General features: G+C 47.7%; 2 protein-coding genes across 12 annotated transcripts in view; one reads left to right on the top strand and one right to left on the bottom strand.

Moving 5' to 3' along the window:
• The window catches only part of PDLIM4 (PDZ and LIM domain 4), a 14,854-nt gene extending 11,626 nt beyond the window's left edge, over positions 1-3,228 (bottom strand). For both annotated transcript variants that reach the window (XM_059174522.1, XM_059174523.1), the window contains exon 1: positions 3,050-3,228. In XM_059174522.1, the coding sequence (XP_059030505.1) occupies positions 3,050-3,142 (93 nt within the window). In that variant the 5' untranslated portion in view covers positions 3,143-3,228. The remainder of the gene's footprint in view (positions 1-3,049) is intronic.
• A 21,417-nt stretch (positions 3,229-24,645) lies between these two features.
• On the top strand, positions 24,646-59,133 carry P4HA2 (prolyl 4-hydroxylase subunit alpha 2). Of its 10 annotated transcripts, none has more exons than XM_059174516.1 (16): positions 24,646-24,777; positions 25,329-25,462; positions 33,232-33,355; positions 33,978-34,074; positions 34,429-34,580; positions 37,624-37,761; positions 41,265-41,504; positions 42,775-42,968; positions 43,759-43,935; positions 47,690-47,760; positions 48,023-48,122; positions 53,970-54,023; positions 54,565-54,630; positions 56,401-56,469; positions 56,821-56,917; positions 58,655-59,133. In XM_059174516.1, the coding sequence occupies exons 3-16, from the start codon at positions 33,274-33,276 to the stop codon at positions 58,723-58,725; spliced, it is 1,608 nt and encodes a 535-aa protein (XP_059030499.1). In that variant the 5' UTR covers positions 24,646-24,777; positions 25,329-25,462; positions 33,232-33,273; the 3' UTR covers positions 58,726-59,133. The 10 variants fall into 10 exon arrangements, with proteins under 10 accessions (XP_059030499.1, XP_059030496.1, XP_059030497.1 ...); XM_059174521.1 differs by lacking the exon at positions 25,329-25,462 and adding an exon at positions 54,456-54,515 and having other exon boundaries at positions 24,687-24,777; XM_059174517.1 differs by having other exon boundaries at positions 24,691-24,777; positions 25,326-25,462.
• The last annotated feature ends 11,168 nt before the right edge of the window (positions 59,134-70,301 follow it).

Raw genomic sequence — 70,301 nt, 5'->3', positions numbered from 1 at the left:
CCACTAGCTCAGGGAGTTCTGGTCAGAGAGGGCATGAGGCCAGGAAACCGTGACTCTCCCAACTGCCTTTATAAGCATTGTCTCAGTCCTCCAGGAAAGCCCATTTCTTAGGTGAGGAAACTGAGGTCCAGAGAAGTGCAGAAGGATGTTCAACTGATAAATGGCAGAGTCAGGATTTCACTGCAAGCCAGCTGGTTCCAAGTCTATCCACTAACCCCTGTGTGATTTGCTGAAGAAAGGGAGTGACGGGAGAGACTCTCCTAGGGGAGAGAGAGTATCACAGGTAAAAAGGTCAGCATGTATAATGGCTCACTCGGAGAGAGAATAAAAGCAGTCTTCTCGGATTGAAGCATCATTAGTGAGAGGAGAGTGGGAGAAAAGTCAGAGAAGAAGCAGGGACCTGACCTGCGGGTCTTGTAGGCCCAGGTAAGAAGCTGTCATTTCTCCTGGGTGGTTGGGAACTATGGAGGGTTCTAAGCAGGGAAGTCACAGGACACAGTTTAACTCAGGCCTCTCCCTCTGGCTGCTGAATGCAGGATAAATAGACAGAAGGAAGGGAGAGGGGTACAGCGAGGTCAGTTGCACAAAGCAGGCTCCTCACCTGTAGCTTTCCCAGCCCCTTTACATTCCTGGCCCCTGCTCCACTCTGCCAAGCCTAGACACTGTGGTGGACTGGAAGTCACAGAGTCTGGGGACATATTGTCCCGTATAGTCACAGCAAGTGCCGGGCAGGCCTGGATTCCTGTCCCTGCTCTGCTTCTCTGGATGCACCCTGGCCTCTCTGAGCCTCAGTATCCCCATCTATAATGTGAGCCCAGTGGGAGCCCTTACTATTAAGAGCTCTTGTGAGGACTATCTGAGGCAATCAGGGCAAAAAGCCCCCACAGTGGGTTGAGCACATGGTGGGGGGGAGCTGATACCAGCACAAATTAGGGTGGGGCCTGGAATGCTATGGACGCTCAGCCACGGCCGCCAATCACTGTAGTTCATAGGGGAAGAAGCCCAGACCAGGGTTCTTGGGGCCTCCGCCAGGCTTCATGGGCTGAAGGTGTAAGGCCGTAGCTCCGCCAGGCAGCCAGCCTCATCCCTGTCTCTGAGTGTGGCTGTCCTCACAGCAGGGTGGGCGGGGGATGGGGGGACACGGCTCTAGAAGCATGGAAGAGGTTGGGTCTTGAGCCCCCTTGGTAAAGACACTCTCACACATCATCCGTGTCTGTAGATCTGCCCTTAACATACCTGCTGGGCAAGCTGTGGCCTGTGTCTCCCCAGCCTCAAAGATCTTCCCAGATCCCCCCCAAATCCAGGCTCAGGCATCCTGGTTCCTTAGGCCTGAGCTGCTGCCGCATGACTTTGGGGGACAAGGAGGGGGTTCTTCCTGGCAAACCCTCTCCCAGCCTGCCTGCCTGCCGGCCAGGGGCCTGCATCCCAGTTAGCTCCAAACAAGGCCGCCACTGCTGCTGCCACTGTGACGTGTGGAGGCCTTTCCTCCATGGGCCAGCAGCCGCGTGGGCAACAGATGTCTCTGCTCCCCGCCGCCTGTGGCCGTCAGCCGCCGCCACTGAGCCTGTCAGCGGCCTCACGCCCAGGGTGCCTGGACTGCTGGCTGGCCTAGCACCCCGACCAGCCCGCCTTGGCGGACACACAGCAAGGCATACATGCAGACAGACACAGAGGCGCACGCGCACACACACACACACACACACACACACAGCAGTCCCCCTCAGGGAAGTGGGAGATGAAAGGCTGTGTTGATGTCCTGGGAGATGAAAGATGTGTTGAAGGCCCACCTCACTTAGCCCCAGGAACCTGATGACCATGGGGTAAGGGCAGATGGGGGAAGTCTCCCAGGACAGCTGGGCCTGCCTGTCACCCTGGTCCCCAGAAATGGGATTCCGTGATTTTTTACTCCACCGGGTACCCACCCACTTCCAAGTAGCAGAAAGAAACCTCTGAAAGCCCAGCCAACTTGGTCCAGCCTCCACAGAGAGAGGTGGCAACACAGTGGGGGAAGGTGATTCTCAGTTCTCCTGACTCAGGCCTCCAAAGGCAGCCTGTGTGTATAAAGGATGGTCCTCAAATGGCCCCAGGTCCCTTCGCTCTTCCTTCCAGAGCGAGACCCTTCAAGGGCAGGACCTGGGTTTTGTCCTCTTTTGTCCCCTAGTCCGAGATCCCCAAAGGCAGAGTCTGACTCCCTTTTTTAGCCCTTCAAACTAAGGAACCCTGAAGCCAGACCAGGATCCTGTCTCCCTGAGACTGGGCACTCCTTCTGACAGGGCCTGAATCCCTTCCTCAGCTCCTCTGTCTCCCCAGATTAGCCAACCCCGCAGGGCTGTGCCCACTCCTCTTTCTCCTCTGTCCTAAGTCTGGGGCAATGCATGGCCCTGGAAATCAGAGAAACTGGGCCGAGGTTATTCTGGCCCCTAGCCTTGTGTGGTCTTGTGCGGAGGGGTCTCAAAACCTCACAGTCAAGTCTCTCCTTCCCCTGGAAGCCCAAAATTTCTCTTGGTCACTTCCTCTTAGGACAATTGAGGTCACAGATGAGAGTCTGACCAAAACTAGAGTGAGGAAGTGAATGGATCTTCTCCTTTTCATATTCAGAGAGGACCCCAGACCTCCCTGGGGTTACCCAGCTCTACTGGCAGGGACCTTTGATAGGAGAAGGGGTTTTCAGTCATTTTGCCCCAAATGCTCAGGCTGGGTTCAGTTTAAGCAGCATTTCCCGGCCTCTGTAGATCTGTCCAGACCCCTGGCCCAGTGAGCTCCTTCCCCGGCCTGCAGCAACTCCCCCAAAATAAGACCAGCAGGAAGGCTGGTGTTTGAACTGGGGTGGGGGTTTCCTTCAAGGGATAGGACAGGCAGGCCCGGTGCAGGGAGAGAGGGGGTTGGGGCAGTACTGCCCTGCTTGGAAGCCTCCAGAGGCCATGTGTCGCCCAGGCCAGTCTTTGGCTTTCGAACCTCAGGGACGTCAGGGATCTGGGTTTTGGGTGGACCGCGAGGACAGGGTCTCAGATCGAAGACCTCCCCGCCGCCCCGTGGCCGCCGGACTCACCCGCGAGATGGTGAGGGGTGCGCTGAAGTCCCGGCCGCCTACTAGGCGGAAGCCCCAGGGCGAAGGGCCGCGCAGGGTCACGGAATGGGGCATCACGGACCGGAGCCGCAGCCGGAGCCTGAGCCGGACACTGAGGAGCTGCCGCCGCCGCCACCGCCACCGCCACCGCCACCGCCGCCGCCGCCTGGACGCCGCGCCCCGCCCCCGGCCCGCCCGCCCCCGAACCCCGCTCCACCCGGCCCCCGCCCCCGTTCCCCTCGCTCCCGGATTGGCCCCGCGGCCAGCCGGACCCGCCCACTTCGGGGGGCTCTGAGGACCCGCCCCTTGGCTCCAGCGCCTAGAGCCCCGCACCCCCGGCGCGGTCGCGGAGACCCCGGGACTAGCACAGCCCCGACGACGGGGATCCTGCCCTGGCCTCGCTCTGAGGGCCACGGACCCGACATGGGCCGCGGAAGCTCAGGCACAGGTCCTTTGAAGTCGCATCTACCGGGCGGCGCCCCAGCCTGATGAGGGACTAGGGGAGCGAGTGGGGGGGGGGGGTGCGGCCCAGATGGGGGATGGGGCCGTGCCTTGCTCCGAAAACTCCTTAAGGTCCTGGCAGACAAACATGCCTCTCTACCCCACGGTGTGGTGCGAGGAGTTCTCTGAACAGCAAGCCCTGAGGAGGAGCCTCCTGCCTGAGGAAGCCTGGGCCTGGGACACAGCCCCAGGACGACAGCAGGCAGTGCCAAGTATGGGGTGAGAACAGAAAGGTCCCCAGCCTCATTCTGGGATGTCAGGAGGTCTTTCTGGAAGCAGTGGCCCCCAAATTGAGTCTAGAAGAAGGGTGGTGTCTTGTCCTTCCAGGTGTCACTCACTCCTTCCCCTCTGGGGCCATGTCTCTGGCTGCACTGCCTCTTCTCATCCTCCTTTGGAAGGTTTTTTGTTTCCCTAGGCTTCCCAGAAAAGGAGCTGCTTAGGTGGTTTGGGGGTAGTAGCTGCATCACTGGAGGGGAGTGATGTGTTTGAGGGGCATGGAATTGTGCGCAGGCTTTCGCTTGAGGCCCTTCCTGGTGCTGTCTTCACTCTCAGCCATTGTCCTCCAGAGATGTCCTTGAATGGCCCTTGTAGGCTCCATGACTGGGCTCCCCTAAACACTTGGTGTCTGGCTGTCTCAGGTAAGCACTGTTTGCTTTGGGTTTTCCGCCCCCGCCCCCCCAGTTCTGAGGAGGCCCCTAATTTAGTCATTTTTGACAACCCTGTGTGCTCTCTTGGCCGACTTTAGGTAAGGGCTCTGCCCTTGGGATGCTAACAGGCTATGGGGTGAGATATGTCCATGGGGTCTCTAGCAGCCCCAAGAAGGAAAACTGCTTAAGAGGCACAAAGTTGGGTGCCTGGGTGGCTCAGTTGGTTAAGCATCTGCCTTCGGTTCATGTAATGACCCCAGGGTCCTGGGGTTGAGCCCCATATCTGGTGCTTGCTCAGAGGGGAGCCTGTTTCTCCCTCTGCGTCTAACTGTGGGAGCTGCAGTTAGATGCAGAGGGAGAAACAGGCTCCCCTCTGAGCAAGCTGAACAAGCTCTGTGCTCAAACTCTGTCAAATAAATAAATAAAATCTAAAAAAAAAAAAAAAAAAAAAAGAGAGAGAGAGAGAGAGAAACTTACAGTAGTCCAAAGAAGGGGGGGTGCCTTCACCATAGAACATGATTTCCTCTCTGGGAGGTGAGGTGCTGCTGTCTATTCAGCTGGCAGAGAGAGGTGAGTGGTATGCATGGGTGGGGGGAGTGTGTCAGCCACATATTGGGCTCTCAGCCCTGTGAGGTGGAGGTTTCTGCTCAGCCCCATACAGGCCTGGAGAGGAGTGGACTTGGACAAAGTGGAGAGGCCATCAGGAAAGCTGGTCTCTGGATGGTCTCTCAGAGGTCCTTAGGCCAGAAACTCTACGGACCTTGGATCCCACTAAAGGACAGGGACAGTGGGGGCAACCATCACCTATCACAGACTGTCCAAGGGTTAGATGCACAGAAAGGCTGGGTAGCCAGAGACCCTGTATCTGGATTCCAAGAACTATAGTGAATGTAAGTGGCACAAGTCATGCTGGTATTAAAGGGTCCTTAAGAGTCAGTGGAAGCTCCTACCTGAGACATCCCATAGTCTTGAAACTTGAAACATATTCCTTTTTTTTTTTTTTAAGATTTTATTTATTTATTTGACAGAGAGAGAAATCACAAGTAGGCAGAGAGGCAGGCAGAGAGAGAAGGGGAAGCAGGCTCACCACTGAGCATAGAGCCAGATGCAGGGTTCGATCCCAGGACCCCGGGATCATGACCTGAGCCGAAGGCAGAGGTTTTAACCCACTGAGCCACCCAGGCGCCCCTTGAAACATATTTTTGAAACTCCTCCTTAACCCTGCTTCCATCACCCAACTTACACACCTCCAGAGACTGTCAACTGCCCCCATTCCCCCCAGCCCATCCTGAAATCACTTCACTGCCTTCCTGTTTCCGTCCATTTTGGGGGAAGCATATCACTCCCTCCCAGAAGTCCTTCTGAATATGACTTTCCTAGCCCTTTATCATCTCATCAGTGTAATCCGTCTGTGGGGGCTTCTATCACAGGGTTGAAGATGGGGCGGGGGGGGGGGCTCTTCTCAAGTCTGTACATAAACTTACCCTTTTCAGTGTGTAGCTTCTGGGTCTGTTCCAAGGTCCATGCCAGTTATCCTGTACAGTGAGTCATGGAAGACATCCTTGAGAGGACATCAGAGACCCATTTCTGACAGTGCCCTTCCATAGGATACAGCCTGGGCAGGCTGTGCTCCTAAGACTGGGAACAGACCTTAGGAGCCACACTAAGGGCTTGCTTCTGAGGTAACCTGTGTCCTGAATAACAGGCCAGATGAGTGCTTCCAAACCATCCCTGATACCTCCTCCAGGAAGCCTTCAGGATTTCCTTTCACTCTTAACAGCCTTATTCGTCAGGGTTGCTATGTTGTTGGATCTCTGTCATGCCAGGGCACCACATTACAGGCTAATTACAGGGTCTGGGAGTCCTCTCCAACCAAGGTGGGGGATGGGTGGCAGCTGGGTCATGCCTCACCTCTGTCCTAGTGGACTTCATTTGTTCACTGCACACTGCTAGGCATCTGTGCTGTTGGGTATAGCCAATGCATTTCATGTGTTCTCTATTGACTTAACAAAGATGTACAGGGTGATTTTCCTATGCCATGGCCTGTGGCTACCCAGGGCTGGGGGTCAAGGCATCTATGGGGGCAGGGGCTGCATCTATCTTATTTATTTCTGTTTTCCCGGTACCCAACAGAGAGTCTGGCACACAGAGGGTATTCAAAAACATTGGCTATTAAATAGCATTATCACCATTATGGGAAATATCATCTCTGCTCACTCCTTGACTATCACCCAGACAGAGGCAAGGAGGGCATGAGGGGCCAGGAAGGGGGAAGACTTCTGCTCCTGCTGCCTTGGAGGTCACTCTCAAGGGCCCCAAGTGGCTCAGGGCACTATGCCCAGGCTCCCTGTGAGCAGCCAAGGTCAGGAGAAACCACAGTGCTATTTCCTCAATGGGTTGGCAAGCTCCAGCAGGAGCAGAAGTGTTTGGAAGATGCCCTTGGGGGCTGAGGGTACAGTGAAGGAGAGGGAAACACTAGGGCAAGAAGAACCTCAGGCCAACCTGAGGCCAACCTGAGTCAGCCAAGGGGCCTGCCCAGCACAAGAAGCCGACCTGGGTTTGGGGGTGGGGGTGGGATGAAGCTAATGGAGCAGACCATGAGGATACCCTCCTGTGAGGTGCTGGAGGTTAGCTGGAGAGCTCAGACCTGGACCTGCCCCATCCTGGCCCAGTGGCCACAGGTCTCTGGGTGGAGCCTGCCCCATTCAGGCTCAACTCCTCAGGCCAATACCTCCCTTTCTGCAGGCTCAGCTTCCTTCCCCAGTCAATAGCCTGGATTCCAAGGGGATTTAAATCCTTGATGGGGCATCCCTTCTTCATGAGATACCCAGTCCACAGTACTGACTACTGCAGGGCCCCAGACGACAGCCAAAGAAGAACTTGAGAAGCTCCCATTTTAGGATGGCCTGTTTGGCCTGGCTCCCAGTTCTGTAGCTTCTGGTCACCCAGGGGTCTGCTCTCCACAAGGCTTGCAGGTCAAGGTTAGAAGTCTTGGAGTCTGCAGAATGGAAAGAACAGCAATCTGTGGCAAGCCTGGAGGAGGAGGGGCTGTGCGGGCTTCTGTAGAGCTAGGACTTGGTCCCCCACTTATAGGGAGCCAAGGTGGGTCCTAGGCAGGGTTTGAGGGGATCTGAAAGGAACAGAGGCATCCAGGAGCATGGGCACCAGGCAATATCTAAAAGGAAACCTGGGGTCTTGTGGCCTATGGGGTGCATGGAGGCTGATGCACCACACATCCTGGGTGGACAGGACTTCGTCAGAGAGGTAACAAAGCTGGCCTTTGAGATGTGTTTGTGCCACAGAACACACAGGGGAGGGCGTGCCTGTGACCAAGGGAGTTTCCCAGCTCCAGTTTTGTGCCATTCGATCCCTCAACAAACACGGAGTACCTGCTGTGTGTGTGTAGCCTAGACCTGATTAACAGGACTTGGAGGTGTGGTGGGGACTTCCCACCCTGCCGCATCTCCCCTGGGGCCCTGAGAGGCTAGGGGCTCCCAGGGTGGGGCAGGCGGGGGGTGGGGCGGGCCGTCTTTGTGGGCCCAAAGGGAGACAAAGCTGATTTTGACAATTGAAGCCTAGTTTCTGGCTCTGAGCCAGGTTCCAGGACAGGCGCAAAAGCAAAACCAGTTCCTGTCAGGAGGGTGTGTGACCGACCCAAGCTCATCTATCTTCTAAGCAATTGATGTGGGGCTTTGACCCTCCCATGGTGGCTTTAGGCCATGCCCCTTGCAGCAGGGACGGGACATGTCTTTGTTAGACCTGCAGCCCCCAGCAGCTCCCCTGTCAGATGTGCTTTGTGTCCACTTTCACGGAGAAAACCTGTCTGCTCTGGGTCCCAACAAAGGGGCTGCCAGGCAGCAGGGTGGGGGCGGTTTACCCAGCTGGGCCCAGGGAGGCCTGGGCCCTGAGGCTTGGGAGTGGAGGGTGTTGGGAGGAGTGCCCTCTCACACAAGGGGGAGGCAGTAGACAATGGGAGAGCCAGAGGTAGCTCCACTAGCTCAGGCAGGGAAGTGACAGAAGAGGCTGCCAGCAGTGGTGGTGGTGAGATTGAGTAGGACTGAGTGTTGTGCCCCTGGGGCCTCACGAAGACAGCTTCTAAAGGCACCATGGTCTTGCCCAGTCACAAGGATTCTCCCGTCCTTACCTTCCATCCTACTTCTTATTCAGGCCAGAAGGTGCAGGCAGATTGCCCTAGATCACCCAGCCTTCCATGGCACCAGATGTCTCAATTCTACCTGTATCCTCCAAATAGAAGCCCAACCCAGGGGTTTTCAGGTTTCCAGCTTCCCCTGACAGATGGGGGCTGCTATCAGTCAGCCAGTCTGGGCCTTGTGCTGGAAGGTACCTCCTTGTATAAATCAGCTCCTCTGGGTGGAGCAGCAGAAGAATCGGGGAGCAACTGGACTCTGTGCTCATTCTGCTCCTTGGACACTCTTGCCCTTGGCCTGATCATCACCATGCTTTGGCACAAACAGGGGTGCAGGACCCTTCTCTCCTCAGCCTAGGGAGGGAGACATGGCTCTCAGATGGGGGTAAGTTTCCACCAAAAGCAAAGGAACAACCAAGAGGAAACAAGCATGGGCCTCATGGAATCCAGTTACCGAGGGTCCTCATGCACACACTGCTCATCCATCAGCCTGGGACTCACTGCCTGGGCCTGGACTGCAGGCCTGTCCCGGTCTGCCCATCCACAGACACATTCAGCAGGGCTGGGCTAGGGCACTCTTGTCTCTTGGATGAGGACCCTCCTCCCCTTCCTTACCTCTAGAGCTAAGATCCAGGGCCCCTCAGAGAGCTAGAGAGGTGCAGGCCACTTCCATAGTTCTAGGCTCCCAGAAAAATAGAAATGGAAATAATGTAAAAATAATGTTCTTTTTTTTTTTTTTTTTTTTAAGATTTTGTTTATTTGTCAGAGAGAGAGAAAACAAGCAGGGGGAGAGGTAGGACTCCCCATTGAGTCCTGAGCAGGGAACTCAGTGCGGGACTCAATCCCAGGACCCTGGGATCATGACCTGAGCCGAAGGCAGATGCTTAACTGACTGAGCCACCCAGGCAGCCCATAAAAATTGTGTTTTAAGGATTATGTTGTTTATGCTTTGCTCATTTATTCCACAAAGCATTATATTCAGTTTTACTCCATAAAATATTCAAATAGCTTTGAGAGTCTTTTGTGTGTCAGGCACTGTTTTAGTGTCTCAACAATTAAGTGTCTGTAACCCACATATATAATGTAGAACATCATTTGGAGATAATTTCAAAGATTTAAATTCTAGGTTTCCTGGCTCTTCCTTTCTCAGGCTGGACCTCCACAGTCCCCCCCCCCCCATCCCCCCGCCCCATGATTTTCCTTTTTTCTTTCTTTACTTAAGGAATCTCTACACCCAACATGGGGCTCAAAGTCATGATCCCAAGTTCAAGAGTCACAGGCTGTATCAACTAAGGCAGGCAGACACTCCCCATGATTTTCTCATTGGTATGGGTTAGGCTCTGTCCCCTAATCCAAGGGGTCCTGTGGCTCACAGGGAGATTCGTGGAGGCAGTGGAGGCTTCACTGGGAGTCCAGCCACCCTAGACCTACCTCTAGTCTGTCTTCCCAGCCGTGTCCTTTCTATACCTTCTGCCTTCTCCTATGCAGCACCAGCTCCTTTAGTCACTGATTGGTCTTGGTGAAGGGTCCTGCCCAGTGGTGCACAGCACTGCCAAATGGTGCCCATGGTTCCCCTCGTGGCTGAGTCACAGGCTGGAATGTTCGGACTGACCTCACCTCCGGGCCTGGCTTTGGGACACCCCAGCTGTGGCCACCTGGTATGAGCCTGGCTGCCTGTGTTGCTGGGGGAGTGGGGCAGAGCTGTGCCACCAGCATGCAGCAGCTGCTGGCTGGCCCTGGAGTCTGGGAATCCAGGTGCAGGGAGCCACGGGGATTAGAGCAAGAAGAGCCAGATCTGGGCCAGCAAGGGTGAAACTGGGCTGAGGCTGCTTTAGGCCCATGGTGAGAATGGACTGGAATAGGACCCATGAAGCAGTCTCATGTTCTGGGTGGCTGTTTTCTTGGCTCCCAAGAATCTTCAAAATCCTTTTCCACTTATTTTCCCTTCCAAGTTTAGGTGGATAGCTGTGCAGAGCCAGGCTCAGCAGTGGGGAATGAGTGGTGGAGCCCGCAGGGCTGGGGGCCACACTCACACCCCACATCTCTCATACCAACCCACAAGGGTAGAAGCAAACATCTGACTGGCGCCCCCACTAAGAGGACTCCTGATCAGGTTGTTTGCTGCCTGTGAGATCAGCGAATCTGTGGGAATGCAGACTTGCCTAAGCATCAGGGAGGGGACATGCCTCTCCCACGTGAGAAGCCAGAATAGTTTCAAAAGAATGTGTAATGACAACTTCTATGGGCTGAGAATTAAACAAGAGCTGTCTCATCTCGGGGAAGAGAAAGAGAAAATGGCAGGTCTGGACTAGGGATGCACTGAGTGTTGGAATGGGTGCTGCCCAGAACCCTGGGACCAGTAGGTCCTGAGAAGTAGCTGTGTCCAGGATTAAGACCAGCTGGCCACAAAGAGCTGTGACATTGGGCATTCAAGCATGAAGCATTTTTGGCCCAGAGATGGAGCACAAACATTCTCCCTCACAGAACCGCAATGTTCTAGAGCCAGGGACAGTTGAAGAGCTTCCATAATCCTTGTGAGATCTATTTATTATTCTAACACCAAGATCGCCCCTGCAAGAAAATGACAGATCCATCAAGTTTGTGAATATAACAAATTCACTTCCATAGTATGTTAAAATAGTTGCCAACTTGGAGATTTTCTTGGATTACAAGGTTAATTTAATATTAGAAAATCCACTGACTAATAGGAAATGAAAAAAAGAAACCCTGTGATTATCTCGAAAAGCATTTGATAAAATTTACCAGTCATTCACAGTAAAAAGTTGGAAGACCCTGAAGAGAAAGAAATGTTCTTGGCAGTTTATTTTATTATTTTTTTTTAAAGAATTTTTTCTCCTATTTATTTAAGAGAGTGCATGGGCAGGGAGGAGGGCAGGGGCAGGGCAAAAGGAGAAGCAGACTCCCTGCTGAGCAGCCAGAGAACCTGGCTTGAACTACAGAACACTCATGAAAGATATTGAAGAAGAAACAAAAAGAGGGACGATCATTCCACGCTCTTGGATCGGAAGAATAAACAATGTTAAAATGTCTATACTGCCTAGAGCAATCTATACTTTTAATGCCATTCCGATCAAAATTCTACCAGTATTTTTCAAAGAGCTGGAGCAAATAATCCTAAAATTTGTTTGGAATCAGAAGAGATCCCAAATTGCTTAGGAAATGTTGAAAAAAAAAATAAAACTGGCGGCATCACGTTACCTGATTTCAAGCTTTACTACAAAGCTGTGATCACCAAGACAGCATGGTACTGGCATAAAAACAGACACATAGACCAGTGGAACAGAGTAGAGAGCCCAGATATGGACCCTCAACTCTATGGTCAAATAATCTTCGACAAAACAGGAAAAAATATACAGTGGAAAAAAGACAGCCTCTTCAATAAATGGTGCTGGGAAAACTGGACAGCTATATGTAGAAGAATGAAACCCAACCATTCTCTTACACCATACACAGAGATAAACTCAAAATGGATAAAAGACCTCAATGTGAGACAGGAATCCATCAGAATCCTAGAGGAGAACATAGGCAGTAACCTCTTTGATATCAGCCACAGCAACTTCTTTCAAGGTATGTCTCCAAAGGCAGAGGAAACAAAAGCGAACATGAACTTTTTGGACTTCATCAAGATCAAAAGCTTCTGCACAGCAAAGAAAACAGTCAACAAAACAAAGAGGCAACCCATGGAATGGGAGAAGATATTTGCAAATGACAGTACAGACAAAAGGTTGATACCCAGGATCTATAAAGAACTCCTCAAACTCAACACACACAGAACAGATAATCATATAAAAAAAATTGGCAGAAGATATGAACAGACACTTCTCCAATGAAGACATACAAATGGCTATCAGACACATGAAAAAATGTTCATCATTACTAGCCATCAGGGAGATTCAAATTAAAACCACACTGAGATACCACCTTACACCAGTTAGAATGGCCAAAATTAGCTTGACAGGAAACAACAGTGTGTTGGAGAGGATGTGGAGAAAGGGGAACCCTCTTACACTGTTGGTGGGAATGCAAGATGGTGCAGCCACTTTGGAGAACAGTGTGGAGATTCCTCAATAAATTAAAAATAGAACTTCCTTATGACCCTGCAATTGCACTACTGGATATTTACCCCAAAGATACAGATGTAGTAAAAAGAAGGGCCATCTGTATCCCAATGTTTATAGCAGCAATGGCCGCGGTCGCCAAACTGTGGAAAGAACCAAGATGCCCTTCAACGGACGAATGGATAAGGAAGCTGTGGTCCATATACACTATGGAGTATTATGCCTCTATCAGAAAGGATGAATACCCAATTTTTGTAGCAACATGGACGGGACTGGAGGAGATTATGCTGAGTGAAATAAGTCAAGCAGAGAGAGTCAATTATCATATGGTTTCACTTATTTGTGGAGCATAACAAATAACATGGAGCACATGGGGAGATGGAGAGGAGAAGGGAGTTGAGGGAAATTGGAAGGGGAGGTGAACCATGAGAGACTATGGATTCTGAAAAACAACCTGAGGGTCTTTAAGGGGTTGGGGGTGGGAGGTTGGGGGAACAAGGTGGTTGGTATTAGGGAAGGCACTATTGCATGGAGCACTGGGTGTGGTGCAAAAACAATGAATACTGTTATGCTGAAAAGAAAAAAAAAAAACCCTTGAAATTTCCCGTGATCAGGCAGTAAGCATGTCTTTTGTTATGTTAATGAAGGCGACTTTTGGACTTCACCCAAGGATTGAGGGGAGGGCAGGCTGCCTGGGCGACCAGCCAGGTGATTAGAAAATTGGAACCTTACATCCCACCTCCTCTCCTCCAGCTTTGGTAGCAGGGAATGACAGGTTTTTTTTTTTTTTTTTTTTTTTTTAAGATTTTATTTATTTATTTGAGAGAGAGAAATCACAAGTAGATGGAGAGGCAGGCAGAGAGAGAGAGAGAGGGAAGCAGGCTCCCTGCTGAGCAGAGAGCCCGATGCGGGACTCGATCCCAGAACCCTGAGACCATGACCCGAGCCGAAGGCAGCGGCTTAACCCACTGAGCCACCCAGGCGCCCGGGAATGACAGGTTTAAGTTGCCAATGTTCAGTGACTTATTTAATCATGACTATGCAATGAAGCCTCCATAAAAAGCCAAAAGGATGTGTGGTTCTGAGAGCTTCTGGGTTGGTAGGGAACACAGGGAGGTGGGTGACTGCAGAGGGCCCGAAGGCTCTGAGCGCTTTCCCATACCTTGCCCTATTTATCTCTGCATCTGGCTGCCAATTCATATCATTTATCATATCCTTTAATAAACTGATACATGTTAAGTAAGTGTTTCCCTGAGTTCTATGAACTCCTCTAGGAAATTAAAAGCACTGAAGGAGGATGTTGATAGAACTGCCACAATCTATAGCCAGTAGGTCAGAAACACAGGTAACAGTCTGGGCTCACGACTCGGTATCTGAAGTATGGGGTGGAGGGCCTGAAGTAGGACCGAGCCCTTAACCTGTGGAATCTCATGCAATCTCTGAGTAGGTAATGTCAGAATCAAGTTAAATTCTTGGACACCCTGCTGGTGTCTGAGAATCACTTGGTGGTGTGTTGGGGGATCCTTCCACATTGGAATTGGGTTTGGCAACACAAAAGATGAAAAACCAGAAATTGGGTAAAAAGACTGATAAGGTAAGATTTGCCCTTATAGGCATCCAGCGTGTGATAAAGCTAAAGTAAAGTAATTGAAGAATGTGGTGGCTCCATAGCAGGGGGAAATATACATCAGTGGAGCAAAAGAGAGTTCACAGTAAATGATATAGGAAGCATCTTAATTTAGAGGATAAAGAGTAGTTTATTAAATCAGGTTGAGGCCATTTATTATCTACACACACATAAAACAGTTAAAATCCTACATACTATGTACTGCTCCACACTATAAAATGAATCACAAATTGGTTCACTGTGGGTGCCTAGGTGGCTCAGTTGGTTAAGTGTCTGCCTTTGGCTCAGGTCATGATCCCAGAGTCTTGGATGGAGACCCACATTGGGCTCCCTGCTCAGCAGGGAGTCTGCGTCTCTGCCCCTCCCCTGGCTGGTCCTTTCTCTCTCTCTTTTGCTTGCTCACTCTGGGTCTCTCTCAAATAAACAAATAACATCTTTAAAAATTTTTTGATTCACCATCTTTCCAATGTGTATATTTTCATAAACTATTTATATACTTAAACACAAGGGCTGGTAAAAAATACAGATAAATATTTTTATAATGAATGTCTTTTTCATCAAGGTTAACATTTTTCTTTTTTTGTTTTTAAAAAAGATTTTCTTTATTCATTTGAGATAGAGAGAGCAAGTCGGGGTGGGGTGGGGAAAGGAAGAAGCAGACTCCCCACTGAGCAGGGAGCCCACTCCCACAACCTCAGGATCCTGACTTGAGCTGAAGGCAGATGCTTAACCAACTGAGCCACCCAGGAGCCCCAAGGTAAACATTTTAAATGTTTTTCTATTACATAGAGATAGAAAGTATTAGAAATACAGTGTACACTACTGATAGTTGTTATTGTTGACAATAGCACTTTGGGACATTTACCATTTTCTAAGTTACATAATGGACTAGTTTTAATTTTACAGAAATTTGTTATAGTTTTAACTAGAAAAACGATAACAACTTGAAAAATAAAGGCAAAGAATAAAGGATAGATACTGCTTCTTATATAATGTAAGAATCTTGCCGTAACATACTTGCCTTTACTCCCTCTATGTTAGCATCCTTGTACATTTACTTCTACAAATGTCATCAACTTTCAACAGTCAGTTGTCTTAAATAATTTAAGAAACAAGAAAACATTTTATATTTACTTATTATATTTACTGACAGTCTTTGTTCTTTTTATAGAGCCAAATTTCTATCAGGTATCGCTTCTTTTCAGGCTTAAAATTTTCCTTTCATGTTTCTGGTAGTGCAGGTCCAGTGGAGATGAATTCTCTTAGCTTTTATTTATTTTTTAAAATTAATCCCAAAATATCTTTATTTCTCATCCCCTTTTAAAAGATAATTCCTCTGGATATAGAATTCTATGGTTTTTTTTTTCTTCATAGTATATCTAATATATAATTCTGTTTCCATGTTTTTCGGCTTGCTTAACTTCTGACGAGAGGTAAATAGTAATTCTTATCATTGTTCCTCTTAATGTCATCGATTTGTGTTTTTTCATTGTTTTTAAGGTGTTATCTTTGGTTTTAAGATATTTGACTATGATGCACCTAGGTGTGGTTTCCTCTGCTTTTATCCCACTTTATCCTACACTTCTGACAGTGGTAAGTTAATAATTTTTACAACCATATTTAGGAATTTAGCCACTTCTTTTTTCTTTTAGTTTTTGCTTCAATCTCTTTCTCCTTTCTTTTTCTGGGACTCCAATTTTATGTACATTAGATGGCTTGATACTGTCATTTCACTGAGGTTCTGTTCTTTTTTGTTTTTGTTTCATTTCTTTTTCTTTCTATTGTACATGTTTCTATGTTTTCATTTAGATCATTTCTATTGGCTTGATGTCAGGTTCACTGGACTGGTTTTCTTCAGTGTCCCCTCTCCTCTTAAGCCTACCTAGTAAAATTTAATTTTGATACTATATTTTCCAATTCTACAATTTCCATTTAGTTCCTTTTTAGTTTCCTTTTTTCTGCTGAGATGACTCATCTGTTTATTATATCCATTTTACCATTTAAAATTCTTGGATATATTACAATAGCTGTTTTAAAGTCTTTATCTGCTAATTCCAATATCTCTATTATCTCTGGATCTATTTTTTTTTTAAAGATTTATTTATTTTGACAGAGAGAAATCACAAGTAGACAGAGAGGCAGCCAGAGAGAGAGAGAGAGGGAAGCAAGCTCCCCGCTGAGCAGAGAGCCCGATGCGGGACTCGATCCCAGGACCCTGAGATCATGACCCGAGCCAAAGGCAGCGGCTTAATCCACTGAGCCACCCAGGCGCCCCTCTGGATCTATTTTTATTCATTATTTTTTTCCCCTGGTTATGGAATTATATTGCCCTACTTCTTCATGTGCCTGGTAATATTTGATCCCATGCTGGGAACTGTAGATGGTGCATTGTTGAGAGTCTGGATTATGCTGTTTTCTTTACAGAGTGCTAAGTTTGTTATGGTAGGCAGTAAATTTACCTGAGGCTCGATATGATCCTGTTGAGGCTTGATTTTAGACTTGATTGTTTGGCTGAGTACAAAGCAGTGCATACAAAATAGCTAGAGTAGTTCCTATTCCTAAGGCATGGACTTTCTGTGATTTTAATTAAATGCTCAGCATGTCCAGCAAGGTCTTTCCACTCTGGTTGGCCAGAACAGTTCTCAGCACTGTGTAACCTCTGGAATCCCCATTTAGTTTGCAGACCCAGAAGTTGTGGTTTTGTTTTGATTTGTTTTGTTTAAGTAGTCTCCATACCCAACATCAGGCTGGAACTCAGGACCCCAAGATCAAGAGTAGCATGGTCCACTGACAGCCATGCACCCCACAGAGCCAGAGTTTTTAAACCACCAGTCCTCAGAGGTCCTTTCTGTGCTCACATGCAACTTAGATGAAATCTCAAGACAACCTCTGTGCATAGTTCTAGAGCTCCTTGTACATGTGGTTCCCTCTTCTTTGATGCCCTGCTCCTCAAATTCAGCCAACTCTTCATCTTTTTTTTTTTTTAAATTTTGTTTATTTATTTGACAGACAGAGATCACAAGTAGGCAGAGAGGCAGTCAGAGAGAGGAGGAAGCAGGCTCCCCGCTGAGCAGAGAGCCCGATGCGGGGCTCGATCCCAGGAACCTGGAACCACGACCCGAGCCGAAGGCAGAGGCTTTAACCCACTGAGCCACCCAGGCGCCCCCAACTCTTCATCTTTTATCTCTGATATCTGTATCTTCACGAAATGATACCATTGCACCATTTGGGTTCCCCTTCCCTCTGTCGTGGTTTGGAAAATGCCCCGGGGAAAACTTTGGTGAATGTGGAATTCACCTTTTGTTTCCCTTCTTGAAGATAAAAGCCAAGCCGTTTGATGTCCAATGCCTGTAATCAGTTGCTATAAATGTTTTATCTAGTTTTATAGTTGTTTACAGTAGGGAAGTAAGTTTATTACCAATTACTCAGTCATGTTTGGAATCCAATAAAAGTTTAAAAGAAGAAAGGAAAGAAAAGGAAAATAGGGAGCCCTAATTCAGGATGTGGATGTGATGTCACACATGTCTAGGAATCGGATTTAGCTGAAAGCAGCTGGGCTAGTAGGGGCTACTCATCTCAGTTCTCTCTAATCTGGCATCAGAATGGTGCTGAATAACACCTCATTTCTGGCGATGATGGTAAGTTGTATCAGACTAATCCCCCTACCAAGAAAAACCCTATAAAAATTGAATAAAATATATAAAAGAACAATTTGAGGACATTGGAGCACAACCAATACAGGTAAGAACTGAAGGATTGTGGTCCTTGAGAAAATGAAATAATATGTGCTGAGTTCCACATTTACCCTGGCTTTTTCCCTGGGGGCATTTCCTACATTGTTGCATGAGAGGGAGGAGGGAGAGACCCAGCAGAAAGCATTAGACTTACCAGACAGGGGATGGGGTGGTGGATGGGTTTGGAGTTCAGGAATGCCAAAGAGGCTAGAACTTAGGGACAGAGACTGTGGAAAGGAGGAATTATCAGAGAAGGAGCCCAGTGAACAAATTTCTCTGAATTTATGGGTGAGTGAGGGTGTAGTGGGCTTCTGAGGCCTCAGGCTGAGTGACCTAGTGTGGAAGCCCTTCTAGAACAGATGAGTCTGGCTGTTCCTTAGCATGGCCAGGGCATCCCAAAGACAATCCTGAGGCAACACAGGTCACTGAGCCAGGCCCACAAGTGTAGGTTGCAGGCAACCTCCCCCAAATCCATTTCCTCCCTCTGACTGATGTTTCTTTGTTATTCCCCATTGGTTGGACGCAATTAGACGTCACAGAGCGGGAGAACTGGGTTGATGTCATCCACACAGGTCAGCATCCGGGGGCACAGAGCAGGGGCAAAGGTGGGAGAGGAGGACAGATCTAAAGAGACTAGCAGAGATTGTCCAAGTCCATCAAGTGTTATTTACACCTGGTACAGGGAAAGTGCTCCATATGTTAACTGCCCAATCACAGAAACAGCTTAGAGTATTGGAAGAACACACATAAGGACTGCTTGTTCCTGCTCCTTTGGTCCCTCTCTTCCAGGGGCTCATTTCAACAGGAGCCAGAATATTCTAGATATGTCCAGAATCCTGTCAGTTGCCTCCCATATCTCCTTCCCTAACTTCAGTGTGCTACTAGCCTTTGTTTTTTTCCTTAGGCCTACTGGCTCCTATGCCCTGAGCCTCCTGTAAAGCTGTAAGTTAGCTTAACTGGCTGTGAAAGACCCTGGTCACCCATGGCTGAGTAAGGGTTTTGGGATCCTCCCCACATCGTCCCTGTCTTCCCCGCCACTAGAGGTCGCAGCATTGATCATTGTCTATGAAAACCTCTCTATCGGCTCCAGTTGCTCAAGCTTAGGTAGCTCTCAGCAAGGGTTCTGACTAAACATTGTCAGGTGGTAAAGGCAGGGCAATGGATCAGGCCCCGGGGGCGGGGGTGGGGTGGGGTGGGGGGGGGCTTTTTGAAGGAGACAGGGACTGCTTCTTTAACTGGGTGTCCCATGGTGGGCTCCAGGCACCCTCTGCTGGCCGTCCTAATTTTTGCAGATGCAGCTCTCTAGGCAGGACCAGAATTTCCACCAAGGGTTCTCAGGCCCCCTGTATCTTTGCCTGGGGACACAGATAACTGCTGGTGTCCCAGGATGGAGCAAGAGAAAATCCCAGGTCTTGCTGAGGGTAGGGGAACATCCTGGCCTGGAGCTTTTGGGGTGGGAGAGCATGGCTTGCCTCTAAGACTACTGAAACTCCAGAGTGTCTCATGGCCCAGCCGTTGTGGGAAAGCTGTCTCTCCACCTTCACCGGCTGTATTACTTACTCTTCAGCAGGGAGAATCCTTGTCCTAGGCATTCCTACTCGCCGCTGGGCTCTGATTTTTGTAAGATGGAGGTGGACATCTTCCTGATCCCAAGTCTTATCTGGCTGGCTCAGGATCAGGGATCAATCAGGTCAGATTCTGGTTAAGTCAACATCAAGTTCTGAGTATGAGTCAAGTTTAAGGGCAGGAGCCAGAGTACAGAGCAGAGGGCTTCTTCCTCCTCATGGAGGAGGCCAAGTTCCACAAGCATGTGCATGCTTGGACCTTCCTCTGTGCATGTTTGTGTGTGCCTGTATGTCTAGTGCTAAAGGACCCTTCCACCAAAAGCTGGGGCCAAGTTGTTGTGTCTTTCAGGCGCCAGAGGCACAGGGATCATCAGCCATCTCATAGGTTCACACAGGTGCTGGGGATAGGAAAAAAATGCACAAAACTATGAAAAGAAAGTATAAATACTAAATGCTCGCAAATGTAGCATTATGTCATGGAAACTAGTCCCTCCTGGCTCAGCCATGTTCTTGTTGGACAAGGATAAAATGTACTTCTGTGGGATATTGGTGCATTAGAATATGTTTGATGTGGTGTCAGGTGGTCAGGGCCTCTAGAGGAGTGAGTGCTCTGGCCTTCCTGTGGTGGGTATGTTGGAGTCCCAGGCAGTGTCCCACAGGGGCAGAGGACAGGGCTCACCAGGTTTGGATGACAGTGTCTACACCAGGGGCTGGGGGAGAGTCCAAGCCACAACCAGACCAGATACAGGCCGGGAAGTGGAGTGCAGTAGAGAGCCCACAGGAGAGGTTGAAGTCTTTGAGGCAGGTGTAAGCGGGCCTCAGTCACATGGGTGACACAGGCTCCTTGGACGTGGATCTACATAAGCATATGGTGATTTTGTACCAATTAGTAGAGGATACCCACTTTTCAACTCACTTTCTTTTTGATCTGCTGGAAAGCTGTTGTAATGAATATGTAAATCCATAATATCTGTGATACAAATGGAGCTTCCCCAATTACACAGTACAGAATTTGCACAAATTAGACTGGGCTAGGGGGACTCACAGATGGCCTGACACCCATCTCACTCCAAAAGGGATATAAGGTACCTTACAAACCGGTATCACCATAGCAAAATGAAATGTATTCACCGAAAAATAGGAGGGGATATGAGGCACAAGGAGAGGAAGGGTAACATTAGTGAGTTAGTGTTGAAACCATCATTAAATGGGTGGTTACCTCCTGGAGGAAGGAGTCTGGTGATTAAGGAGATCAGACATTGTGATTAAGATTCCTTGTCAGTCTGAAACCTCGAAGGCTGCTGGTGTGTTCTCTGTGCGTAGTCAACTGGCTCCTCATTCTTGTGCTGTATGGGGGCTGCCACTGATTCCCTTCAGCAGGACCTACTCTGGGAGCAGAGCAGAGGGAGCCAAGGGTAAAAAACCCTCATTGTGGATGAGAAGTAGGTTCTCATCCCTGAAAATGAGCTCAGAATAGGGCAAAGGAACATTTAATAAATGTTTGTGGTATTTTTTGGGTAAGATTTTATTTATTCACTTATTTGAGAGAGAGAGAGAATGAGAGGGAGAGGGAGACAGAATCTGAAGTAGACTGCACTAAGTGTAAAGCCTGGCGTGGGGCTCAGTCCCATGAAATCCAGAGTTGGGCGTTCAACTGACTGAGTCATCCAGACGCCCCTACGTGTTTGTTGAATAAACCAATGAGTGAATGAACACAGCCCTTCCTATTTTAATTCTTTGTGATTTTCAAGTCTACCCACTTTTCCTTCTATGCATTGCCATTTCTCAGTTCGGTTCACCATCACCTGTCGTGTAGACTCTGTACCAGTTCCCTCCCTATTACCTCCAGGCTCTGCTCCTCCTCCTCCTCTCTCCTTGGGGTGCTTTTACTAAACTCCCATGTCATCTGCCCCTGGGACCTCTGCAGCCTTACCTCTCATTTCTCCCCTACCTTCTTCTCTGTTGGCTGCCTGATGTTTTGACAAGGCCTAAAAACAAAACAAAACAAAACAAAAACCCCAAAATAGTAAAGTCACTGCACTTTCAGCCATTTAGAAAGTAGCTAAGTCAGATGTCCAATAGCTATCCCAACTCTCCCCTCATTCTTGCTCATACATAATCCCCACCTAATCTTAATTTGGGCACAAGGATCTGGGAGAATGAATGAAGGGCTTCTGTGTTAGGATAATAATGACTTTTAAAACTGTGATTTATCTGTATATATCAAAATATCAGGATTTGTAAGCATCATACCCAGCTAACTTCTGGTCCTCTGGGCATTTGCACCAGCTGATGCTTCTTGCCACGGATGGAAGGGAGTCGTGAGCAGTGAGGAGGGAAGCTAAAATCTAAGCCTACTATCTTTATCACGAGGGCTTGCCCTGGACCTGCTGGGTAATTACAGCTCCAAGGCCCTGGGACTCCTCTCTCCACCCTTTAATGACAGCCCAGCTTGTGGTGATTCCGCTGTTTTGGGCTGCAGAGGTCCAGCGGGGAGGCAGCTGGGAAGGGACATTCCATGGGGCCTGTCTTATTTTTTGTATGAACCACATGGGCTCGGGATTTGGGGTGCACTTTCTGGGTACCTACTTGTCTCTGTCCAGGGCTGGCCCCAGAGATCTGGAAATTCTGCCAGATTCTCTTTCCTTTCTCCAGGGTCACGCACCAAGCTGGTCCTGGACCAGAGTACCTGGGAGGCCCTATTTCTGAATCAGTAGGGCCACCATTAGGTGGCCCTACTCCAACTGCACCTCGCTACCTACCCTCTGTTGCCAGCCTGGCCCTCAATTCAAGGGCAAGTATCCTTATGAGACAGAAGATTCAGTCACTAAAGAATGACTGCGGTACAGGACTCTGAGGGCCTGTGGAAGACTTAGCCATGCCTTTGAATACTGGTGTGTGGTGGAGTAAGGGATTAAAGAGAAACCCATCCCTTCATGTAGTCAGCAAGTATTTATTGAGCCCAGTTCTGTGATCAGAGCAGCAGATATGATCATGGGCAAAAATATACAGTTAATGTACTCTTGGAGGTCCCAGGCAGGTGGAGGAGGCAGACATTAATCAAATAATCATTCAACTATATCAACTGTGCAAGTGTTACAAAGCACATAGGCTCGGAGAGGCTGTTAAAGAAGGTTTTGACCCGCCCGGGGACATAAGAAAAATCCCTCTAAGGGGACATGAAGGATTTAACTGGGGAAGAGGGAAGATTTTCTAGGCAAAAAGAAAAGGATGTGCGGGGCGCCTGGGTGGCTCAGTTGGTTGAGCGACTGCCTTCGGCTCAGGTCATGATCCCAGACTTCCAGGATCAAGTCCCGCATCGGGCTCCTGGCTCTTTGGGGAGTCTGCTTCTCCCTCTGACCTTCTCCTCTCTCATGCTCTCTCTCACTCATTCTCTCATGAATAAATAAATTAAAAAAGCTTAAAAAAAAAAAAAAAAGAAAAGGATGTGCAAGGGGAGGGAGAATGGTCCATTAGAGGGATGGGAAGAAGGTCAAGCATGACCAAAGAAGTGAGCAGGGTCCAAATTATGTGGGGCCTTACAGATCACCTTTAGGATTTTTTCCAAGAACAGTGCTGTTTACTAAGCTTGGAGTGTTGGGTTCAGACTTGAACTTTGAGAAGAGGACTGAACTTTACTGCATAAGGAGAAGGGGAGGGGAGGATGTACTGGGAGGGAAGAAGCTGGGGCAAGTGGTGAGAGGGCGATGGAAACCAAGGAAAATGAGAGTTCTAGGGTGAAAATGCTGTTTGGGGCCTTCAGCAGAGGAGAACTGAAGAGAGGCTATTGGGTTTTTGAGGCTCCGAAGTTATAGAGAGTTAACAGAGCTTGTTTCGTGTTGTGAGTACACCAGAAAGCTCCCTTAGGAGCCTGAGGGGTGGGAGAAGTGAGGACAAGGATTGACAGACTGTTCTGTCTTGGGCTTTTGCTGGGGTGGAAAAGAGACATTGCAGTAGTGTTGGTGGAGTTAATGAGGGTTTTGTTTCCACACTAGAGGCTTAAATATATTTCTAGATCAAGGGAAGGATCCACTTGAGAACGGCAGGCTGAAACTTCAGGAGAGAGAAGGTTTGATCCACAGGGCAAGCTCCTGAGATGGGGGAGAGGACCGGGAAATCTGGGCAGGCAGAGGGAGGCTCCTGTGTCCCAAGAGGATATAGCAGATGCAGGAAGGTTTCTGTTTGGTTTTAATGGAGCTCTGGCTGGTGGCTGACGCAGGCCAGAACAGTGACTTGTTCCTTATTTTATGTGTGCAGTTGTAGTTCTATGTGTGTGCTCCTGCCTTCTCAACGGCTGGGCTGCCAGCCTGGACAGAGTGCCACAGGGAATATCCCCACAGAGCTCAGTGGAGGCAGGGCACCTCCCACTCTGGGCTAGCTCCCTGATGAGATTCTCAGACCATGTTTCCCCTCATTCATGACCAGGAAGGTTCACAGAGCAGGCGTGGGAAACTGCTTGGCCGCCAGGGCCTCCTCCAAATCGGGCTGAGATTTTTGTTACCTCCCAGCCTTCACTCCCTCACATACCGGCCTAGGCAAATGAGGTGTCTACTGTTTTTGGCTCCTGTTGAATGAAAAGGTTTGGGCAAACCAAGAGTTGGCCCCAATATGCCACCTTCCTGCTCAGTCTTTGATTGGTCCCCTTATCATCAACCCATCACCCACACATTCGTCACCAGGACGAGTGCCTGACACAGGAGCTGGGGACAGGCAGAATTGCTTCGGGAGCTTGGTCCTGTGGCTGGACCCCGGGTCTCTCGTTGCCTTCAAGGTTTTCTCCACTGGTCTACCCACTTCACTGATACCCGGGCCCCTGGCCCGGATGCCCCCCACCCCACCCCCGCGCCCCTGTAATCCAGAGGTGGTGATGATGCTGAGGGTCAGTAGGAGCGCGTGTGCCCAGCAAGACCCCTGAAGAGATGGGCAGGAGCGGAAGCCAGGGGAGTCCACACGCGGACAGGGGCGCTCCCCACCGCACCCGCGCCAGGATCGGGTGGCGGGCCCTTTAGCAGCAGCCGGGCTTGCTGAGAAGGAGGGAGGGCCGAGCCCCGCAGGTGGAGCAGGGCGAGGGGAGGCGAGCGCGGCGTACGTGCGGCGAGCAGCCGGCGGCATGAAGGGCGTGGATAGCGGCCCCCGCCCGCTCCCGGCGCCTGGCGCCGGGCTCCGGCGCGCATTGCAGCCGGGACGTTCCCTGGGGTCGCAGGCGGGGACGACCCCCGGCCGAGGCTGTCAGGGCGCGGAGCCAAGGCGAGGGCCGGCCGGCAGGGGGGCAGGAGGTGGGGACGTGGCGACGGCTCAAGCGGGCGGGGCCCGGCCGTGGCGGGAGGCGGAGCCGCCCGGGGAGGAGGCGCAGAGCGGGCAGGGCGCCGCCGCGGGAGGTTCTGGAAATCCGGGAGCCGCGCGTGTTCAGGTGAGCGCCCCGCCCGCTCGGCGGTCGGGGTCGCCGCTGGGCTCGTGCATGGGACTGGGGCTGCGGGCCGTGCCTGCTGCTCGCGCGGACCCGGGAGTTGGGAGAGGGGGTCGCGCAGTCCCGGCCGCGGCGCCAAGCCCTCCGCCCTGTTTCTCCTCGCGTCTGGGTTCCTGTCCCGCCGCTTGCGTGCCCTCCCCGAGCTCGGGCTGGTGAGGTCAGCGGCGCCCTTCCTGCCGGTCCCTAGGCGTCCGCTCCCGGCCGAGCGGGGCGGGGAACTTGGCCTCCCAGCCTCGTCAGGCTCCGCGGGAACGGGAACGGGCGGCCTGGCCCTGAGGAAGGCCGGAGGTTAGAGGCGGAGGCGGGGCGGTCGGCCGGGTCCCCAGGGGCCACTTAATGTTAGCAAGGTCCGCCTTCCTTCCTCCAAAAGGCTGGGAGTCTCTGGCCTTGGCCCGGCGGGGTCCTGCTTGGTGCTTGTGAAACGGGCTGTTGGTTGAGAAAGTTTTTACCCCCTCTAGACATCTCTTTCCAACGTGCTTGTTTTTCCTCAGCAGCTGCGCAGACCTGTGGTAAATAGTTAACTAATTCACCAGACGGACCCTTCTCTGTGTCAGAAACTGCAAGGAGTTGCTAGCCCAGTGAGGCAGACGGATTGAAGATTGGGAAAGTCCAGGTCCAGAACAGTGTGGTGAGTGCTGTGCTCAGAGGGAGTACCAGGCTGTGGCTCCTTGGTAGGAGACACAGGAGACACTTGGTAGGACAGGATGTTTCAGGCCAGAGGGCTTCCTGGAGGAGGTGATCTGTGAACTGGAATGGTCAGAGGAAAGCTGAGTAAGACAGAGGAACAGTGTGTGTGAGTGGGAGCAGACCTGGGCGCTCCAGTTGAGGCAAGGTGATGAGAAAGGAACATTTAATGGGATAGCTGCCCATGGACCCAATCCACAAGTTTCAAGTGAGAGGGCAGTGCCTCGTACTGTGTCCAGCATGTGGATGCTGCTCAGCCTGAGCATGGATCAGGGCACTTACTACTACATCAGGACACTTGGGCCCTTGGCCTTTTATTCTAATGTGACATCTTTAGGATGGTGTAGAATTTTCGTGTGCCTCCCAAGTCTGAGGCTGGTGTCTTCTGCTGTGGAGGAACACCTAAGGCTTGTGCTTCTTTATGTGAACTGTCTGAGGCCTGACAGCCTCAGCCCCCTTGCAACAGATCCTGGTTCTGAGAACAAGGGTTGGGGGACATGATTTTGTAGCAGAGGGCATTCTCACACGTCCCAGATTTTGCCAAGATATGCTGTCCACCTAAAAATTTGTAGAATGTTTTTGCAAGCTGCTGCTGCTGCTTCTCACCCTATATCACATCTGGAACAACAGGTTCTGTGATTTAGTTCTCTGTTAAATGAACTGAGATTTCCTTTGGCTTGTGCTTAAATTGCCCCTGAAGTGTCTAGGGTACAGTCTCTCACTGTGGTTCAGGGGCTCAGAGCCCAGGTTCTTCTGTTCACTTCAACACACTCACGGGAGTGTCCTTTGAATCCTTTTTTTCTAGGACTTTCTTATTCTCAGATGGCCAAGTATGTCCATGTGCGGCCCAGCCAAGGAGGCCACGTAGCAAGGATGGAGTGAGTTGGCTGGGGGCCTCATCCCAGGGAGGCTGTCATGTTGGGCCACCCTCATTCTCTGAGAGCTCAGCAGTCAGACATGATGACAACTAAGCATTGCCTGGGACTTGTGATAGGCACTTTTATTTAGAAGGAGGAAGGAGGCTCTGAAACAGGGTGCCTGGGAGAGTGCTTACTTAGCCACTGCTATAGCTTATGCATAGCTGATCTCTGATCATTCCCTGAGTACCTCCCTGGTGCCTGCCTTCTGCTTGGAGTGTGCCTCAGGGTGGAATTAGGAGGGAGAGGAAGAGGGGAAGGAGGGGGTGGTGACACCCTCCTTGCCCATAGGTAGCTCATAATCTCCCCAAGATTGCTGCTTCAGCCTGGCAGCTGGCCGTATGGCAGAGGAGAAGCTCAGAGTGTAACTGCTCCTCAGAAAGAGATGGTGTGGGTGCAGCCCTGAGGAATGACTTCGGTGAGGGAATCTGGGTAGTACTCATTTCCTGACAGAGCCTCACTTTTTACTCTGCCCTCCCACATCCATGGGAGGTTCTGAGGCTGGATGCAAGACCTTGGCTGATTTGTGGCCACGCTGGCTGATAGTGTACATTGGGCTGGTGGGTGTGTCCCTGGCTCTTGGTATCTGTCAAGAGTTTAATTTTATGCAGATGGTCATTGGCAGGAAATGCTCTGATGCAGGCACGTGCAAGCCTAGACAGAATGCTAGAGCGAGAGTTAAACCGAGATTGCTTGAATCTAGCAGTTTGGATGTGCCCCAAAGTGGAACATCAGCCTGTTTTAGAGTGAAAGGGCTAGTGGCTCCTGTGGTCTCTGGGGTTTTTGCTGGGGATGTGGACTGAAGGATATGGTTTTTATTCTCAGAAGGGGTGGAGGAGAATGAAAAGTATGGACTAGACTTCTTAGACCCCAGAAGAGAGTTTTTGTTCAAGTGGTGTCGTTGCCAGGCAGAGGATTAACTATTTGGGTAGTGAGTTCTCCACTCAGATTGGATCTCTCTGAGCCTGTTCACAGATCAGTACGTGTTCTAGACCTTTCAGGAAGAGCTTGCTAAGAGTATTGCCCGCTCTGTACCTGGTACTCCCAAGGACCCGTTGTGTGGCCACTATCCTGAGACTTGATACTTGTGGAAGCTCAGAACCAGTAGGTCAGAGGTAAGGAAATACAAGATATCTGAGAGTATTAGTCCAGTCCCATGCCTTCTGTCAGAGAGCTCTCTTTCCTTGATGAGCTTTAGAGCTACTGTTTGACCTGTTCGAGGATTATTCCCTGATGGTCAGTGTGCTGCATTACTTCTGATTCTGCTCTCTCAAGTATGTTTCATTTCTTTTGGCCCTTGTGGGATGTGGAGATTGCCTGGTATCTGCTTTGTTTTCATCTTGTCTGTCCCTTAGACTGGACTCTTCTTTGCCAGGCGTTAGCTAGGCAGCTGGCCTCTTAAGGTCTACTGATGTTCTTCCAATACCATGGGTGCTGATGTCTGGTATACGCTGTGCTGGATAGTTGGCTGCCCACTGATAATCGCCATCTCCTTCAGTCTTCGCAACAATCTTTGTGAGATACAGGTCCTCATCACCATGATATAGATGGGAAACAGGTTCAGAGAGATCTGGAACTCGTGTGAAGTCACAAAGCCAGGTAGTGATGGTGGAGTTGAGATTGAAGTTGGGGTTTTCTGACTCCTGACTAGACGGTGCTGCCTTGCCTGGAGCTGGGTGGTCATTGCTGAGTGCCATGATGTCTGAGGCGGGAGTGACTGCTCACCTGAACTTGAGGCCCCATGGTGCTGTCCACCTTTTGGTGGAATCCAGCCTGTAATGTCATGCCGCTGATTGGTGAACCTTGATAAAGTCCTTCACCTGGGCAGGCCTGCTGTGCTAGGTCAGAGTGCCTCCTCCGGGCTGTAAGGCAGTAGATGTTACTGAGTGGGACTGAATGGTTGCAGTATCTGATGGAAAGTGTGCTCTGGGTTTGAGTCTCAGCTCTGCCCCTGATGTGTGGTAGCAGGTTAGGTATGCGGGAAACTCTTGCTCAGCCTCACTTTTCTAGCTTCTGTATCTGAAATGGAGATGATTGTTTAGTTTACATGTTTTGGTGAGGATTAGATGGTAGAAATGAGAGATTTTTGGAGATACAAATCATGGTTCCCAAAAAAGCAGAGCCTGAGGCAGTGCTTCTGCCTTATTGGAAGGTGCAGAGCAGCAAAGGTAAGGGGAAAGAAACCTGAGAGAGAGAAGGCTGAAAGGCACAGGGTAGTGCTTTAGTCAGCTGGCCAGTAGCTGCCATGCAGGATATCTCTGGGGGAGCTCTGCAGAAACTCCATGCCTGCAGAACAGTTTGTCAGCGGAGGCCTTGTGAGGGAATTTATCTGCTGACCTCCTCCTGTCTTCTGTCTTCATTGGTCAGAGTTGCCTCATGGGAGTTAGCTCCCTCTTGCTCCTTGGTTGCATTATCCGAGTTCCCCAGCAGCCACAGAGGAGTCCAGTACAGTATTTCTCTGGAGTTTGGAAGTACAGGAAGAGCCAGAGATCGGGGACCTGCACATATTTCCCCACTGACTCTGAGGCCTGGCAAGAGACCCAGGGCCCGGGAGACTGGTGAGGCCAAGAGGCTGTGAAGTGGGACATCGGAGGCATCCTATATATTGCTTTGTGGATTGTGTTCTCATTTGTAGTCTCTTCTTAAGAGTTGGTCACACTTAGATTGCCAAGCTTCTGCCAAGCCCCTGACTGAAAGTCCAGTTTGGACTTTGCATGTTGATTTTTACAGCCTTCTCTGCTCCTTCATTGCCTAGCTACTGAAGCAGGAGATGCTGTGGTTTTGATGGTGCCCAAGTGGGAGGTACAAATCAACATGTTCGTATACCTGATAGAGAAGTATAAGGATGGATGCAGGTGAACATCAAGGTTTCAGTGAGGAAAGCCCTCAGTGAAGAATATTTTTCCCTGTGAGGTAGCATCCGAAGCTGGAAACCTAGAGTCATGAGATGGGGCTGAGGAGGGCCATTGGGCCATGTCATGCAGAGTCAAAAAGGCCCCTGGAGCTAAGGAGTTTGGACTTGATCCCGAGGACAGTGGAGAGAGAGACCAAATGAGGAGCTGTGGTAAGCCATGCTGGCTGCTTTGTAGAGTAGAGGTGGGGGGGGGGGGGGCGCCAGATGAGAGGAGAGACCGGTGGGGGAAGGGGCCAGCATGGCTGTTGGAGGGAATTGGGGGTGGCTCAGACCAGGTTGATGATTGAGGCCTAATGTCAGGTAAGGAGAGTAGGGTGCCTTCCGTCCTTCCCGGGGCCCAGCTTCTGGGCCTGAATGGACCTCCATGTGCCTAAGTTCTGGGACCTTCTCTCCACAACTCACAGGTCCTCATGGCTTTGGTGTTCCAGAGTTGACCACACTGGGAATCAGGGCCACTGGGGGGCGCCCTTTTCAGACAGGTTTTTGCTCCTTCACAGAAGGCAGGCTGCTTCTTGATTAGTGCCAGGCAAGACCTGCTTGTACTCTGCAAGTCCATGTTCAGTCTCTAGGCTGTTAAATACATTGTTAAAATTCAAGCTGTTGCATTTGGGTTGCAGCTGGGAGCTTGGCAGAGGTTCGTGCCTGATGAGGTAAGGGGAGAAGCTAAGGACGCTGCTGGTTTGCAGCTGGAAACCTCTTTTCATGGCCATTTGGCCAGATTGTAAATGTCCTTTCCAAAGAGCAGGCTTGTTGGGGCCTCTGATTGTATGTCTTGGAATTTGCCTGTGCTTAGAAACAGTGCTGGTCACCTGGTGAGTGAATCATTGTCACTGGGGTGTTCCTGGTCTTTGGAGAACCTCCCTGTGGGTGTCCAAACTTGGGACTTACTATGCATACAGTGTCCATTCTTAACAATGCATAACAGTCCATTATGTGGAAAAAATGTAACATTTTCTGTTGTTGTTTCTAACTTGAACAAGTCTGTGGTGAAGCCTTATTTGTTGGATGCCTGATATGGGTCAGACATTGTTCTAAACTTGAGATGCAGAGCAGATGAAATTCAGTATTGGTTTTCTTCTTGGGCTCGATGCCACTTTGTGTTTTGTTTTTCATAAAAAGAGGTTTGATGTTGCCTATTTCCAGGTCTATTCAACATGGATTTATGAGGGTTCCTGGAAGGGCTTTTGGCAGCACTGGACACTTGGGGTAGGGGAGGGGTACCGGGCGTGCATACACATTCCCACCTACTCTGTCCTAAGCAAGGTATGAGATAGGATTGGGGCCAAGGCAAGTAGGGGCTTGGCCTTTCCCACACTGTGAGACAGTTGCTCTTGGATGCTATCTCTTCCCAACCGGGCCCTAATTAGAAAATTTTTCATACAAAGCCTGTAGCATTCAGGGTCAAGATCCAGAGAAATGCTGGGACTCTAGGGCATCCCTGCCTGAGGTGACAAGTCTCAGGGCTGCTTGGGGGTACTTCGCTCTCTGACCATTGGAGTAATCTTCCCCTCCTCCATCAGAGCAGGACTTCACAGGCTCTTGGCAAGCCATTTCCCAGAACCCCATCTGTGATTCTTTGGGGCTCTGCCTCTGGGCTGGTATTCATGGATGGGCTTAGTCTAAGCCAGAGAGTACATTCCAGAGAAATGACAGCTGGTATTCATGTAATGAAGGAACCTGGCTGCTTTTCCCTGATTGCTTTACAGCATGAACCCTGGACATTATCACCAGGAGGATTTGAGAGGAACACAAAGATGTCTCCCTCCTTTGAACTTGCCACCCTATCTCTGAAGAGGTATGCCACTGCATCTGGAGACACAGCAAGGGAGAAATGCTGGGCCCCCTCCTTCCAGTCATGTCTGTCTGGTCTCTTTCTGGGGCCCTGCTCTCCTACCATCCCAGACAGGCAGTTGGCTGGTCCCTCACTGTCCACAGATCCAACCTCTTGGCTCCGGACTTTACTGTTCCTTCTTTTTAAAAAAAATTTTTTTTAATTTGTATTTTTTAAAAGATTTTATTTATTTATTTGATAGAGAGAGAGAGCAAGAAAGGGAACACAAGCAGGGGGAGTGGGAGAGGGAGAAGCAGGCTTCCTGCTGAGAAGGGAGCCTGATGTGCAACTCAATCCAAGGACCCTGGCATCTGCTTAACAACTGAGCCACCCAGGCACCCTTTACCATTCCTTCTTTTTACCTATAGAAGGTGCTTTCCTGAGTTAGTTAAGCCTCTTGAGGTAAAAGTGACATATTGTACTCTAGTATATAACGTATAGTACCCCAGTAAAGGGGCTTCTGTAAGCACAACACGAGGCTTTCAGGAATCCTGGGCTGGAGATACAGAGGATGTGAAACCTGGGAGCAGAACTGTGGCTGGAACACGGAGGACCTGCCCTCCACCTCGGGGCTGATGGCCTGCTCACCTTCTCTCAGTGACTTGCTTTTCTCTGCTGCCCTAACTATATAATCCATTGCTTAGTCTGATACTCTGTGCCCTGCAGCAGGTTCTGGCCCAAAAGACCTGGCTCTGTGCATCTCGGCCCCCAACACCTAGGCCACTGACGGGCCATGCTGATGGCTCTGCAGACATCTGGCAGGGACATGAACAAATGCAGCCATTCGTTCATCCTCTCCTCTTTCTGATAGAGGAACCCGTTTGGGGTTGGGCCTTGTGCTTGGGCTGAGCCTAACCTGGAACCACAGTGGATTGGAATTTCTTCTGAGGCGAGAAGTGGTAGGCGTGACTGTGTGTCTCTTAACCAGAGCAGGCAAAAAATGAACTGGCATTAGCTCAGACTTGGAATTCTGTCAGGTAAGGCTTCCATTTTGGGGAAAAGCATTTGTATTTTCTTCATTTTTCCCTGTTTTCTCTTAGTATTACTATTTCCATGGGGCTTGGCTGACGTTGAGCAGGAAGAGAAGGGACTGGTAGAGGTGGGGCTCAGGTGTGTGCGGGGTTGCTTGGCTGAGCTGGGAGACCATGTTCAAAGCTTCTATTATGTACTCAGGTCCCCTGCCAGTGGAGCTTGCCCCAGGTTGTGCCTGCTGCCCTCACAGCTGAGTCTGGCTATTTCTAGGCTAATGAGAAACCAGAAGCTTTTCTTGCATCCATGTCAGCAGTCCAGCCCATCCCAGGGTTTTGGCCTTGCATGGCTGATTGCTTTTTATATCCCAGGTGCCTAACTCAGTATTTAGCCCATGTGGATCTTCAGCAAATATTTGTGAGTGGTGACTTGCTAGCGAGGACAGTGTCTGGTGAGGTGGCAGACAGGAAGAGTAGTGTCTGCCCAGAGTGCCTGCCCCCCACGCTGCCTTTTCTGTGGCCGGGTGCAGACTGGCAAGGGACGGTTTTATTCCCCTCTGGCCAGCCATCTGATGTACACCTCATTTTGGGTGTGGGTTCTCTGGAGCCTATTGTGGCATATTCTCTTTCTGTCATTGTTTCTCCTGTCCTTTCAGTCTCCTCACATGCAGAAGCTACATGTTACCGGTGGGTCCCCAGCACCTGGCACTGTCCTGACACATGTGTTGGAAAGAAAGACCGAAATAAGACAAGCAATCTGTGAAATGAGAAGGGGTGGACTAGAATCTTGGACTAACTATTGGAAGCAGAGGGGACTGTCTCCCACACCATTCAGCCTTTCCATGTTGCTGGCAGTTACCGGGAATCGGGTGCACAGCTCTCCCAAGGGGACATGGCCTCCCAGAGCAGGGGCCAGAATTGAGCACACATCACTGGTTGCACACCCGGGCCTCTTTCTACTGCTGGTGCAGAATATCCTTAGTTTCTGTGTCCTAGGTCAGGATTTTAGCACGTTTGGTGTATCTATGTGCACATGCATATGTATGTATTTACCTATGTTGCTTTTTTCACCTGTTGATCCAGTGGCTGTCACTGAATGCCTTTCAGACACTGCTCTCTGTGACCATGAAACGCTGGGTGCCCACATTGCTGGTGGCCTGGTTTGGTGTCCTGGGCTGTGTGCAGGCTGAATTCTTCACTTCTATTGGTATGTTCCAACAAGACTGTCTTCTTGAGCCATCCTTGGCTCAAGTGCCAGGGAATGTCACCACCTGAAGCCTGTTCTCACTCAAGGTGGGATGGCTCACCCACTGGTTTTGACAAGTTGTGGGGAAAGTAGGGTTTGGGGAGCTGCCGTTTCCCCTTCTGAGGCCCTGATGACCTGAATATCCTTGCTGGGAGCCAGCTATCTCAACTCATCTCCTCCCTGAGAAGCACAGGCTGCTCCTGGGCTCCCTGGCCTTCTGACTGTCTTTGTCCAGGCCAGAGAGTGGTTCTGAGCAAAGAAGCCCTTAGGATGTCCATGCCCTGGTGACATGACCAAGCCAGGTGCCAGTAGGAGAATGAGATTTAGGGCTTCTTCCTTAAGGCTCTCCCAGTGTGCTCATCTAACCCTCCCCTGGGAGCCTCCACCCCTGTCTTACTGAAGCTGGGGGCCAAGACCATGTCAGTGCCTCACCCCGCTTTAACTCCCAAGTCCCTTTGATCCCAAGAGAGTTGCTATGCCAGTGATCCAGAGGACTTGCCTCTGTGCTGGTGTTCTGTGCCTCAGGAAGGGGGATGGATGTCCCTGATCTGTTTCTTACTGGCCCTTTTCTCTTTCCTTGCAGGGCATATGACCGACTTAATTTATGCAGAGAAGGACCTGGTACAGTCTCTGAAGCAGTATATCCTTGTGGAGGAAGCCAAGCTCTCCAAGATTAAGAGGTATCTGATGTCCTAAGCACCCCCTGCCCCAGAACCCATCCAGGGTGCTCATAAGAGGAAGCGCTTGAGAGAGCCATGAGGGGCTGGTCTGGAGTTTACTTCATGCCAGTTCTCCAGAATGGCTCAGTGTACCAGCTAAGGACTCCCTGCTTTTCCCTATTTAAGAGCCTTTTTGCATACATGAAGATTCCCACCTCTTCTGTAGATTAAGGGGCTACAAATGTCAGTGGGGAGTTGCTATATTCATTTTATATTGCCTCTCAATAGAAAAAGGGGTTTCACCAGGGAAATTACCATAGGTCAAGACCTGTGTGAGTGGGCATGTTAAGTTTTCCTTTTCCTCTCTTTCCACAGCTGGGCCAACAAAATGGAAGCCTTGACCAGCAAGTCAGCTGCTGACCCTGAAGGTTACCTGGCCCACCCCGTGAATGCCTATAAACTGGTGAAGCGCCTGAACACAGACTGGCCTGCACTGGAAGACCTTGTCCTGCAGGACTCGGCTGCAGGTGAGGAATGGTGAGCAGGTGCTTGGGGGGCCAGTGGTCTGTGTGCCCGTGTATGGGGAGTGTTGGTCTGAGCCTGTCCTGGCTCTGCCGTTGTTGGTGGGCATGTGCATTGTGTCGATATGTACCCTGCCCTGCCTGTGGCCATCTCCCTTTTCTGTGGGCACCTAGCAGTTGGCTGTCCTTGTTTTTAATATGTAGCAATAATCAGTTCTTGCCTTGTCCTAGTATGTTCATTCCCCCCCCCTTTTTTTAATATGTGCTTTACTAGTGTGTTTTTGTAGAAATAAAATGATGTAAGTGAATTAGAGTTCTTAACCCAGTTGTCTAGTGATAAGTACTATTAAAATTCCTGTCTTCCTACACTTGGCATTTACATTAAAAGAAGAAATGGACCCATTCATATAGTCCAGGGAATGCAAACTCACTTGCTTTGCGGGACGAAACGAATTAACAAAAGTGAGTCAAGTGGGCTGGGTGATGGGGCAGGCATAAACTGGGGATTATGGGCTTCATCTAAATTCATTCCCATTCATACCTTTTAGAAATAAAACATATCTATAGGCAGATTTGTACCATAAGCATACAGTGATTTCCTGAATTTTCCAGCTTCTTTAAATGTCTATTAAATGTTATAGGGCATGGTTTTAATGGCTACATAGTAATAACTCAAACCAATATAGTGTGAAATTTGTCAAGTTAGTGGATGTGGGATTGTATCCAAATTATCAGCAATTATGCATATACATTTTTGTGCCTACCTCTGATTATTTTCTTCTATTAAATTCTTTTTAAAATTTATTGTTTTTTTTTTTTTTTAAGATTTTATTTATTTGAGATTGAGAGAGAGGGACTGAATGCACAATGAGGGGTGGGGAGGGCAGAGGGAGAGTGCAGAAGCAGGCTGCCGACTGGATCCCAGGACCCCGGTATCATGATCTGAGTGGAAGGCCAATGCTTAATTGACTGAGCCACCCAGGCACCCTCTCTGATTATTTTCTTAGTTTAAATTCCTAGAAGTGGTATTTAGGTCAAAGTATGAACTTTTTAAACTTTAAAGCTTTGACCGTGCTTGGTGTCTTTTACTGTGCTGGTATTTTTTATGCTCTAACATTTTCCTCTCAGCAGGAGGTGGGCGCTCCTGACTCCAGCCACCCCTGGGCTCAGCCTCCTGGACTGAGTGCCTCTGCTCCCCCAGTCGGGAGTGCTGATTAACTTCAGGCTGGTTGTCTCTGGCTGAGCAGTTCAGCCCATGAGACCAGACTGGGTTGGGCTTGGCTGGGGGCAGGGTGGCCTCTGGGGAGGGTTGGTGAGTTGAGCCTGGCTGGAGCTGTGCCCAGTGAGCTCACTGCCTCCAGAAGTGGTGGCTGCCTTTCCCAGCCGGTCTTCCATCCTGGGGCTGTAGCTCAGAATTGGCTGTTCTGGGGCGCCTGGGTGGCTCAGTGGGTTAAGCCGCTGCCTTCGGCTCAGGTCATGATCTCAGGGTCCTGGGATCGAGTCCCGCATCGAGCTCTCTGCTCTGCAGGGAGCCTGCTTCCTCCTCTCCCTCTCTCTGCCTGTCTGCCTGCTTATGATCTCTGTCTGTCAAATAAATAAATAAAATCTTTAAAAAAAAAAAAAAAAAAAAAAAAAAAGAATTGGCTGTTCTGCCGGGACTCCACAGCCCCACGAGTAGAATAAGTCTGCCTGGATGACCTTCCACTCCCTAGTCTTGCTCTCCACACCCACACCCACCGTCAACATCTGGTTCTTGTAGAAAACCTTATAATTACCAGAAGGCAGACAGGACAGGCCCTGAGAGCAATAGGTTGTTTTCACCTCTGACTTGAGAGTTCTTGCCTCTGAAATGAGTAGGACCTGCTGACAGTGTGGCTTTTTCTGGGGGCATGTTTTCTTTTCTCTGAATTCCAGACTCTTAGAACCCTGACTGGGCAGCCACCAAGAAAGGCAGGATTACAACTTCTTGATCCCTGGGTCCCCAGGCATGGTTAGAAGTGGGTGTTGGAACCTGAGGTCCTGAGAGTACGTGACCGTGGGTACTGCTGCCCTGAGGAAGAGGCCAGGGAAGAAAGGACCTTGGGGTTCTCCTCCCAATTCTTAGCTCATAGGTAGCATTGAAACTCCTGAATTAGCTTGGGAAGGCCTGGCCTCCACCTGGAGTCCTGAGATACAAAGGTTCATATCCTGCTTAAGAGCTAAGGCTTGGAGTCCCAGAACAGCATCTTGGGGCACGTCTCTGGCAGGGGCTGGCCTAGGTTCCAAACTGTGGCCTTTTGCACTGTATCCGGGGAGCTCATGCCTTTGAGCTCATGGCAGGTCTGAGTTGTGGGAGTCCTCGAGAGAGCAATAGGAAGAGCCAGGGTGGTCTCTCAGTGTACTACACTGGGCTTGGGCAGGCTCACCTCAATGCTTATTCTGGCTAGATGGTCCCCCAGTCCCTAATCTGGAGGATGGAGACAGCACTAAATCCCTCCAAGACTGTCATCATCACCTTTCTGGATGATAAGGGCCAGTGGTCAGTAATCAGTGGCCGGCTAGGTTCCCTGAGTTGACTACCTCTGTCCCTTAGACTCCTTGACCTGGAATGTGGAGGTCTGTTTATCTGGTCCCCCCAGTGATTCTGGATCGAGGTTTTCCATGTGATTCATTTTCCATTAAGTGATCAATAGGTCCTCCATGAGTCTTCTCCTGTGTCCTTCTCAATTACTGTTTCTGTCCTCTGTCCCTTCTGTCTCCACCAGATTTGACTAAGTGCTTTGGAGCCAAGACTCTCAGACTCCCACATGTTAACCAGTTTGTGGGCCATCTTTGTTCAATTCCAAATGAGCAGTACAGGCAGTCCATACAGTGAGGAGGAAGAAAAGAGAGATCTTCATGGACTGGCACCATCAGGGAGGGCTTCCTGGAGGAAGGGGAAACCGCCATTGAGGGAGGGGGCAGGGAGGTTGCACTAGCCAGAAACCCTCCACTGGGTACCTTTCTGGTCCCAGGTGGAATTGCGCCCCTGGATCAAGGGTAACCTCTCGTTCTCACTCTCATTTTGAAGGTTTTATTGCCAACCTCTCTGTGCAGCGGCAGTTCTTCCCCACTGAAGAGGATGAAATGGGAGCTGCCAAGGCCCTGATGAGACTTCAGGACACATACAAGCTGGACCCAGACACGATTTCCAAAGGACAACTTCCAGGTACCTTACCACTCTAGGCTTTGCCCCTGCACTGGGTGTGTGTCTACTGGGGCCTCTGGACAGAGTTGGAGCCACCACCATCTTGTGGTCTTTACCCTCAAGCACACCGTTAACTGCTGGTGGTGATGCTCTCTTGGGTTTCCAGTTGGTGCCAGTCCCCACGCATTCCTATGGCAGCCGCCTCCCCTCAGCTCTTTCCCTTCCCGCCCTCTCCTCTCTCTTCTCTCCACTCAGAGAGAGCCAAGGCTGCTGCTCAGAAACCCTCGGCCTCTACCCCCTGAACACTGCTCAAATCTTCTTCCAGACCTGCTTCTGTCTCCACACCCTCTGATTTCTTTTTGACAAAGACTGATCTCTGGACTCACTGTCCAGTGTCCTGTATGTCCTCAGTTATAGTCTCTGCCTTGTTCCTTCTTGGCCCACCCCACTTGGCTCTTCCCCTTGAGCTCACACACTGTGGGTTCTTACTAATGTTACAAACCCCTCCCTCAGGGTCCAAGGCCTTTTGAGTCTCTGGTGTTGATGGATCTGTTGGCTAGCCTAACGTGGCTAGGCTGCTGGACAGTCATCCACATGCTCTGTATTTCTTTGCTTCCCAGGTCCTCCTGAACATGCAATCTGGCCTCTTTGTTCAGCATCCACTGATCCTTTCCCTGCCAGGTCTCCAGTGGCCACTCAGCTGGTCTGGAGTTTCAGGCAGAACGTCCTTGAATTTTTCAGCAGTGTTTGGCATGTTGATTGTCTCAGTCTTCTTGATACTCTCTGAATTCTAGGATACTGATCTCTACTGCTTCTCTTTTTGGCTTTCTGCTCTCTCTCTTTCTCTTTTTTTTTTTTTTTTTTTTTTTTTTAAACATGCCCCTTTCTCCTGATTGTCTCAGTATGATTAAAAGAAGGTATATTTGGTTTGGGGGACTGTTAGAGGCCAATAAACCATGGGGTTCTGTTAGACCCCATTATACTTTGGATGTCACTCACCCTTGAGGACCTGGGAGGAGGCACAAGCCCAGGGAATCACAGTATGTAGGACAAAGAGACACTCTGTTGGTGGCTGGTTAAGGTCCAGAGTTGTAGCACTGAGGAGTCTGGTGAGCCAGTGTGACAGAGTGTAGACTTCTTATTCCTGCCTCTGTCAAATCTTAGATCAAGCCAGGCCACGAAGCCAGTGAGAGAAGTCCCCTCAGGGCACATGCAAGATGTGTTCCCAGTGTAGCTATGAGAATGGTTTATTGGTAGGAGGAGAGAGCCACACCCAAGCTTGACCTTGTACATTCATTTAACAGATACTTGCTTGTTCTAGAGGGCAGGGAAGGTGGATTCCTTTAGGTAGAGTTTTCTCTGAGCACCTTCTGCAGGTGAGCCTAGCCATTTCCATCAAATGTACATAGATGACATCCACATCTGTGTTTCCTATCAAGGCTTATCACCTAAGATTCCAACTATTGAAGACAAATGCCTTTGGGGCATCTCCACTTGGGTGTTCCAAAGCGAAATCCTCATTGCCTTGTGAAACGTTTACCTTCCTCTCTTGCTCTTTGCCTGAGCAAACAGCAGCTCTGGCCACTGGCAGCCCAAGTCAGAATCCTAAGGCCCATGGATTCTGCCTCTCTTGTGTCGTCTTTACTTGGAGACCCTGACTCCAGCCTCATCACTTATTTCTCTACTGGATTATTGAAATAACTTTCTGACTTTTTTTTCTATCTCCAGCTCACTCCTTAAAATCATTCTCCATGTGGTCTTAAGTACATCTCTGTTTTTATCAGTTCCTGATCACAAAGCTTAACTTTAAGTGCTAAACCCAAATTCCTCCTGTGTGTGGTTTTTGAGGTCTTGTATGGTCCTCTTTCCTGGGCCTACTTGCCTATCTATATTAAGTTTGTACTAAACTACCCACCACCTAGCTTCCTTGCCTATCCCACCCGATCAGCTGGATCTCATGTCTGATTGCTCTTTGGCATTCAATTCTCTGAATGAAGAGCACTCTCTAGGGAGTGCTCTCCAAAGGCATAGACTTTTGATGGGCCTCTGGGGAGGATGCTGAATATCTGGGAGCTCTTCTTTTTTTTTTTTCTGGGAGCTATTCTTTACCTTCTTGGCCTTTGTAGGATATGTGGATCATAGCTACTGATTATTAGCATCCTGGAGATCATAAAAGACATCTTTATGTGTCATCTCATTGACTTCTTGCCACCAGTTCTCTAAAATTGATGGTATTGACTCTAGACCTAAGGGGACAGAGAGTTAGAGAGGCTCAGTAATTTATCCATTGTGACACAGCTGGTGGGAGCCCTAGCGAGGCCCACACAGAGCCAGCTTTGTGCAGCTGGCTCAGCTGCTGTGTTATATTGCCTCATTGTGTGTTCTGGAAAACTTCATAGCTAAAGGAGATCTCTGGAGGCCCAAGGATAATGACCAGAGGCTCAAGGAACCCCTTGATCACTAGCCCGTCTACTAACTCCGTCTCGTGTTTACTCTCTTCATCTTCCTATCCCACATTGCCTAATGCTGAGCCATCACGGTGAGCAGACCTCCGTCTTTGAAGTAGCCAACCCATTGCAGTAGGGGTTTCATTGTGGACAGAGCCCCACCTTGGACATTAGGCATAAAGAAGCCCCTCTAAGGCAGCTCTTCCATGTCACCCATGTCTAGGTGTCTGTTAATGGGGTTAACGGAGACTCCCCTGCCTTCCAGGGAGGGTCACAGCCCTTCTTTCCTCTGCATGGGGCCTGCTTTTTTTGTTGTTCCCTGAGGATTACACTCATGTCCCTCCCACTTACCCCTACCCTACATCCTACATTTTCCCATAGTTAGCATACTATATCTCTTCCTTCTCGACCTGAGACTATTTTCACAGTCACTTTCCAGTATGGAGCCCATAGCAAATAACCTGTGGTGTCAGGACCTGCAGTGTTGATGCTCACCAAGTTCTTCGCCACCTAACGGTCAAAGCTGGCACTGCAGTCTTGGCTCTGACCTCCCTTGGCGTCTGTCCCATTGCTCCTGCTCTGTTCCTGCTACCTCTCTGGTCCTGCTCAGTGTCATTCATTGTCCTTTCTCTGTAGGGTTCTGGCCTTAGCCACTTCCTCTACTCTCTTCTTACTGTCTTGATGGAAGTGATTTTCCCCACCCATGGCTTTAGCTGCCATCAAAGTTCTGTTTTTTATATTAACTAATTTTTCTACCTTCCAGACTCAGAAGGCCAGCTGCCCAGTAGATATCTCCTCTGTGGCTCACAGGATCATCATACTCTCCTGAATACTGCTTCTTGGGCTTCTTCGCAAGAGAGGCCCCTTCCCACATGGCAGAACGGGAGTCTGTGGCCAGGAGATTGGCTGTGAATCCTGGTCCCAGGCAGGCCCAGCCTGCTTGCGCTTACTTAGAAGTCTGGGTGGGACTCTGCTGGGATGATGCCCTCCTTCCACTGGCCCAGGCTTCCTTTTGGGACTCTCTCTCCCCAGCCCAGCGGCTCTTTAGAGCCTGATTGTTTGCATTTCCTGATGCAGGAACCAAGTACCAGGCCATGCTGAGTGTGGATGACTGCTTTGGGATGGGCCGCTCGGCCTACAATGAAGGCGACTATTACCACACAGTCCTGTGGATGGAACAGGTGCTGAAGCAGCTCGATGCTGGCGAGGAGGCCACCACAGCCAAGGCCGAGGTGCTGGACTACCTGAGCTATGCTGTCTTCCAGCTGGGTGACCTGCACCGTGCCCTGGAGCTCACCCGCCGCCTGCTTTCTCTTGGTGAGGAAGTTCTAGGGGAAGGTCAGAGCCGAGAGGGTGCTGGCAGGAGAACTGGTTACTCCATCAGCCACTACCTGACCCCTCTCTTGGGACTGAGCCACTTTGACATGTTGCCTCGACTCGAGGCAGTACTCGGCCAGTGACTCGAGCCGTACTGCTTTCAGGCCCATTCTGGCTGCTGGTTAGCTCTTTACCCACCTCATTTCTGGCCTTAGCCCTTGCCTGGTTGCTTATGGATATAGTCAGACCCGTGGCTCTATACAGTTCCTTTGAAAATAGGAATCCCATGGTGCAGTGCAATGGCTGATCTACAGGGTGAGCCTTCATGAAGTCAGGAGTGGCTGGGGAGGCAAGCCATGCTTCACAATTGCTGCAGTGATTGTGGCCTGACCCGTTCATTCAGGTCTGAGGTCTTTCTTACTGGTGGGACTTGCTATGGCATTGGTGTTTTAAGTGTCTCGAGGTGTTGGACTGAAGGAAGTTAAAAGCACTGTGTTTTTAAATCCTTTAGGTTCCACCTCTTACTGATAGATGGGATAATCATAGTCTGGAATTCCACAGATCAGCAAAGACTTCTTTTGCTGCTGTTTTTCATGGGCCTCGAGTCTGATGCCAGCTACCATATGAGTGTTCTGCAAGACTGATGTGGGAAGAGAGCTTTGTAGATGCTATCATATTAGTAAGAGCCTTGGCCAGGGAGTCAGGATACCTGGTTTCCTGTTCAGGCTAACCTTTGCCTAAATCTATTAGTATCTTTGGGCCTTGGTTTCCTCATCTATTGAGTGACACAGTAATCTTGCCAAGCTTGCTCCTTTGTGTTGTGAGGCCCACAAGATGAGGCTATGGCATTGTCACGTGGCTGTTCTTTTTGCCAGGATTTCAGCCTGCCTTCTCTCTGTGGCCAGCATGTGATCTGGTCACCAGTAATGGATGTAAGTGACTCACAGCCAAGTTGGGAGGAGGTGGCAGGAGTCTGGAGTGCTTCTCTAGATCTGTGCTGTTGGGCCCTCTAGGGCAGCCTGAGAGGAGAGCCCCCATGTGGCTAGCTAAGTGGCCTCCTTAGTGTCTCCTTTCCCATCTCTGGCCAAGCTGGAGAGCCCATGTTGGCTTTTCTGCTCTGACCAGTGAGCCCTGGTAAGATGCTGTGGAAAGCAGAATGCTGCGTGCAGATGAGCTGCTGGGAGAGAAAATTGCTTACAGAATAATTTCTCTAAATGACCTAACAGATGTTTGTGGTTTCCTTTTCCTTCTTGTTCTTTGCTCTTTCTAGACCCGAGCCATGAACGAGCTGGAGGAAATCTGCGGTACTTTGAACGATTGTTGGAGGAAGAAAGAGAAAAAATGTTATTGAATCAGACAGAAGCTGGGCTAGCCACGCAGGAAAGCATCTATGAGAGGCCTGTGGACTACCTGCCTGAGAGGGACGTCTATGAGAGCCTCTGTCGTGGGGAGGGTGTCAAATTGGTGAGATGCATGGCTAGGTCCCACATGTGGACCTAGACTTTGGCTCTGGATGGGGAGATTTGGGAATGATGTTCCTCTGTGTGTAGGCTCTTTCCTCAGTATCTTGCCCCATTCTTTGTAGCATCTGCTGAGGCTGATGGGTGGGTGTTCTCTGAGGTATAGGACAGGAGACTATCTCCCACAATGTCCCTGGCAGAGTTTGAATCTTCGCAGTTATTGCTCAGCTCCCTTCCCTACCCCAGCATGCCCAGCTTCTGCTTGACTCACGCTGTGAGGAAAACCATGGGTGTGGATGTGCCCCATAGGAAGCTGTGGTCTCTGTAGCAAAGCCGTGGCCATAGCTAACAGCTCAGCCTCCAGTGTCACTGATTTTTGAGAGCCCTGGGATCCCAGTGCTTCCTCAGTAGGCTCAGGTATGAGGTGGTCTCTGGGCCTTGTCCATGTCTATATCTTCGTGCCTCCCACTGGTTTTTTTCACCTAGAATGGCCTCTCCCCTGCCTCAGTCCTTCTGACTTACTCATATCTCTGTGAGAAGGCTCAGGGATTAACCTTGTGCCACAGGACCTGTAGACATGAGGAATTTTTGCAAGAGAGGAAACATTGCATGATTTGTGGGGGTATCATTTCTCTCAGTCAAGCTGTGGGACTTTTGTTTCTTCTGTGGTTGGGGAGGAGGGAGCAGCTGCTGGACACGGTATGAGACCCACGTCTGCAGCCAGCCAGTCTGGGGCCAGGGCCGAGGATTAGAACTCATCATGCCCAGAGCCTTTTGCTTTGTATGCTCCCTAGACTCCCCGGAGGCAGAAGAGGCTTTTCTGTAGGTACCACCATGGCAACCGGACACCACAGCTCCTCATTGCCCCCTTCAAAGAGGAGGATGAGTGGGACAGTCCACATATCGTCAGGTACTACGATGTCATGTCTGATGAGGAAATTGAGAGGATCAAGGAGATCGCGAAACCCAAAGTACGTGTGTCTGCAGTTCCTTCCTGGGCACCTTATCCCTGTTATCGTGGGGTGGTTTGTTTGCTTACTCCACTGGCCTTTGCCAGTGTTTAGCGTAAGTCTGCTGTCCGGATCCTGAGGTACTAAAGACTCAGTTTGATCTTGTGGGTTCACAGTCCAATGGCAAAGAAAACTGAAGGAAGCAATGTGGACAGCCAAGTGCTATGACAGAAGGACTCCCGGGGAGCAGGGCAGGTCCACAGTGGAAAGTGTTAGCTCACCTGCTGGGGGCTGGTGTGTGGGTGAGTTTTGGGGAACTGCCATAGGGTGCTGCCATTCTGGGTTGTGTGGAGCTCCCAGTTAGTGCTGTGAAGAATTGATTAACATGGACAGTGAACATCTTGACAGGGTTCAGTCTTCTCATCCACACTCTGGTCTGTTTATTCATATCTTATAAAATTTATTCATATATGCTCAGTACATTTCTTGTTAGGTTTATTCCTAGGTAGATTTTTTTGTTTTTGTTTTTGTTTTTATCATATTTTTACTGCTTACACCATTTTATTAGTTTACTATTTTATATGCTGAAGTATGATTATAAAAATACATTTCATAGTAACAGCAAATGTTTACTGACTTCTCTTTTGGAAATTTATTTATTTGAGAGAGAGGGAGCAGTGTGAGAGAGAACACGGGTGGGGGGGGGGGAGAGGGGCTGAGGAAGAGGAAGTAGCAAGCTCCCTGCTAACATGAGGCTTGATCCCAGGACCCTGGGCTCATGCCTGAGCCGAAGGCAGATGCTTAATCAACTAAGCCATTCAGGTGCCCCTGAGGAGGTTATTTGTTTGTTTGTTTTTAAGATTTATTGGAGTGAGTGTGAGCGGGGCAGGTGGGCAGAGGGAAAGGATCTCAAGCAGACTGCCACTGAGCCTGGTGCCTTCTCAGGGCTCGATCTCACAACACTGAGATCGTAACCCTAGCTGAAATCAAGAGTTGGGTTCTTAACCAGCTGAGCCACCCAAGTGCCCCTGTTTTCTGTGTTCTTAAGTGTGATATAGGCCCTGTTTTAAGTGCTTAAACATACATTAACTATCGCGTCTGGTAAGCGCACTGTCACTGTCTTCATTTTACCCACAGGGAAACAGACCTGTGCAGAGTGCAGCTAGTTATTCAACTTATTACTCTTGATTTTTAGCTGATTCTCTTGCATTGTTCAGATACTGTCATCAGCTGCAAATAAAGATTGTTTTCTCTTTCCTAATAATTATATTTCCTTTGTTTTTATCATCTCACTGAACTGCCCAGAATTCCTTGAGCATTGTTAACATTTGGCATCCTGGTCTTTCTCCTGAATTTCCTGGAGATCCCTCTGGTATTTCGGTGCTAAGTATGCATCTGGCCATTGGTTTTGTACATGCGTCATTAGGCTGTAAAATTATTCTTGTATTTCTGGTTCATACAAGATTTGTTCCCATTTGACGTCATTCAGAGAACCACTTCCTACCATGTCCCCACCCTTTTCCTATCACTGGTGATTACAAGGGGAGCATTTAGCTGGAGCCTCTGCTGCTTTGTGCCTGATAGACTTGTAGTGGCCAAGAGGCCCTACACTTGTGGAGAGACGGAAAATAGGTTCCCATCCTGGCCCCCCTGCACCTCATCTTGAAGCGACCTTGGCTTGAGGTACAAGGACATCTAGCGCCCAGAATCGGCCATTGAGGTTGCTGAGGGATGGTCTAGCAAGTGTGTGTGGAGAATGGGGACCAGTACCCACCCTTTCTACTCCCTGGGTCAGCTGCAAAGTCCTCCAAGGAAGAGAACTGTTTCCCTGGTTGCCAGGTGAGAGAGGCTTTGTTATGCTAGGACCTCCTGAGATTCCTCAGTTGTCCCTCAGGTGAAGGCACTAAAACATTTCTGTGTGTGTTTTCATGCTGGGTGTGTATGTGCACGTGTGTGGCAGGGGCGGTGTGGGGGGAGTGTTGGGAAAACTTGTCTTTGAATAGAAGCCATGACATGGGCTGTCAAAAGTTGACCTCTCCTTTCTGGAGCCTGTGAGGGACAGATGCTATTCTGACTTTGAAGTAGAGCCCATGAGTTTAACTTGGCCTGTGGAGAATGCCTGGCAGCTGCTTTTTGGGGTCCCTGGCCTGCTTTCAAAATAGCCTTGCCTATCTCTGGGAGGAGAACACAGCTGCTCACAGCCTCCTTGTGGATGTCAGGCCAGTGATGAGGCTTAGATGTTTGGATGGGGCTTAGCTGCAGCTGCACTTGTCATCGGGAGGAATTATATATAGGAGCTCAGGGAAGCCGTCTGTCCTGGGTGCACTGCCACATTGCCAGAACTGGGTGCAGCAGTACAGTGTCCTGGCAAGGTGGTCTCCTGGCCAGTCTTCTGGTCCATCCACACCTCTCTATCCCTTCTGCCATCGACTCTTGCCTTGCCCTCTGCCTGGAGCTCCTCTCTGGGCACCTTGTTACCACCCCAGCCCTTCATTAGTCAGCTCTCCCCAAGGTGTCCACATTGTGATTGTGAGTGTCTGTTACCTGCCTTCCCTGTTTCTTGTTCACCACAGACTTGCTTCCAGGCCTGGTCTCCAGTTGCCTCTTTGGCCTCTTCTCATCTTAACCTCTAACGTCTAATCCACGGTAATGGTGTCACACCCATTTTTGCGCCTGAACCTCTGCATTGCTGTTCTGTAGTGCTCCCCTACCTGGCTAACTCCTGCTTACCCATTAAGTCTCAGCTAGGTGGTCTTCCCTGACCATTCTTGACTGTATAGACTGAGCTTCCACAGACATGAAGCTTACCTGCTCCCAGCTCCTCCCGTATTGTGCTGCGGGGTTAGGCAGCTAGTTTTCTGCCTTTCCCACAGACTGAGCTGTGTGAGGGCACGGGCCATGTTTCGGTCACCCAGTGTAGCACCAGCCACATAGCAGGTGCTCATTAAATATTTATTGAAATAAATACTTTTCTCACAAGGGTCCCACCCATGTGAGATCATTAGGACCATGCACAGCTGAAGCATGGTGAGCTGCCTTTGGGCAGCATGTGCTTCCTGGGAGCACCACTGTAACTATCTGTGGAGAGCGAGAGAATATGAGATATGTCAGGGTTGTTTGTGGATGTGTGTGTGTGTTAGCATATATATGGAGAGGTAGGTGACTTTCAGGCAGCAGATCACATATTTCAACTTGTACAGTCCTTTCCAGATGCTGTCATCTGACCTTGTAAGGCTCCTAAGTGAGTAGAAGGTGTGCCTCCTATCTTTGCTCTTCACAGCAGTGGGAGCCCAGTGTGAGCTGCTGCAGCAGAGGGGCATTTGAGTAGGTTTCTTGGCAGAGGAGGCTGCTGTGGTTGAGAAGGACCAGGTCAAGAGGAGCATACAAGGTTGAGGCTCAGGGACAGAGACACAGTCTGAATGTGGTGGGAGTAGCCATGCACAGGTGGCACTCAGGCAGGGGTGGTATGTGTGCCTGGTGAGAATGGGTGAGTGAGATGGGTGAATGGTCAAAGGGGACTCCAGAGGCACAGTTCTGCAGACAGCACAGACCTGGGTGAGAGCAGAGCAGTGGCGCAGGGATGACCGCCAAGCAGGAGTGTGGGGGCCTTAGACTCCTGCCCTCCCGTGGCATGCAGGATCACAGTGCCTTGTCTAGGGCCAACCGCCTGAAAAACTTTCCCCCACTGGTCTGAATGGCAGATCTGGTCCCAGTCTCTCTAGGAAAACACTCAAGACAAAGAAGGATAAGTCTGCCCTCTCTTCCTGCCTTCCAGCTTGCACGAGCCACTGTACGTGATCCTAAGACAGGCATCCTCACTGTTGCCAGCTACAGGGTTTCCAAAAGGTTAGCAGAGGTGGTGGTGGCGGGGGTGGGGGTGGTGATGGTGGGGGTGACTGCTCCAGCCCTATCTCCAGCCTATCTCCAGGGCTTGCTAGTTTATACTCCAGGGAGCTTGGCGTGGCTTGTCCTTCCTGCCAGCACCTTCCCTACTTAGAACACTCACCCTGTACTGCCTGTTAGTAGTGGCCCTGACTCTGGGGAGAGCATGAGACCTCCTGTAAGCTGCCTTCCCCACCTTCCTTTCTCTCCCTCCTTTTTGGCTTAGCTCATGGCTGGAGGAGGACGACGACCCTGTCGTGGCTCGAGTGAATCTCCGGATGCAGCACATCACAGGGCTCACCGTAAAGACTGCAGAACTGCTGCAGGTATGGCCGGACCCCGGGATGCTGGGGTTGGGAAGCGGCTGTTTCTGGCTAGAAGGTCTTGCAGGGTGCCCAGAGCCAGGCTCCTGGAGGCTTGCCCAGTGAACCGTGTGTCTGCACAGTGCTTTGGGTGTGGAGTGACCTCGCACAGGGAAGCCAGAAGTAAGCATGCCTCCTGTCATTCTGACAGTTCATCATGCAACAGGTAGTGATCATCTTCTATATGCCCAAGTATCATATGAGGAGCTAGGGACTGGTGGTGGGCGTGGCAGACCCATTTGTATTTCTTGACTGTGGAAGCTGAAATCCTGCATTGTGTTAGGAACACTTCTAAGAGAAATGTATCTTCAGTGGTCATAGTTCAGATCACGTGGTTCACATACAACTGGAGGTAAGGTATTTTGTGATGTGTTGGTCAGAAAAGGGAGAGGTCGAGAGATGCTGATGAGAATGGAGACCTTTTTTCAAAGCAGCCCCTGTGAAACCTTGGCTTTCTGCCTTTATTTTGAAGGTGATTGTGAAGACACATGGCAATTGGGTAGGGCTCCTAATAATATATTTTCTGTTGTATATTGAGTTCAAATCTGTTTTGTCCACGCTCCATTCTGAACATTGGAATTTATGGGTTCTTTTGTGAAGTAATGACCTGAGACACAGCCAGAGAAGTTTTGCTGGCATTTTTAAAAAAGATTGTTTTATTTATTGAGAGAGAGTGAGCACGTGCATACACACTAGCAGGGGGAGGGGCAGGGGCAGAGGGAGAAAGAGAATCTCAAGCTGACTGTACGCTGAGCACAGACCCTTACTTGGGGCTTGATCCCATGACCCTGGGATTATGATCTGAGCTGAAATTAAGAGTCAGATGCTTAATCGACTGAGCCAGCCACTACCCCTCACTGGCATTTTTTAAGAGTCCCTTGGGTGTGTCTGGCCAGAGTTTCTGTATATTTAAGGATTGCACCTTTGATCTTGAGGCTTGGCAACCATAGATTTCATTAGAATATTGAACTGAAGAGCATTTAAAAGATTTTCTAATCAAGCAAATGACTGAGGGTTTTTTTTTTTTTTTTCTGTAGCTCTGTCAGCAATCAGAAAACCAATTTTGAAGATCCTCTTTGTGGATTTGTGTAAAATCCACCAGTTTTTAAATACGTGCTAATTACCATTTAGTGTTGTGAAAATTTTATATAATCTTCAGTTCAATCCAACTTAATGTTGAATTTATAAACTTAATCAATTTGGAGATTTTATTTATTTGAGGTAGTGCATGTGTACATGAGCTGGGGAGACAGGCAGAGGGAGAGGGAGAAGCAGATTCCACACTGAGCGGGGAGCCTGACACAGGGCTTGATCCCAGGACCCTGGGATCATGACTTGAGCCAAAGGCAGCCACTTAATGACTGAGCCACCCAGTAGCCCAATTTAATTTTTTTTTAAGATTTTATTTATTGGGGTACCTGGGTGGCTCAGTCATTAAGCATCTGCCTTTGGCTCAGGTCATGATCCCAGGGTCCTGCAGTCTAGTCCCACCCTTCAGGCTCCCTGGCGGGGGGTCTGCTTCTCCCTCTTCCACTCCCCCTGCTTCTGTTCTCTCTCTCTCTGCTCTCTCTCTCTCTCTGTGTCAAATAAATAAATGAAATCTTAAAAAAAAAAGATTTTATTTATTTGAGAGTGTGTGTGAGCAGGGGGAGGGGCAAAGAGAGAGGGGGAGAGAGAGAATGTCAAGCAGAGTCCATGCCGAGGCTCGATCTCACCAGCCTGAGATCATGACCTGAGTGGAAATCAAGAGTCAGATGTTTAATCAACTGATTCACACATGCACCCCAAGCTTAATTTAATTTTAAGGTAGTTCCATAAACAAGCACATTGATAGAGGACTTCTGCCACATCTCCCACTTCCACCTTTTCAGGAGCAGTAGGGACTCTCAGTGCACTAGGTGTGTCTTTTTTTTTTTTTTTAAAGATTTATTTATTTATTTGACAGAGAGAGATTATAAGTAGGCAGAGAGGCAGGCAGAGAGAGAGGAGGAAGCAGGCTCCCTGCTGAGCAGAGAGCCCGATGCGGGACTCGATCCCAGGACCCTGAGATCATGACCTGAGCCGAAGGCAGTGGCTTAACCCACTGAGCCACCCAGGCGCCCCACTAGGTGTGTCTTTATTGGCATTGTTGGGTTTCCTGTCTCTGTGGAGCCGTTCTGTTGTTACAAAACATCTGTCGTGGTCAGAGCCAGTGTTAGGACTCTCATGGCCCCCATCGAGGACAGCATTCTGTTTGGCTGATCCCATACTCTGGAACAGTGGGCTGAGGAGACTGGATGGGACCTGTGCCACTGTTGGCCTCCTGGCTGACTCCCTGGCTACACGCTCTGTATGCTATCTCACATGCAGCTGAGAAGGCAGCAGCTTCATACTTGGACTGGCTTCTCTGCCACAGCCCTGGCTCCATCAAGTTTGGCCTTTTGTAGGTCAGTAATGAGTGGGATCCAAATGCCCGGACTCCGTGTGGAGGGGCTCTTACAGTCAAGGCTCTTCTGGAAGATCCAGACCACAGCTGCCTAGGCACTGAGGCCCCATTTTTGTTTGTCTTCTAGGAACTATATCGGCATTAACTTTGCCTGCCGGCAGTGTTGAAAGCCTTGACCCTCTGTGGTCTGGGGGACAGGGAGCTGGGTTTCAGCACCTCCCTCGAGGTGCTCATTCAGCATGGACTGTTTGTGGTATAACCAGTGCCTAGGTACCAGAAAGAGCCTGTACCCCTTGGCCCCTCAAAATGTTACAGGCTTCTGGAAAGGAGCTGGTTCTTCTACTCCCTGTTGACACTCTTTCACCTGTGGCCGATGTGTTTGCAATTGATCATTTGGAAGAAAAAGCAATTGAGGCTTTCTTATGAATTGGATGAAGGCTTGTCTGATAGTGGAGGAGATGCTACACTGACAGAATTCTTTAAGATTGAACGCACTTCTGACTTGATGTCTCAGCTTTACTAAAAAAGTAATTTCTGACCAATTTTTTTTGTCTTCACTCTGACTTCAGTATAATAAATACTCATGGTTTTCAAATGATTGGCTCTTCTGTTTTTGTAACAACACATCTAATGAGTCAAATGAATGCTATCACAGGAATCAGGATGTTTTTTGGCTGGGGGGGCGGTATTTATTTATTTTTAAATTTAAATTCAATTAATTAACATAGTGTATTATTAGTTTCAGAGGCAGAGTTCAGTGATTCATCAGTTGCATATAACACCTAGGACTCATTATGTCACATGCCCTCCTAATGCCCATTATCCATTATCCCATCCACCCCCCAGCAACCCTTGTTTCCTGTGATTAAGAGTCTTTTATGGGGGTGCCTGGGTGGCTCAGTGGGTTAAGCCGCTGCCTTCAGCTCAGGTCATGATCTCAGGGTCCTGGGATCGAGCCCCGCATCGGGCTCTCTGCTCGGCGGAGAGCCTGCTTCCTCCTCTCTCTCTGCCTGCCTCTCTGCCTGCTTGTCATCTCTCTCTGTCGAATAAATAAATAAAATCTTAAAAAAAAAAAGAGTCTTTTATGATTTGTCTCCCTTTCCAGTTTTATCTTATTTTATTTTTCCCTCCCTTCACATATGTTCCTCTGTTTTTCTTCTTAAATTCCATGTATGATTAAAATCACATGATGAATGTCTTTCTCTGATTGAGTTATCTTGTTTAGCGTTATATACTCTAGTTCCATCTGTGTTGTTGCAAATGGCAAGATTCCATTTTTGATGGCTGAGTAATATTCCATTGCATGTATATATACACCACATCTTCTTTATCCATTCATCTGTTGATGGACATCTAGATCCTTTCTATAATTTGGCTATTGTGGACATTGCTGCTATAAACATTGGTGTACACATGCCCCTTTGGGTCACTACACTTGTATCTTTAGGGTAAATACCCGGTAGTGTGATTGCTGGGTTGTAGGGTAGCTCTATTTTCAACTTTCTGAGGAACCTCCATGCTGTTTTCCAGAGTGGCTGCACCAGCTTGGCATTCCTACCAACAGTGTAGGAGGGTTCCCCTTTCTCTGCATCCTTGCCAACATATATCATTTCCTGACTTGTTAATTTTAGCCAAGGAACCAGTTTTGATGTATAGTTGCTTGTTATTAAAGTTGTGAGTCTGGGCTTGGAGTTGCCCACATCCACAACTGCACATCTACAAGCTCCGACGACACTTGCAGTCTTTGGGGACAGTGTTAAATAGTGTAGACACAATAGCATCGGTGCATGATCCAGTGGGACTCCCAAAACTTAAAAGATGAGCTTGCTGTGGTGATGTGGCTTCTTTCATTCCATGACATCTGCAAGTTTAAGCATCCCATCCCGCAAATGGGAGTATTGGAAAATATAGTCATTTTCTGCAGTTCCCGCAACAGGTGGTGATCAAATTTTGCAGAATGCATTGGCACCCTAATCCCAGTCATGTTGAAAATTTTCTTCCAAGTTCCCAACAAGTGGACCCAACGAAAGTGTTTGTAGTGTGACTTTAATCAATGGCTGTAGCACTTCCCTTCTTAGATGCACCTCCAGGCTTAGGGTTATCTGCTGAATCTGGCCTCCTCGCCCTGTTGACAGGATTTCCAGGTATTTCTGGTGCAGGCATCCTCAAGGCTGAAGTAGCTTGTGATAGCATATTTTCTTTCATATCTAAATTTTTAATTTTGCAGACACTGAAAATCATGCTGTCCCAATTCACTACATCACATTTGATAGATCTTGCTTTCTTTTCCAATAAGAGGATTTCTTTTTTTTTTTTTTTTTTTGTAAAGTATCCCCCCTCCTACTCTCTCCCTCATGTCTATAGGTCTTCATTATTGCCAGTTTTGCAGACTCTCACATCTGACTGTTGGAATCGCCAAAAAGGATATGCAAAAAATACCAACTTCCTGAATACCGATAGCTGAGCCCCAGAGGTTTTTAGGGTTTCAGTATGATACAGTAGCCAAGTGTTCCCAGGTGGACATCGGTGGTACCACCTGATCCATCATCTTCCTTATCAGACTCTACACTTTGTCTTGAACTTTGTCTCTCATTCTGTCCTGTCGCTAGAATAACCGTGTTTGACTTAAGACTTACGTTGTGCTGGTAAACTGTTCAGTCAGGCATTTACAGCTTATAGTCCAATTAATGATTTTTGGTAGTGTGGAAGCTAGGATGGCTCAGGTCCTACTCCAGGCACAGGCTCCTTCTGGGGACACTGAGAGCGCAGCAGTCGTCAGCTGCCTGGGGCTTGCTGTTTCACTTGGATGCACAGCTACTCCCTGCAGGGAAGCACTGTGAGAAGGAGCAGGGTATGTTCTCCCGGCTCCCTTTGACCTGGGACAGCAACCAGGGTGAAGTGACCTGGGGTAGGGGCAGTGTCAGGTCCTCAGGAGCTACTGAACTAGCATAAAAGCAAAGTTCCTGTCTTGAGTTTTTCATTGGATTTCCTTGGATTATCTTTCTATTATCCTGCAAACAAATAGGGCCCCAGCCAGAGCCTGTCTCAAGGGAAGCACTCCCTTCTGCCCTCTGAGAGTCCCTGAAGGGCTGGAGCTTCTCCACAGGGGCTGCCTGCAGGTTGCCCATTTTGCTGTGTTTGGGAAACCCCATTTTTGCTGCGGCCTGACTCTGCGACAGAGCCATGGATACATTTGATGCATGTGGGCTTCCCGTGCTGGCAGGGCATACTTACCATCTACTTTCGAGAGGATGCACTTGGGGGTTCTGGTTATTAAGGATGCAGGTTATTTTGGTTCATGTGGGGACACAGTGTCCCTGCGGAGATGGGCTGCTTCAGGACTATTCATGCTGCTGACAAGGTCTGTTGCTGTTCTTTCCCACCAGGTTGCTAATTATGGAATGGGAGGGCAATACGAGCCACATTTTGACTTCTCTAGGGTAAGGTCCAAACCATGGGTGTTGTAGAGGGCCCTATTCCTTCTGACTTGAGAAAGCTGAAGCTCCTTGGAACATTTCAGCCTTGACATCAATGCCCTCTAACCCCCACCCCATGCCTTACCAGGACCAAGTCTTTGTTCCTGGAAAAGTCCAAATGAGGAACATGGGGCCTTTGGAGCCCAGTGCAGCCAAGCTGTTTCACTGTGCCATGACTATAAAGCATGGGCCCAGACTAGGTCTTTGTGAAAGCTGTTCCTGCCCCCGTTCCCCTATGCCCTGACCAGGGTTTTCTTTGCTGAAAGGAAAAACCATGGTCCAGGCTGATGTATGGAACACATGCTTAGTATTGTCCCTTGACCCTTTTGGCCCCAGTCCTGTAAGTGGGGGGTGGAATCATCTGCAAACGTGGGTGAAAGTTGTTGTTTGTTGCAGCGACCTTTTGACAGCGGCCTCAAAACGGAGGGGAATAGGTTAGCCACGTTTCTTAACTATGTAAGTATTGGGGCCAGGTCCACCTGTTCATTCTCACTTAATTTTATAGAAAAATGAGCAAGATGCTTTCAAGCGTTTAGGGACGGGGAATCGTGTGGCCACGTTCTTAAACTACGTGAGTATGATGCATGCAGCAAATGGGCCCTTGGGGAATCTGGGTCCAGAGTGCTATCTCATATCCACTCTTGTCAGGGCTGATAGCACCAGCTGTCGCTCAGTGACTGGGCCCTTTTGGCCCTCAGCACTCTTCTTGGCTGGAGGAGAGATTTGGCCTGTGTTCCCATCTGTGTGCTCACCCACATCCCTGATGTTCATATCCCTGGCTCTTTTTTTGATGGGCCCAGTGCTAGTCAGGACTTTTGGGGTGAGTGCTCTGGAGAGTTCCATCCTTAGCAGCAGAGTGAGGAAGCTGCCATGAGGCCCTCCGAAATGAAAGCTGCCTTTGTTTCTCCAGAGCTCAGTGGCCTGCCTCCCATCTCTTGCTTTTGCTCCAGCCACAGGCCGTCAGGTTTACCTCTCACACGAGGAGCAGTTTGTTTTTCCCTCTGCTTAGAGAGCCTGCTCTAAAGAGGCATACAGACTGTCAAGTAACTTAGAGACGGAATCCTGTGGCCATCTTTTCCTTTGATGTCTCATTTATGTTTTTGTGTGTAGTTATTATGTTCTAGGGCTGGCCATGAACATGCTAGTGAGCAGGACAAGTGGAGTCTCTTGTGGGCTTTACGGTCTAACATGAGAGACTTGCTTTAACCATAGGAGAGGTAATTTATTTAGTTACCATGGGGACAAGTACCTTGAAAAAGTGGCTCAGGGTTGAGGTTCAGAGAAGGCCTCCCTGTGGAGTAATGTGTCAGTGGAGACTTGCAGTTGAGTGGAAATTAGTTGGTGGAACATGGTTTCTGGCAGAGGGGAGAATGTGTGGAGACCTGGAAAAGGGAAGGAGCTGGGGATGGTGGAAAAGGGGAAGAAGACTGGTGTGACTCAGAGGCAGCGCTTGAGGCGAGAGCGGCTGGAGCGAGAGAATGGCTGCTGAGATGGACAGGGCCTTTGGGTTCTAGAAAAGAGCCTGGATTTGATCCCTAAGCCTGTGGGAAGCCATCAAAAGTTTTCATCTTACTCATTTACCATATGTCTGTTGAGTGCTTTTTAGTCTGTCTGGCATGCATCCTGTGGAAATATTTTTTAAAACTCCATGTTTTATTACATCGTAGACAAAATAAACTTGAAGTGAGACAGCCAGATGAGAGTGAAGTGGTGCCTTGGGCAGGAGTTGAGGCCCGTTTTGTGGTCCTAAGTGTAGCCTCCCTACTGTGGTGCTTGTGTTCCACGTAGTTGGAGGCCTCTTTGGGAGAAAGCAGGGCCTGTGGAACCATACCCTGTGTGCTCACCGCACTGGCCCTGGGGGAGGGCTGCCATTCTGGGAAGGTGAGGGTGGTGCTAGAACTGAGAAACAGAACCCGCAAGGGGGATTACAGATGGTGTTGGGGGCAGCAGGGAGCTTTGAGTTAGGGCAGTTCCCAGTGCCCAAGGTGTGGCCCAGGCTGGATGGTGACGTGAGAGCGGGGATCCGTCAGGCATTTTCCATGTACAGACTCAGATTGTTCCCATCCGAGGACAGTCAGGGTTTAGGTCTCCTGCAGGGCTACCGTTCTCAAGTGCCCCTGGCATAGGACTATCCTGATGAACCACACAGATGAAGCTGGGTTTAGGGAGGGGTAGTGCATGGGATGAGCTTCTCTTGGTGGAAGGGCTGGCTGTGGAGCAGAGCCTTCAAGCAGTGCCACTCTGGCTCAGGAAAGGTAATCTGAATACTAGTGTCCTTGGTGGCTCAGTTGTTGTGAGAGCTTTGAGTACAGGGGCCAAGCTCTATGCTTTGTATTCCCAGATGAGTGATGTAGAAGCTGGTGGTGCCACTGTTTTTCCCGATCTGGGGGCTGCGATTTGGCCGAAGAAGGTAAGTTCTAGTTTTTGTGGGTCACAGGTTGAAGCCCCCAGTTCCCATTCCCTGGCTGCTTGACTCTTACTGTGAGAGGCCTTAGCCCCTCCCTGCCTGAACTCTGACATTGTAGCCTCAGCTTCTATCTGGGGAGATGGACTGGGAAGGGAAGTCCCTTTGGGGGAACGTGGGTTATTAAACACCTGCCCCACCATGAAGGGTGAATACTTCTATATTGCTGGAATGCCAGAGCCCTGTCCCTTTGTACATAGGAAGGTGAGGGTTTTTCTGCCTAGGGAGGTGTTTAGGGTCAAGTCCTTGAGACCTGTATCTAAGAGTGTTGTCTAATGGGGTGTCTCTTTTTTCTAGGGCACAGCTGTATTCTGGTACAATCTCCTGCGGAGTGGGGAAGGTGACTACCGTACGAGACATGCTGCCTGTCCTGTGCTTGTGGGCTGCAAGTGGGGTGAGTGGCCTTAGCCTGGGCTCTGTGGTCAGCCTTAGACTCTGAGTTGGGAGGTGCCTGCTGCCCTATTTTCACAGTGCCAAGACTGTTTTCCTTTTTGAGTTTTTCCTTTCCCCCCTGCTAACTCATCTCATCCAGCCATGTAGCTATCCTCAAAGCCAATTATGAGCCAGGACAGCTGGTTGGGAACATGCTCAGGGAGGCCCACAGAGCTGAGGGAGCTCTAAGGAAGAATAGTTACACAAGCACTGTAGGTCCAGGATGGCTCCCAGAGGAGTGGCCTCAGGCAGGGGCTTTGAGGGAGCAGTGGGAGAGAATTGGAATCAGAATGGGGAAGGGGTGACCCAGGAAAGCAAGGCTCACATGGAACAAGGCCCACACTAAAACTAGCATCATGGGTGTGGGGTCCAGCTGTTTTGTCCCTTGAATAAGGGAAGGCCTATGGCACAGGGACTAGAACATGAGGCTCAAGTCTGGGACCAAATTACAGAGACTGAAGCCAGAGCTTTGAGCTTTGTTCTGGAAGCACTATGGTGAACCAGAGAGAGGCTTGGGTGAGGATGATAGGAAGTGATTGCAAACAGAGGTGTTTATACCTCTTGGAGAGTTTTGGGGGTAAGAGTGGTAGGTTCATAGAAAGTTAAGCAATTAGAAACAAAATGAACAATTGCTGACTTCAGGGAAAAGAAAATATTGTACGAGAAATGTCAGCATACACTGCTGGGTGGCTCAGGTATGAGCAGCATTTATGTGACATGATAATGAAAGCACTCTATGTTGATTTAATTAAAATTTGTGATTTAACACTATTGGGAAGATAGGATGTGATAAGTATGTGTTTTAGAGATAGAATAAAAGAATTAAACAAAAGTCAAGAGATAGCAGTATAAGCATGTTATTTAGAAATATGTGGTTAAATAGAAGAAACAATGAAAGATATTGAGTGTCCTCTTGAAGTGGGGTTTGGTAGTGGAAGGGTTGGGTAGAAAATGGCTGTTTATTCATTTTAAGCTTTGTAGACAATTTTTTTTCAACTAAGTGCATTTCTACTTTAAAAGCTCTATGGCTTTAGTAGTGCATTGGGATAAATTTGTTTTATCATTCTAAGAGTCTTTGTTAAGGAATGAACTGGTGTGTCACATGGATTGGGGGCACAGCTTCAGGTGACAGACAGTGCTAGCACCAGCTTTGCTCCTCTGCTGCCCAAAGTATACACACTGGGTCGGCTGGCCCCCAGGTCTTGACGTTGATGTCCAGGCCCTCCACAGTCCTGACAGGCTTCCTCGCCCTTGGCTTCTATATCTCATTTCCTTCCCAGTATTATCAAGCTGCTTGGGGTCCCTCATACATGCCAGAGTGGTTCATTCCTTGATGTCTTTCTCATCCTGTTCCCACTTCTTGGACCACCTTGATAAAGGAGTCATCTGGTATATCCATCTTCTTCCCTGGATAACTCCTGTTCAGTATCATGTCCCAGCCTGGAGTCTCCTCTTCATGGTTAGATGCTCTTTGGTTCAGTTTCCATGGCAATATACACGTATGTATCTTTTATCACCTTTGAACAGTTATCTATACAGAGCTCTTCCTTACCAGCTCATGAGCAACTTGAGGTATGAGACCATATCTTACTCATGTTTGAGTTCCAAGGCCCAGTGTGGGGTTCATCATGAAGGAGTCATTCATTCTAGCTGCTAAACTAACCAACAGGATTGAAACATACTTTCCTTTTGTTCACAGTCTCCAATAAGTGGTTCCATGAACGAGGACAGGAGTTCTTGAGGCCATGTGGATCAACAGAAGTTGACTGACTTCGTTTTCTGCACCTCCCTTTCCTGGCCCTACAGCCCATGTCATCCTCAAGTTCAACATGACAGACACCTTTGTATGTTCCAGGCCCTATCACTTGGGACTTTGTTGGAATAAGTGTTTGTCTGGAGCGAAGGGAGAACCGACTGGGGAGGGTCCTGGGTGACCTGGGTCCTGACCTCTCTGGTCAGCCTGTGCCACCTCTGGCCACAAAAGTTGGGTCAGGGTGGCTGCAGCAGAATCAGGCTATCTAGCACCTAGCAAGGTGCCTTTGTACCTCAGATGTTTTAGGTGTGAGGTGTTTTCAGTGAACCAAAGTTCTGATACCTTGTTTACATGTTTGTTTTTATGGCATTTCAATCAATGTGGCTTTAACCAAAAAATAAAGTGTCCCTGCCAGAAGCCTTAAAGAGCCTTATTCAGAATCTTTTTTAAGATGGGGGAGCTTATACCACATTCATAATTTCTTTCCTATGCATCTCCTCTTTGCTGGGAGAATCTGGGTAATGAATACTTGATTGGCGAAACCTTGACCTTGGGTTCTAGATCTGGTTTCAACACTTACAGTTCTATACTTCGGTATCCTTTCTGGAAAGTGAGGGAAACAGTCTCTTCTTGCTTTCCAGAGAACATAGTGATCATGTATGTTCATAACTGTTTTGTTGTTAAAATCTGAAAAGTTTTTTTGAAGTTTCTTATTTAAAAATTTGGAGATACATTGAACTGTGAAACCTAGATGTACAATTTAAAGAATATGAAGGTGAACACGAGCACTCATGTGACCACCATCCAGGTTAGAGAAGGGATCATTTTCAAATTTGCTCCTCAGGAGTCCCTTGTAACGCTCTTCTGGATCCTATCTCTTGTCCTGCTTCCAGTACCTTAGTGGTAACCATTGTCTAGTGATTTGTGGTAATTACTTCTTTGTGCTTTGTAATTTTACTACCTGTCTACTTCCCTAAATAAGTAGTTATTTTGTTTTCCCTGATTTTGAATGTTTTGTAGATGGAATCGTGTATTTTTTTTTTTAAAGATTTTATTTATTTATTTGACAGAGAGAAATCACAAGTAGACGGAGAGGCAGGCAGAGAGAGAGAGAGGGAAGCAGGCTCCCTGCCGAGCAGAGAGCCCGATGCGGGACTCGATCCCAGGACCCTGAGATCATGACCTGAGCTGAAGGCAGCGGCTTAACCCACTGAGACACCCAGGCACCTGTGAATGAGAATTCTTGTTATTCCAACCTTCTCTAGTATCTGGTATTGTCAAACTTCTGCATTTTAGCTAGCATTTTTAAAAAAAGATTTTATTTATTTATTTTGAGAGACAGAGAATGAGCAAGTGAGGGAGAGAAAGTACAGGCTGGAGGAGGGACAGAGGGAGAGGAAGAAACAGGGTCCCCACTGAGCAGAGAGCCCAATAAGGGGCTCAATCCCAGGGCCCTAGGGATCATGACCTGAGCCAAAGGCAGATGCTTAACTGACTGAGCCACCCAGGCGCCAGGCACCACAGCTAGCTTATTATATGCATATTATTATCTATTTTAACATCATTATTGGTGACATTGAATACCTTTTTATTAGTCCCTAGGTTTTGTCTTTAACTGTCTTTTCAAGTCTTTATCTTACTGATTGACTAGAACTTTTAGCATATTATAGACATAAGCTCTTTGATGGCTATGGGTTTTCAAGTATCTTCCCTTTTTTTGCAAGTATCTTCCTTTTTCTAGTTTGTCTTTTCAGTCTAAGTTTTGTCTTCTGATGAACAGAAGTTCTTAATTTTTATGTCAGATTTATCAAGCTTTCCCTTTTTGATTTAATGCTTTTTATATTTTGTTTAAGAAATTGTTCTATTCTCCAAAATGATGAAGGTATTTCCTATATTCTTTGCCAAAAGCATTATGGTCTTGTCTTTTACGTTAATGTCTTTCACATACCTGGGTTTTATTTTTCTTGGTGCAAGGGCCTACTTAAAATCTTCTTGCGTATTTTGTTAGGATAGAATAGGATTATGCTATAGTAGTAATCAAACCTCTAATTCTCAGTGGCTTTTAATATATAAAATGAGAACTCTTCTAAAAAGAATTGCTGGGATTGGGCACCTGTCACTTATCTAATGCCATGTAATCTTCTAGACCTTCTATTGGCAGATCCTAAAAGATGTCAGCTGGTGAAGGAATATGGGAAACACAATTTACAGAGTAGCAACTCCAGTATAGCAGCAAGAGTACGGAAAGATTTGCTTAGTACTGAGAAACAATGGAAAAATTATTGGCATGCTACGTGGGTCATCTCCACTCCCGCCATTTGACAGTCTTCAAGCTTCGCGAAGGTATATAGTAGTCTCTTTAATCAGTTTTGGAAAACTATTAAGCCATTTTCTCTCTCTCTCTTTTCTTTTAAGGATTTATTTATTTATTTGACAGAGAGATAGCAAAAGTAGGCAGAGCAGCAGGTAGAGGGAGGTGGAGAAGCAGGCTCTCCACCGAGCAGGGAGCCCAATGCGGGGCTCAACCCTGGGATCATGACCCAAGCCAAAGTCACCTTAGCTTAGGTGACTGAGCTACCCAGGCATCCCCATTTTCTCTTTTAATATTTTCTATGTTCCTTCTGGAACTCTGATTATATGTAAATTATATAGACTATATCATAGACTATATCATACTATTCTTAACTCTTAACCTGCTTTCATTTTTTTTTATAACTATACTATATTTTGGGTAATTTTTACAATTGTTTTCTAGTTTATTCTCATCTTTTTTTTTTTTTTTTTTAAGATTTTTAAATTTCTTTATTTGACAGAGAGATCACAAGTAGGCAGAGAGGGAGGAGGAAGCAGGCTCCCTGCTGAACAGAGAGCCCTGTGCAGGGCTTGATCCTAGGACACTGAGATCATGACCTGAGTGGAAGGCAGAGGCTAAACCCACCCAGGGCCCAGTTTATTCTCTTTTCTATTAAATTCTTCTACATGTTTTTCTTTAGCCAGCTTAAAGATGAAATTCCACCATTTCTAGGCTTACACCATTCCTGTTAAAAATTCAGCTCTTTTGTCCTTTTGTTACTCCTTTGAAAATAATTCCCACCCCACATCCCTTCCCTGTTGTCTGCTTTTTAAGACTTTTGTTATGGTTTTTGGTGGTTTTACTATGATGTGCTGATGGTGGGTTTCTTGTTATTTTCTGCTTGAGGTGTACAGGGTTTCTGAATTTGTAGGTTGTCTTTAATCAGTTTTGGAAATTTCTCAGACATTATTCAAATATTATTATGGTCGCATTTTTTCGTGTCTCCTCTGAGACTCCAATAATCTGAAATGTTAGACATTTTCAGTTTCAGGTTTGATACTCTTCTCTTGTTTCTCAACCTTTTTTCCCCACTTGTGTTTTACTAAATATTTTCTATTCATCTGTCTTCCAGTTAATTTATCACTTCTCCTAAACCCATCTACTGAGTTCCTAATTTCAGTTCTTACATTTTTCAGTTCTAGAATATCTACCCATTCAATTTCTAATAGATTCTAATTATCCAGGAAACTAATCTTTGTGTTTTATCCATGTTTTTCTCCAAGTAATGAATCAGCTATTTAAAAGCTCTTGTCTAGGTGCCTGGGTGGCTTAGTCAGTTAAGCATCTGCCTCTGGCTCAGGTCATGATCCTGGGGTGTTAGGATTGAGTCCTGCACTTGGCTCCCTGCTCAGCAGTGAGTCTACTTCTCCTTCTGCCTTTCCCTCCCGCTCCTGATCTCTCTTTTGCTCTCTCTCAAATAAGTAAAATCTTAAAAAAAAAAAAAAAAAAAAAAAAAAGTTCTTGTCTGTTAACTCCATGATAAAAATTTTCTGTAGATCTTTTTTTTTTCCTCTCTCTTGGCTGCTGATCATTTAGTCCTTTCTATTGGTACGGCTGATAAATTTTGACTGGATGCTCGACATTGTGTATGACGAATTAGAGAGTCTCTGGATGGTGACAAAGCCCTACACAATGGGTTCATCCTTTCCCTCTACTAGGCAGAGTGGGGACTGATCAACTTAATCTAATCAGAGTCTCAGCCAACTTAATTAAGGCTGGGTTTCAGTTTTCTTGACTCTACTTCTGGTTTATCCTCATTCCCCACTCCCCTGCTTGAGAGAATTAGTCCTCTAGGGGTTTTCCAGTTGAGAGCCCAGAGTGCTAACTGGATCTGGCCCTCTGTCAGTTGTACAGCTCTAATCTTTGTATCCTTAGTATCTAGATACTGCCTGAAAAATGCATTTTCTTTTTAGGTTTTCCTCCTTAACTTTACATTCTGCATAGCTTCAGAATTCAGAAAATGTCTTAATGGGTGAACAGGCTGAGTGGTTGACTAAGCTCTCTACCCTTCCCTTCTATTCAATATTCAACAAATTAGTCTAATTTTTGCCTTTTATTACCCCTTGAGACTGCCACTATGTCTGATGGTTTCTCTGCCTCTTAGCAACTGTCCATTTCTTGGATCCTTTATCTGCATTCTCATGCCTATAATCAGAACATGATCTAAGGATAAAAGAAACTAAGGACTTTTCGCTCACCAACTTGAGAATCATTCTTTCCTGGGATTTTGATGCTGAAGTCCTATTTGTTTTAGCAGTCCTTTGATGCCTTTAAAACAGATTTTTAAAAGGTTTTATGCAGCTGTCATGATTCTGTTTGACCACAAGCAACTTGGTTCTGTTGGTCCACCAGAAACTACTCCTTCTTAGCTGTGAGTGGATGTCTCTTGTTCTTTTGAGTTTAAAATTCATTTCATGTGAAATAAAACAGAGATACAGAAAAACTTATCTTTGGTATCTTCCTTTGTTATATGGCCTAACAAGATGTTTCACATTAATTTTGAACATTTCCTGCTTTAAGCATGGAGTCTACCATTAAGGAATTCTGTTATTTCTTGGTGCTTACCTACCAATCTCATTGTGGTCCTGGAAACAAAGGACAAAATTAGAGACAGGAAACTATTTTCAGTAATCTTTATTAACTTAGCTTAGCATTAACATGTTCAATATGGCACTAAAGAGTTGAGCATTTCACTATGCATTTGGGAATTTGCTAGGCAAATTCAGTTTAGAGTAACAGGTTTTTAGGCAAACCTTTAGAATAACAAGCTGGAGCTCAGAAAGGTTAGGTAATGTACCTGAGGTCACATGAGATTTCAGTGCTGGTCAGTGAAAAGCCTGGGAGTCAAATCCTGATCTGGAAGCTGCCCAAAGCCTTTGCTCAAAATAATTTGTATTTTGGGGGCACCTGGGTGGCACAGTTGACTGAGCATCTGATTCTTAGTTTCAGCTCAGGTTGTGATCTCAGGGTGGTGAGAGTGAGCCCCATGTTGGGCTCTGCACTCAGTATGGAATCTGCTTAGGACTCTCAGCCCCTTCCCGTGCACATACGCTCTCTCAAATAAGTAAATCTTTATTTTTATATTTCATCCATGTAACAGTTATAAAATGATATGGAAGCAAAGATAAAATACTGCTTTTACCTTTAAATAATTTGGAGTAATGTAAAAGATTCCTAAATAGATAAGTAAAATAGAAGTCTGACAACAGAGAACCAAGTGCTTGAGTAACAGGAAAGTATCTGATTTAACCAGGAAGTTGGCATTACAGTAGGCAACATTAGATCTGGGGCTTGAAGCTTATGTAAAAATTTGCTTTCTCTGCTATCCCAGTTAAAAATACATGCACATGACTTTGAAATTAAAGAACAAGAGCTAACCATGAATAATTTTCCCCACCCTCTTGCTCTCCTCTGCTACCTCTTTCCATTGTCTGTTTTCATTTTTCCAAATGTAAATCATATGCTTGCAAAGTGCTATCTCTTGATTTTAAAACTTTGGAAATTTGAGAGATGATCATCTAGCTATTTTCACTATCCTTCATTACATCTTACCCACCCTTTGCAACTTTTTGATAGTTCTACAATTTATAGTCTTCTCTTGGTTGCCTAGTAACATAAATGTCCTTTTTGTTTTCCGTGTAGGCTTAAGGTTGTTTTGTACAACAGTCTAATTTGTGAGATGAAGATCCAGACTACTGTTTGACCAAACAACTGGTCACAACAGTCTAGGCAAGTTGGCATATAAAATTCACCATTACATGCCCATTTACTTTACAACTTGTCAGTTTAGACATTGTTTTCATTTCCAGGATAAGTAGATTAGTACTAAAAGTTGAAAAACCAATTACTGTTTATTTAATTGAACTTGCTATAATATTGATATAGCTATCATAAAAAGGAATCTGTGCTGTATTTGTCTAATAAAATTCAAACAAATTTATAAATTTTATGTTTGCTAGGGCTGTCATAATAAAATAACACCGACAAAGTGGCTTAAGCAACAGACATTTATTTTCTCACAGTTCTGGAAGCCAGAAGTCCAAGATTAAGGTGTGGAAAGTTCGGTTATTTTTGAGGTCTCTCTCTAGCTTGCAGATGGCCACATGCTTACTAAGTCCTCGCTCTGGACACCCCTTGGTCTGTGTGTTGTGTATGACCTCAACTCCTTAAAAAGTTACCAGTCATATTATTTAGAGCCCAGCAATAATGACCTCATTTTATCTTAACTACCTCTTTAAGACCCTAGGTCCAAAAACAGTCATATTGCATTCCAAAGTACTGGGGGTTAGAACTTCAACATAATCAATTTTAGGAGAAACATACAATGCTATTTGAAAACTGTGTCAGATTGAAACACTACTGGGAATAAAGGAAGTAACATACTTTTCCTTATTCTTTGTAAACCAGATGTAGCCCACCTTGAACAAATGTGTCAGATGATTATGTGTGCAGGAAGACTGTCTTAAGGGATGAAAGTTTTACTGGTTTTATTGAAGATATAGAAGGACAGGGGCTAGCTAACAAAATTTTTAAATTGGGGGCGCCTGGGTGGCTCCCTATGACCATATACAAAGTATGTTACCTACGTAATAGAAGGCCTATTTATTTCTTTGCTTTTAAGAAATGAGAGCAAGTACTCTGAAAGTATGTTTGATTAATGTAAAACATTAGCAAGAGATATGAATATATGTCTTGAACTTGAAAAGAGACTGGAAATGAACAGATCACTGATGAGTGTATCAACTATTATAGGAAATACGTTTACCAAATAGAAGTTAAAGAAGATTACAGATGTTCTAGAAATGGAGATGTCTTCAAATATTTTAAATTGGAGAACTTATTTTCTATGGAGAAAGGCTATTTTCTATGAATACATCTGATTAACAAAAAGCAAAGAGTAGCCTGATGGTTTAAATCCTGTGGAAATTCCATCTGAGGAGGTTTTAGGCAGCAAACAATTTTGTAATTATAAAACCAGCATTGTGCTTGGATCCCATAAAACAGATTCACAAATTTTTCTTAGTGGAATCCTATCCAAATATATAAGTGGTCTTGAGAAAAAAAATTTTTTTGGTGTGGGGGGGATTTTTTTTTTAAAACACTACCAGTCACAGTGGAGGCATCTACAAAAAAAAATTTCAATAAACCAATGTTAATTAAAAATTACTTAGGATTAAAAAATTATTTAAGATTGTACTTGGTCAGGAGAAGTAAGTCTTGAAAAATTTGTGAGCTTCCGTTAAATCCAGGAAAATTAATTGATAGTATTTCTTTTTTGATCTAAATATTTAAATTTTAAAATAATGTGAATTTCAATTCACCAGCTTTTCAGTTTTTCACTATTTAAAACTATTTTGGGAACATTAACCACTAAACACATGAACACACACAAGAACATGTATGTAAGAGGCACATGTTTCTTTTGCCTCAGGCTCCAATAAGGCTTGGCACAGCACTGTTCCTGTTTCCAAACTTGGTGTCTGAACTCTAGCGTTATGGTTGCCAGATTTAGCAAATAAAAAATACAGGACACCCAGTTAAACTTCAATTTCAGGCAAAAAACGAGTTGCATAAGCTATACCAAAAAGTCGTTGCCTTTGGAAACTTCCAATTTAAGTGGGTATCCTGCATATTACCTGGCAACCCTAAACATAATTATGTTACATGGTTGAGAAAGCTGCCTCCTCCTTGGTCCAATTTTACTGTCACGCCAAAAACCGCTGGTTTTGCAGGGGTGACTCGGACTCACAAGAGGACAGTGTCCTGCTGACCGGCCTGTAGGCACCTCGGATCCCTACCAAGTGTGAGAGACTCGGAGTCAGCACCCATCACCCTTCCTGCTGCCTCTACCCCAGCTACACTAGCTTCCTCAGGGCCCTTATGCTTGCTGGTCCCTCTTCCCTGGAAAGTTGTTCTTCTAGATAGTCACTAAGTTAGCGCCCTCATTCCCTTTGGGCCGATAAAATACCATGTTACCAGGAAGGCATATCAGGTGACTAAGATGACTACTACCAAGGAACTGCGTCCTCATCCCCCCTCCCTGATTTGTTTTTCTTTATAGCACTTACCACCCCTCGTTAAATAATATATTTACTTGCGCGTTAGCTTATGGTAGGTATCCCTCAATTGGAATAGAAGCTTCTTGAAGGAAGCAGCTTTGTGTTTCCACGCGTTTGTCATGCTACAACCGGCTTCCTGCTCGCTGGACTGTACCCGGATGAGGACTGGCGCTGGGTGGGAGAAGCGCCAGGAAGGGGCGGGGCTTGTGTGGTTGCCTCCGGAAGGAACCGTGCCAAAGGTTTCTGGAAAAGTGTTGGGGCGATGGCGGCCTTCCAAGAGGTGAAGGTGAGAGATGGTATGGGGTAGTGAAACCTGGGTGATACAGTAACCTGCAGGTGCTCTGACTTGAGGATTGTGACCACTTATCCTTTCAGCGTGTCCAGGTGGAGCAGCAGGTCAGGACCCGCTTGGCGAGGCTGCGGAGGGCCCGTGTGAGCTCTGTTCCTGTGAGGGCCTTGCTCGACAGGGAGCAGTGTGTGAGCCCGGAGGAGGGGTGTATAGGTTCCCAGTGGTATCTTGGAAATCGTTTTTAAGACTGAGGCTACTTCGTGGAGGTTTTTGTTTTTAAAGATTTTATTTATTTATTTGACAGACAGAGATCACAAGCAGGCAGAGAGGCAGAGAGAGAGAGAGGAGGAAACAGGCTCCCGGCTGAGCAGAGAGCCCAATGTGGGGCTCCATGCCAGGACCCTGGGATCACGACCTGAGCCGAAGGCAGAGGATTTAACTCACCCAGGCGCCCCTCCTTGAGGTTTATTTAGCTTTTATGCAGATTCATTATTCTTTTGAAGTGAGGGGAAAATAAATTATTTTACGTATATATGTTTTTAAGTAAGCTTCCGGCCCAACATGGGGCTTGAACTCAGGACCTTAAGATCAAGCTCTGAGCTGAGGTCAAGAGTTGTATGTTCAACTGACTGAGCCACCCAGCACCCCAAAGATAACTTTTTTGGTAAATCGTTTGAGAGTAAAGAGAAGTATGCGGTTGGAAAAAGCCATAGGCATTAGACAAAGCCAAAATCTTGTGTTTCGAGGGACTCTCTTAGTGCCTTTCTAAAAGTGCTTTTGTAATACGGAAGATCAGTGGCTTCCCCCCACCCCCACCGCAGAGGTCTACCTTGTCTGATGTTACTGTTGCCTCTGAAAAATCTTTCCTTACCTCGTGAATCTGCTGTACCTCTACCACCCTAAAGTAATAACCAAATCCTCCCTTGTACATTAAGGGCTCTTGGTTGTTACCTTTTCTATCTACTTGATTTAATTGTCAAGCTGCTTAAAACTATATTACTGTGTTTATTGCCCTCTCACTTCCCTGTCTTCATTTTCTGACACAGTAAGTCTAATCCAGCTAATTTCCTGAAATTTTCTGGTCAGGTGGTCAGGGTCCTCCTAGTGGACAAATTCAGTAGGTATTTTTGACTTTTTTTTTCTTCTGGTTAGTTGAAGCACACTGAGTGATTCTTGGTTCTCCCTTTTTCTCCAGCCTCCCTTCCTGGCTCTTCTTCATCAGCTCACCTTTCATACACAAGAATGGAATGTTTAGGTCATTGGAATTTACTAGATTATGGCACTTTGTTAAAACAGTAGTATCTTCTGTCTGACCAGCCATGTGTGAGAGTTTCCATTGCACTGTTTCCCTTACCATATCTTTGTGTTTGTCACACTCTTGAATTTTAGACTTTCTACTGGTGTGTGATTTTATCTTGTAGTTTTGTTTTGCATTTCTCTGATTATGAATGATATTGAACACATTTCATATATATATTGGCCATTTGGATATTATTTTATGAGTTATTTTTGGTCTAGTGCATTTTTCTATAGTTTTTCTTAATCATTTGTACGGATACTTTACATATTCTGAATGCTAGCTTTATACTATATTGTATGTTGCAAAGATATGCTCTTGCTTTAATGACTTGTCTTTTCTCTCTTGGTGATAACTCTTGTTTTGTTTTGAAGAGAAATACCAGGCTTTCTTCCTAAGGTCACTTAGCAAAAGCAGAATAACACTAGGACAATGCCCTGTTTAAGTTGGCTTAGTTCCTCATTTCCAATGTTCACAGTCACTTCAATATAATCTTAAAAAAAATTCTATAAATCATATAAAATTAATTAAGTTTTCTCTCTTTTTTCACATTTCCAGTTTTGGAAATAGCCAGCAGTAAATCATTCTCAAATGTCTATACTTGGACATATCACTTAAATATTTAGAGCATTGGTTTCTTCCAAACAATAAGGAAATACTTGTTTTATCTACCTGTAAAGTTCATTGAACGTTGTATCAGAACTAGTTGGTACTAACTTGGACCACGATTATTCACTTTGTAAGCTCTTCCTATCCTAGTTACACAATAAGTACCATTTACTGGGTGACCTAGGGCAAGTTAATTTAATGATGTTCTGCTAATTTCCATAGCAATAGAAATTGGACAATAGGGGCGCCTGGGTGGCTCAGTGGGTTAAGCCGCTGCCTTCGGCTCAGGTCATGATCCCAGGGTCCTGGGATCGAGCCCCGCATCGGGCTCTCTGCTCGGCAGGGAGCCTGCTTCCTCCTCTCTCTCTGCCTGCCTCTCTGCCTGCTTGTCATCTCTCTCTGTCAAATACATAAATAAAATCTTTAAAAAAAAAAAAAAAAAAAAAAAAAAAAAAGAAATTGGACAATAGTCAATTCCATAATTTTGTTATTATAACAAATAGCCCATTGCTTAGATAGGACAATTGAAAGAATTTGTAAACAAAAGGACTTAGCAAATGATTGAGTTTTCCTAATTGGTCGGTCAAAGGAGAGAGGTATAAAGACTGTAGAGTTCTGGATGAAATTATGATATCTCAGAGAGAGGGCCCTTTACTCCCTGATTATTTTGGGGGAGTTGGGGGAGTGAGGAGGGTGTCCTGAGCCTGACCTCAAGTTACTAATAGGAAAATGAGTGTCCTGCTCATTTATTTCAGTGGGCTAAGCATAGTTGTCTTTAAGGGAAACTTTCTTGGTACTTCAGGTAATAGAAGTCCTTCAGCTTTGTTTTTTTTTTCAAAAGTATTTGGTTGTTTTGGATCCCTTGCATTTCCACATGAATTTTAGAATCATCTTGTCAAATTTTGCAAAAATGCCAGATGAGATTTTGATAGGGATTGCATTGAATCTCTAAATCAATTTGGGGGCGTCTTGCCAGCTTAATATTA

The sequence above is a fragment of the Mustela lutreola genome, chromosome 5 (assembly GCF_030435805.1).
Source record: "Mustela lutreola isolate mMusLut2 chromosome 5, mMusLut2.pri, whole genome shotgun sequence".
NCBI classification, from domain to species: Eukaryota; Metazoa; Chordata; class Mammalia; order Carnivora; family Mustelidae; genus Mustela; species Mustela lutreola.
This window is presented reverse-complemented; position numbering and strand designations above follow the sequence as displayed.

Bases quoted from the DNA above. Each gene is read 5' to 3' on its own strand.
- P4HA2 (XM_059174521.1), top strand. From the start codon at position 33,274: ATGAAACGCTGGGTGCCCACATTGCTGGTGGCCTGGTTTGGTGTCCTG. The intron at 43,936-47,689 runs GTACGTGTGTCT...CCTGCCTTCCAG, and splicing joins AGGAGATCGCGAAACCCAAA to CTTGCACGAGCCACTGTACG. The intron at 56,918-58,654 runs GTGAGTGGCCTT...TTTTGTTCACAG, and splicing joins GCTTGTGGGCTGCAAGTGGG to TCTCCAATAAGTGGTTCCAT.